This window comes from Pan paniscus, chromosome 10, assembly GCF_029289425.2.
Source record: "Pan paniscus chromosome 10, NHGRI_mPanPan1-v2.0_pri, whole genome shotgun sequence".
NCBI lineage: Eukaryota > Metazoa > Chordata > Mammalia > Primates > Hominidae > Pan > Pan paniscus.
In genome coordinates this window covers 16,170,232-16,242,320 of record NC_073259.2, presented here as the reverse complement: position 1 = coordinate 16,242,320, position 72,089 = coordinate 16,170,232, and the positions used below count along the sequence as shown (strand labels likewise).

The following is a 72,089-nucleotide window of genomic DNA, read 5'->3' as shown; positions in this document are numbered from 1 at the left end:
TATTCTGGAAGAAGAACATTATCTCTAACGTTCACACGAACTGGTTGAATCTCTCCACCCTTTCCTTTAGAGCCTGATCCAACAGATACTACTGTGGCTGCCAATACTTTTCCTTGAGATTTTTCCAGAAGCATAATGGCTCCTTTGGTTACAGTTTTGGCGGCACACCTTTCAACCAATACTTGGTCAAAGAGTGGAAGTAACTTTCTAAACACTTGTCCTGCCATGAGCCCTCTATCGCCGACTTTTACTCTGCTCTCATACAGTACTGCAAAGAGAGACTGACTCCCTTGGTCATTATCTTAATCCTGCGGGTCTATGGAATGTGTATCACTTGTTTGTATTACATAATCTATCAGTAAAGACGTCGAATTTAGTACTTCTTTTATGTACTACCTTACTAAGTATATTCGACCCTTACTCAGATGGTCTGTTACCTAAAGGCAGTAAGTCACATCACATGTTTCTTTTGCACCCTCTACATAATAGGTATTCAGTAAATACATTCTTAATTTAAGATTAGTAAGTTGAAGAAGGCTTATCTTTACAATTCTATAGAAAAAAACTTCTTTAATCAATTTAATTAGCATTCTAAAATTGTATTTTAATTGACCAAAGTGACAAGTGTATCAACAAGAAATTGTCCTTTGATTATTTCAATTAACTATTAGAAATGCTATTCAAAATAAGCTAAATATCTCCCTGAAATTTCAATACCACATGATTAAAATAATAAGGCAAGACTCTTGAGAAAGGATAAGAGAAATCTTAGAAATGTTAGGGTGTAGTCGTTGTTAATCTGTACTACTGATTAGAAGAACCGACATCGTATGTAACTGAGAAGAGAAATCAATACACTAAAAAGACAAATATGAAGTGGAATCATGATTTAACAAGTCATGTGCTGAGTAGATTGTCTAGTCAGTTGTTATGTTGGAATTAGGGTTGAAATCGTAATATAATTCTGTTACATCTTGTTCTCTATGGTCTAGGAAAAAGGAAAGGAAAAACATGACTGAAGCAAAAAAGACAATTTAGTTGCTAACATGTCTCAAAACTTTATAACTGTCATCATATCAGACTTACCATTTTCTTGGTTTCAAACTTCTTCCTGGGTTGTGCCCAAAGCCAGTGAGGTAGCTAAAAGAAAGAAAGAAAATATCTTTAAATCAGACTCATACTTCCCACTCTGCTGCAGAAATTTGGGGATCCTCACTTATATAGCTTATAGAGAACAATAACAGCATTGCTGCTACCCAGGAATGGCCCCTGGAGTTTGAGGTGGCTTTAACCGGAACATTTCCTTCCTATGATTTACCACCTATTTCATGGTGTTCTGTGTTACTAACAATTGTCAAATGATATATGGATTCTGCTGTCTTCCTTAACTGTGACAAGAATGATAAACACAAAAAGGTTAAGATAACACAAATGTAATTGCCTGATGACCCAAAAACTCTTTTGGGAAAGGATCTAGGAGAACTTTCTGATTTGTCAGTAGAAAAAAAGGAGTCACAAAGGAGCATCAGAGAAAGCATCTATAATAGAGAGACCCACGTTAATGTATAATATCTAATGTAAGATTTAATTTAGTTCATAGAAATTCAATTTAAAAATAAAGATGGATGACACGTTATGCATTCCCTTAGCAAAAACGTTGGAAGTGAGATGTTGGAAGTTGTATAGAGGATCCAGAGAACAATGTGGTGAACAATGGCATTTTTTCACAACACCTCGAAAGGAAAATTAAGACAAACTTGCCTCCATAGAAGGAAATTAGGAAGTAAAAAAAAAAAATGTTGGTTCTCACATAAACACAAAACATCAAATCCAATGATTTCCATGAACTCAGGACTTGGCTCCTCCATTTGACCTGGAGCATTATTAAAACTGAAAGAACTTAATCAATTGCTTTCTAAAGACTTATGCTTGTCTCAAACACTGCATATCCGAAAAAAAGGTTTCTAATGGTAGAAATTGATACTTTACCAATTATCTATGAAAAATTACAAAAATAAAAAAGACCATTTTATAAGCAGGAGAAAGGCTTGATTGAGAGAATACACCCAAAGAAGAAAACTTTCCTTGAGTAACAGAACCCAAGGGTTAAGTGTTTATGTTGTGAAGTCAGATGCAGTGTCAAAATCTATCTTCATCACTTACTAGCTGTGTAATTAGAGCATACTAATTAACCTCTCTAAGCTGCATTCATTCTCTTTATCTATAAAAGAGAAACAGTAATTAACTCATAGCATTTTGTGATAATTAAATAACATTACATGTATAAAGTACTTATCTTGGCACATTCATAAATATTCAATAAATATTAGTGATAATGATGAATGATATGAATGTTCCTTAGAATGCATGCATTTCTTCTTTGGGATATTTACAGCAGGATGAAAGAAAAGATTGCCTCCCACATACTGACAGCATGTATTGGTATATGGAGGGTGAGGATGAGTTGGTAAGACAGCCAAGTAGTAGGTTAAAACCAGAGACAGGATCCAAGGCAGTGGCAGCCATGTCTTTGGCATGCAGATGAAGACATTAACAGAAAAGAATCAGAGCTATTACAGACAGGAGGCAAGATTGTGACCAATTATCTTCTTTTATACAAGATAAGGGCAGAAATTAGAAAACAAATAGGATAGTCAGTGTCAAAGAGAAAGTTGATAGCTGTATAGTATTCAGAATGAGATGTGGGGCGATGGTGGTGGGGCACAGGAGCACACTGCAGAAATAAATAATAGTGGCTGTAGGAAGAAGTGACCAGATGATGACTGTAGTATTTTTTAAAAGTAACACAAAAGCAGTCTTATCAGGGAACAGGACAACAGTTATTATAAACATAGACTAATTTCACATTATTATTCCACTACTGTCTTCTCTTAAGCCCTTATGTGAGTTTCTGCAAATATAGCCTTATCCAAACATCTACTTTGTATTTTCAACTTTTTTCTTTGCCCTGACTCACACAATTTGGATAGGAAGACTATTAGAATTTCAGTTTAGAAAATTTTAAAAGCTATCTACTTCAAAGCAGTATGAATGGAATAAGAAGAACAGTCGTAGAAGTTGGGGAAAATCATTAGCTCAGCTTGGCACTCTGTTTATCCAAAGCCAAGTTAAAGTGCATTGAACTTCAAGAGAAGAGCTTTAATTCCCTTTGGATTTGTATGAGGATTGGAATCTTCCATTTCAAATGTGAATCCTCAAAATTTCATCTCCTGAAATGTTATTCCCTCAAGGGCTCCATCTAATGATGCAAATTTGAGAAAGAGCAGTATGTTCTATTCATGGGTAATCAAACATGGGCTTCTAAACTGACATCTACCATTTGTGTCATCTTTACAGAACAATATTGTTTGTAGGTGAAAACAATATTCATGTAGGTGAAAAATGTATCTACGATATTATTAAAACTGGTTATCTCCCAATAGATATTGCTCTTTTATTTTCTCCTTTAAAACCTAAATTTTTATTAATCTAACTTTATAAAACTAAACTTTATCTTAAAATAATGAAGCAAAAAATATCAGGGAATCTTTTTTTCCTAAATCTTTAATTTGAAAATGAGGAGAGTGAAGTGAAGCCCAGAGTGTTTTAATGACTTTCTCAAGTACTTGTTATTTGTTATGGGAGAAAAATTAAAAGTAAAACTTGAGTTTTAATTCTTGAGGTTGCTTTCTTTTCATGTGCCACATATATTCATGACAATTTGAAACAGATGTTATATCAATGACTTTGAAAGATTTCCTTGAATAAAAATTATTAACTTTGTTCTGTACCTTCCATTTTTAAATAGTAAGCCTTCATCACAGCCCTTTGGGAATTGGTAGGTATACAGAAATAATCAGTGAAATGTTACCTATCCCTCAACATTAAATTGAGTCCTACAGGGATCCTAAAACACAAAAACAGGGAGATAAAGGAAAAACATTGTTATCTTTATTATTTTATTGCCATAGATTATTTATGATTGATAGCTTTATTCTCAATGACGCAGAATGTGCCTCCTCATTATAGAAGGTTTCCATCACGGGATTTAGAAAAAGCTCCTCAGTCAGATTTCCACTGGTTGTTGAGATTGGCAGTACAGCTAGATATTCCAGGAAAGGTTAAAGCACAAAAGTCAGTAACACTAAGTGGAACAGCAAGAGAAACATTAACAAACACTAATGGCTGTCTGATATTCCTGATCGGGAGAGGAATTTTCTAAAAAATATATTATTCAAACTTTCTTTAGATTACGTTGATCTATGTTAGGCATCAGTCTTTATATACAAGGGTTAAACATTTAAGTTCGTTTTGCCTTTTTCCCCTTAATACTTATACCACACAGAGCTTCTGAGAGTTTTCTTAGGGTCATCCACCATATCACTCAAATAAGAAAATAGAAAGTAAAGGGACTGTGATTATTTTTGTTGGTTAACAAAATGTATCGTTTAAAAGGATTAGAATTTTGAGAGAAAATAGTTTCTTTATTGATGCCAGTGCCCATTTAAATGAGGTATGCTGAGCTTCCTGATATGTCTTCCTATTTTATTAAACAAATAATCTATAGGTCTAAAGTCTTATTTCTCATGAATTATCGTTTCCCTTTATGAAAACACGTAGAATCAAAGGTATGCAGGAACAATGCAATAGCATCTAGCGGTCTGTTCTCCTGCCTTAAAATGGTTATATGCCTACCTGCTAACTCAGATATATTTATAATATCCTTACAACCTATAAGGACATGGATTCTTCACTCTCTTTTACTCTGGAATAAACAAACTTCATTATGGAACACTGCTCAGATTTCTTTATCTATTGTTAATTCTTCGTGATGCCATAGAAAGGTTTAATTTCAAAAAGTTATATGCAATGTTTACATATTGTATTTTGGATAAAGCACAATTTATATTTAATGGCCTCACTTCACTTTCAATAGGTCAGGATTGGTTTAATGGAGAATGAACAACAAGATCCTACACAGTGGAATAATTGTTCTAGTAGGAGCTATTTGCAAAACTTATTGAGAGGTGGCCTCCGAAAGTGTTCTAGGAAATCATAAAAACAGCAATTGACAGGACACCAACAGAGCAGATCATAAAGAAGATATTTGCAACACAAGTCTTTAAAAAGGGCTGTACCAGAAATTAGAAAGAACTCTTACAAATCGATAAGAAATGTGAGATAACCATTCAATAATAGGCAAATAATTTGAACAGACACTTCACAAAGCAGTAAATTGAAATAGCCAATAAACACAAGAAAAGATATTCAACTTTGTTAGTCATTATGGATACAAAATGAAAACAAGTTAGATATGCTTTAGAAAAAAAAAGTAAAGCCACATCTGCAAAAAATCTTAGAACACCAGAGGCCAAGTCCACTGCTTCAGAATAGGATTTGGACTACAGAGCTATATCTGCTTCCCTTGAAGTAGGCAATATACTCATGGCCTGAAAAATTTAGCAGCCAGAAAAAAGCACTTTTTGGGAAAGAAGAGAGCTTACAGAAAGGGATATATTGTTCCTCACCTGGATCTGGGGGCACAGACTTTGCTCCAAAAACATCAAGAGTTCAATTTAAGAATAAGCTAACAGAGTTGTTCTTTATCTAGATCTCATAAGCAGTTACACAAGTTTATTTATATGTAAAATTTTATCAAGCTATGGAATTAAGATATGCACCATAGTGTATATAGGTTATGCCTCCATTAAAATGAAGAAGTGAGCCAATTAATTAAACTCTTCTAGTGGACAGGACTCATAGGCATAAAGAATTTTGCTATACTTTTTCAGTGAAATCTGGTACCAGGCTAGATCCCATGGCCCAGGATCCAGGCTGGCCCACATAGACTCAGACTCCAGGTCTGCCCAGCTCCAGACTGGTTCCCATGACACCAGTGTCCAGGCCAGCCGCTGGAACCCCACACTACAGATTTACTTGAACAAACCCAGGGTCCAGAACTGCTACAGTACATCCCAATACCAGGCTGAGCTCATGGACCCAAGCTCCAGGACCACTGCTACAGATCCAGGATCCAGGACAGACTTTGTGGATCCAGGACCAAAGACCCAAGCCTACTATTATATCATGGACCCGGGTCCCAGGTCCACTGCAACTTCTAGCTGGTTGCTATGGATCCAGGCTTCAGGCTGGTCTTTGTGGATCCCACCTCCAGGCCTGCTTCTGCAGACCCAGACAAAAGGTCCACTGCAGTAGACCATGGTGCCTGTCCAGCTTCTGTTTTTCCAGGTGCCAGACCTGCTCAAATATTAATCCAGACACCAAACCAGTCTCTCCAGAGATTCTGTTACATGGCCCACACAGAATCTCTAGATGAACTGACTGGTGAAGGGTTTTCCCTGCTGAAGCCAGTCTATAAAGAATGGAAAAGGTACCTACTCCATCAAAAGCACAAACTCTAAGGAAATAGAGATCTATGAGCTACCTGTAAAAGAATTCAAAACAATCATCTTGGCCAGGTACAGTGGCTCATGCCTATATCAGCACTTTGGAAGGCCGAGGTTGAAGAATCACTTGAAGCCAGGAGTTTGAGACCAGCCTGGGCAACATAGCAAGACCCCTTCTCTACAACTTTTTTTTTAATTAGCTGGCCATGGTGGCACACACCTGTAATCCTAGCTGCTCAGGAGGCTGAGGTGAGATGATCACTTGAGCCCAGGAGTTTGAGGCCACAGTAAGCTATGATCATACCACTTTACTCAGCTTGGATGACAGAGCAAGATCCTGTCTCAAAACATAACAGTTATCATTGTCATTAACACCGTCATCTTAAAGAGGCTCCGTGAGAACAAGAGAACACAAATATACAACTAAGCAAATATTAGGAAAATAATACATGAATAAAATGAAAAGTTCCAAAAAATGGAAACTATTAAAATCAAATAGAAATTTTGGAGCTAAAGGACACAAAGATTGAACTTAAAAATATCATAGAGACTTCAGCTACAGACTTCATCAAGCAGAAGAAAGAATCTGTGAGCATAAAGACATGTCATTAGAAATTATCCAGTTATAGAAACACAAAAAATGAAAAGGAGTGAAGAAAATCTACAGAATTTATAGTACATCATCAAGAGAGCCAATGTATGCATTATAGTAGTAACAGAATGAGAGAAGAAAGAGAAGAAGCAGAAAGTTTACTTAAAGAAATAATGGCAAAAATCTTCCCAAATCTGGAGAGAGAAATTAATGTCTAGATTCATAAAGCCAAAAGTAACCAAATAGACTAAATATAAAGAAATCTTCACAAGACACATTATAATTAAATTATCAAAAGTCAAAGACAAAAAGAAAATTTTGAAAGAGAAAAGTAACACATCACATATAGGGAAAACCCAAAAACATTTTCAACAAATTTCTCAGCAGAAACCCTGCATCCAGAAGAGAGTGGAATAATATATTCAAAGAGCTAAAATTTTAAAAAGTGGCAACCAAGGATACTAACCCCCTAAGACTGCCCTTCAGATATAAAGGAGAGAGAAACATTTTCCCAAACAAAAGCTATGGTAGTTCATCATCACTACACCTGCCTTACAAGAAACGCCAGAGAAAATTTTTAAAGTTGAAAGGAAATAATTCCAACTATAAACATAGAAATATATAAAACTATATAACTCACTGTATGTCTACTTTTATAAGTATGTTACAGTGCAAATAAAAATTTATTAAATTGTGCAGCACCAATCCACATAATTTAAATCATTTTATTGCACAAATTGATTTTTAATTATATTCATTTCTTTTCTGTTCATTATACTAAAATTGTATATCACTTAGTCCTTTTGATGGATAAAAGTTAAAGCAGTCATTATGCATTTGGCAAAATCCATGGAATTGTATAATGCATAGTGAATCCTAATATAAAATAGGAACTTTAGTTAACAGTAGTGTGTCCATATTGATTCATCAATTGTAACAAATGTGCCACACCAACACAAGATGTTAATATAAAGGTAACTGTGGGATAGGAGATGAATACATAGGAACTCTATATTTTATGTTCAATTTTTCTTTAAATCCAAAACTGCTCTAAGAAACAGAGTCTATTAACCTTAAATAAAAATAAAATAAAACTCACTTAAGGGAAGAATATAGTAAAATTCATATACTCTAATATAATGGTAGTGCATAAATAGCCTTCAACTCTAGTATAATAAAATACAAAAGTATTAAAAATAACTGTAAGTGCAATAATTTGTTAATAGATATAACAATGGTTATATTATTTCTATATTTATTATATGGATATAATAGGTATATATTATATAATAGATATATAGATTAACAATAATAGATTTGTTAATAGATACATTAAAAATGTAAATTGTGGCATCAATAACATAAAATCTGGGAGGGGGAGGAGAAGTCAAAGTGTAGAGTTTTTTAATGTGGTCAAAGTTAAGTTGTTATCAGCTTAAAATAGATTATTATACTATAACATGTTTTATGTAAGCATCATAGTAACCACAAAGAAAAAAACCTATAATCAGTATGTAAAAGACAAAGAGAAAGGTTTTAAAGTATATCACTACAAAAATACCATCAAATCACAAAGGAAGACATCAAGAGATGAAGAATGGAACAAAAGAACCACACAAGTCAGAAAACAATTAAGAAAATGGCAGCAGTAATTCTTTACCTATCAATAATTACTTTGAGTGTAAATGGATTGAATTCTACAATCAAAAAACTTAGAGTGGCTGAATGAATTAAAAAACACAAAATTCAACTACGTACTGCCTACAAGATACTCACTTTACCCTTAAGAACACATATGATTGAAAGTGAAGGAATGGAAAAAGATATTTCATGCAAATGATAACTAAAAGAGAGCAGACATGGCTATACTTATGTAGACAAAATAGGTTTTAAGTGAAAACCCATGAGTAGAGAAAAAGAAGGTCATTATATAATGATTAAAGAGTCCTTTCATCAAGAGGATTTAATGATTGTAAATAGACATGCACCCAAGATCAGGGCACCTAACTCTGTGGAGCAAATATTAGCAGAACTGAAGAGAGAAACAGACAACAATACAATAATAGAAGGAGACTTTAATAACTTACTTTCAACAATGGAATGATCTTACAGGCAAAAAATTAATAGGGATAGGGAAACCAGCATATCTAAATAACACTACAGACCAAATGAACCTAATAGACATATCTAGAACATTCCATCTAACGGCAGTAGAATATGTATTCTTTTCAAGCACACATGAAGCATATTACATGGTAGATCACATGTTAGGTCAGAAAACAAGTCTTAACCAATTTAAGAAGACTGAAATCATATCAAGTATCTTATCTGACCACAAAAGCATGAAACTAGAAATTAATAACAGTCAAAACATTGGAAAACTCACATAATGTGGAAATTAAACAACACACTCTTGCACAGCAAATGGGTCAAAATATATATTGAAAGGGAAATCTTAACCAAGGAAGTGAATAGTCAGTGCACTAAAAGCTATAAAGCATTGACAGAAGAAATTGAGCAAGACACAAATAAATGGAAAAATAGCTTGTCTTCATGGATTGGAAGAACTAATATTGTTAAAATGTCCATAATACCCAGGGTGATCTACAGATTTAGTGCAATGGCATTTTTTTACAGAAATAGGAAATCATAAAATTTCTATGAAAAAAAAGTCCAAAATACACTTGAGGAAAAATAACAAAGCTGGAGGCATCACACCATCTAATTTCATAAGGTATTACAAAACTATGGTAATTAAAATGGCATGGTACTGGCATAAAAGTGACATATAAACCACTGGAACAGAATAGAAAGTCTAGTAAACCCATGCATTTATAATCAATTGATCTTCAACAGAGGTGCCAAGAACACACAATGGGGAAAGAACAATCTCTTCAATAAATGATGTTGGAAAATTGAATATCCACATGCACAAGAATGAATTTGGACCACATCATATATAAAATATTACACCATATGCAAAAATGAAATCAATTAAAGACAGACACTATAATGAAGAGCTAAAAGTTTTGGGATTCTGCTGGAAATAAAGACATACAGAAGGGAGACTGGAAGCTTTTGGATGATGGCTGAGTTTACCTGGACCTATATTTTTACAAATAAGAGTGCCCTGCTTATAAAAAAAATACTGTAGAACTCATGTTCCATTTAGTATTATGATACTAGGAATATGAGCCTCAAAAGGAAATAGAAATTCAGATTTCTCATAAACTAAGGGGAAGAATTCCTTAAGTAAACTGTATACAATGTTTATACAATTTTAAAGAAAACAGAGAGTTTCACATTTTATTCTCTGAGAGTGTAGATAAGGCATAAACTCACTATTAACTTCTTAAAGGTGATATTTCTTCCTGTGGAGTTTAAGTTTACAGTTCATGGACTATGGACATCTGTTAGAAATTGACTGATAACTTAAGTAGAAAACAATATTTTCTTTTTTTCATTTTTTCTACTTCTGTAACTGATAACAGAATCAAAGGAACATTGCTTTTGCTCATTAAATGGTATTGCTCAAGGCAAATTTTCAAAACTTAACTGTGGAGATATTTTTGTAATATTTTTATGTGTAATCATCCTTCTTATCTCTTGGAAAATGAATATGTGTGAGAATATTGGTGGAAAGCAACGGAATATTTTTCAACTTTGGAGATTCAAGCACCTATAATTGCTTAAGTGAAAATGACTCAGTCTCAGCTACAATGAAAGGAAAGTGGAATCTAATGAGGTATCTGAATGGCCTGAATAAAATGAGCAGAAGATGACATTGGAGAGCAGACTAATGTGGAATTTAGTTTTTAAAAATTTTAATTGATAACACGAGATATTTTATTTGAAAAATTAATAGGAGATAATTTTTCCTCTGACAGTGTTTTTATTGTAAAATTTGGGTTCGTTTTGTAACTATAGGATAATGTATTTGCAATGAGGTACTTACAAAAAGAGAGGCATGTTATCCTCCATACACTTTTGTCCTTCATTCCATGTTTCCTGTCTCTGCCCACCTCCCTTTCTGTTCCCTCCCAGGAGATAAGGATTTTCTAATCTGAATGTTCAGAACCAAGGATATTAGGATATTAACTAGATTATATTTTAGGGATAGGTTTGCTGTTTCAGAATCCTTGTGCAGCTCACACTATTGGTCATTTACCTACTGGAATATATTCTAGCTGGGCTTTCTCCTTTAAGGCAAACAGATTATTCTCTTCTCTCTTTATTATTTGGCTAGGTCAATAAATACTCAAGGGTCCCTTCTTGTGCTCAGCCTTCTCAAGGAAGAAACAGAGTCAAAGGGCTCATTTAGGTACTTGTAATCTGCTCTGTACCAAATAGTCCTGCTTTACCCAGTGCTTACCCAGATATTTCAAATGTTACAATGGAAGTTTTCCATTTACACATCAAAATTTCTGAAATGTAGCATATACTACGCTGATGATCACCTTTTCTAAGTACAATCAGGCTGAAAAAAGTCAGTATACAAGTGAAAACCTAAGGAAATAATAAACAATTGATTCTAAGGATTTTTTGAGATAGAGTCAGAAAGAAAAAAAAGAAGAAAAGAAATGAATGGTTCATATGAACAGATATGTAATAAGCAGTGATGGATTTGTTAATATTCTTGAGAGAGCAACTGGAGAATTAACTAACGGCATAAAAGACATTGACTAACGAAAGGTTACAGGAGCTGATATGTAGTTGTAAAAATAAAACAGATACCAAGTACTTGAACTTGGGCAATTATGGGATCATCAAGGGTAATTCTCTCAATCCACAATTTTTCCCCTGGTGTCCTAACTTTGGTTCTTAAGTTTATGTTAGATGCAACTCAACAGAAGTGTGCTTTTCTTTTTTCCACTATTGTTTTCATATAAGCTCCTACAACAGGAGTTGTGTGGCAAAAATCTGAGCAGCAGGATCCTGAATGACTGTTGTAATGCCACTGAAATCTCACACTGTCATCTAAGAATACTTCTTTGGCAATCGTTCGCTTCTCAATCCATTGTAATCTGGCTTCTCCTCATGCCCTGAATATTCTGCCTAGAAATACAGATGACCTGAGATGCAGGGGATAGTTCGTGACTTCGCTTGAACAGTACACCTAGTGGCAAGTGAGCCTACAAGTGTAGTTGCTTGTTAAGGGGTAAACAGTGACGATATCTCAGGTGAGCAAACATCATTGGAACAAGAAGGAGGAGCATGTCATGACTATGTCATGACAGCTGTCCCTTTCTTTGACTGGAGCTGAGCTACCTTTAGGTTGCCCCCAGTTCTATCCTCAGAAGCAGGGTTCTACTCCTCCCCCGTTTCTCTCCACAAAGACAGGGTTCGTGGAACACAGTGGGTATTTTCTATTGACTTATTTGAGCTGCATTCAGGTTAGAGATATTTTGCTTATCTATTTTGCTCACTAATCCACCACAAATACCTAAAATAGTGCTTAGGACATGGTAGGCAATCAGAATATATTGGATAATCTTGTATAATGTTAAATGTTAGAAACCCCGGAAGCTGTTTTTATTAGCTCAACTTTGAGTTAAATATGGATTAATGACACAAGTAATGGAAGAATTCTTGTGTGTAGCAATCGCTGATAAATACATAGAAAGTTTTTATTTTTGCCTTCCTAACATACTAATTACAATCCATGAACCTACTAATGCATGTTTACTGTTTTAGCCATCTCCCCACTTCCAGAATCTTCTAACAACAATAACAATAGAACATCTGTCATTTTTGCAATGGAATACATGTCTCCAAAGTCCTGAATTATCCTGCCTGTTAGATTCTTTGTTTTTCTCATTTGTAGAGTAAAAATGGAAATAAAAAAGTTCTAAGTTTTCAATTCTTCTAATAAGAGTTGTAAATATTCTGCTACCACATTTTTTTTAACAATTTAAAAAGCAAGTACCATATTTTCCAGGTATAGCTTCAAGGAGATAAAATTGCAGTCATCATGATTGAACTTGATTCTTTTGAGCAGTACATTGCCAAATGATTTATTGCTTTAATGTCTTTAATACAATTATAATGACTTTGTTTTAGTATAATCATTTTTTTAACATTTGACTCCTCTTCTGATGTAAGTTCCATGAGAGGCAGGAGTATCTGTCTTTTTCAACACTGTTTTCCTGATACATTTTGTTGTCTAGAACCTCTGAGGCACCAGGTTGGATTGACAATACTTTTATATATGTGTACATGTACGTGTTTGTGTATATTTGCACTTTTAGAGTTCTTTTCTTTTTTTCTGGGCTTATACGTAAATTCAAAAGGACTGAAAATTTACATTTATGTAAAATGTCTTACATACAATATTATAATACAGTAAAAGATGCTGGGCAAAATTGTAGCAATAATAACTACTACAATTATTGAGTGCATGTTATATGATTTTTTTTAAGTAATTTTATTTTTTGAGACAGTCTCGCTCTATCATCCAGGATGCAATGCAGTGGCGCAATCTTGGCACTACAACCTCCACCTCCCAGATTGAAGCGATTCTCCTGCCTCAGCCTCTCAAGTAGCTGGGATTACTAGACTACTAGTCTAGTAATCAGTCTGGGTTCAAATTTTATTCCAATTACCAACTAACTTGTGTTACCACTGCAAATTACTTAATTTCCCCATCTCTAAGTTTCTCATCTACAAAATGTTGTTAATTATAGTACTGCCCTCAAAATATAGTAAATATTACATTGAAAGAGCTTAGAACTGTTTCAATCATGATATGGTTTGGCTGTGTCTCCACCTAAATCTCATCTTGAATTCCCACATGTTGAGGGAGGGACTGGGTAGAAGGTAATTGAATCATGGGGGCAGGTCTTTCCCATGCTGTTCTCATGACAATAAGTCTCATGAGATCTGATGGTTTTAAAAAGGGGAGTTTCCCTAAACAAGCTCTTTTTGCCTGCCACCATCCACGTAAGATGTGACTTGCTCCTCCTTGCCTTCTGCACGATTGTGAGACCTCCCCAGGCACATGGAACTGTAAGTCTACTAGACCCTTTTCCTATATAAATTACCCAGTCTTGGGTATGTCTTTATCAGGGGCATGAAAACTAACTAATACAGTAAATTGGTACCAGGAGTGGGGTGCTGCTGAAAAGATACCCAAATATGTGGAAGTGGCTTTGGAAGTGGGTAGCAGCCAGCTGTTGGAACAGTTTGGAGGGCTCAGAAAAAGACAGGACGATGCAGGAAAGTTTGAAACTCCCTAGAGAGTTGTTGAAGGGCTTTGACCAAAATGCTGATAATGATATGGACAATTAAATCCAGGCCGAGATGGTCTCAGATGGAGATGGGAAACTTCTCAGGAACTGGAGCAAAAAAAAAAAACTGAACTCTCATTACGTTTTAGCAAAGAGAATGGCAGCATTTTGCTCCTGCCCTAGAGATTTGTGTAACTTTGAACTTGAGAGGGATGATTTAGGGTATGTGGCAGAAGAAGTTTCTAAGCAGCAAAGCATTCAAGAGGTGACTTGGGTGCTGTTAATGGCATTCAGTTTAAAAAGGAAACAGAGCATAAGAGTTTGGAAAATGTGCTGCCTGACAATGTGATAAAAAAGAAAAACCCATTTGCTGAGGAGAAATTCAAGCCAGCTACATAAATTTGCAAAGTAATGAAGAGCCAAATGTTAATTGCCAAGACAACAGGGAAAATGTCTCCAGGGCATGTCAGAAACCTTTGCAGCAGCCCTTCTGATCACAGGCCAGGAGGTTCAGGAAGAAAAACTGGTTTCGTGGGCCGGGCCCAGGATCCCTCTGCTGTGTGCAGTCTAGGGACTTGGTGCCCTGCATCCCAGCTGCTCCAGCCATGACTAAAAGGGGCCATGGTACAGCTCGGGCTATTGCTTCAGAGGGTGGAAGCCCCAAGCCTTGGCAGCTTCCATGTGGTATTGAGCCTGCAGGTGCACAGAAATCTATAATTAAGGTTTGGGAACCTCCACCTAGATTTCAGAGGATGTATGGAAACTCCTGGATGTCCAGGCAGAAGTTAGCTGCAGGGTCTGGGCCCTCATGGAGAACTTCTGCTAGGGCAGTGTGGAAGGGAAATGTGAGATTGGAGCCCCCACACAGAGTCCCTACTGGGACACCACCTAGTGGAGCTGTGAGAATAGGGCCACCATCCTCCAGACCCCAGAATGGTAGATCTACCGACAGCTTGCTCCATGTGCCTGGGAAAGTCACAGACACTCAACACCAGCCCATGAAAGCAGCCAGGAATGGGACTATACCCTGCAAAGCCACAGGGGCGGAGCTTCCCAAGGCCATGGGAGCCCACCTTTTGCATCAGCATGACCTGGATGTGAGACATGGTGTCAAAGGAGATCATTTTGGAGCTATAAGATTTGACTGCCCCTCTGGATTTCAGACTTGCATGGGACCTGTAGCCCCTTTGGCCAATTTCTCCCATTTGGAATGGCTATATTTACCCACTGCCTGTACCTCCATTGTATCTAGGAAGTAACTAACTAGCTTTTGATTTTACAGGCTCATAAGCAAAAGCGACTTGCCTTGTCTCAGATGTGACTTTGAACTGTGGACTTTTGAGTCAATGCTGAAATTAGTTATGACTTCAGGGGACTTTTGGGAAAACATGATTGGTTTTGAAATGTTAGAACATGAGATTTGAGAGGGGCTAGGGGCATAATGATATGTTTTGACTGTGTCCCTACCCAAATCTTATCTTGAATTCCCACAGGTTGTGGGAGAGACTTGGTGGAAGGTAATTGAATCATGGGGCAGGTCTTTCACCTGCTGTTCTAATGATAGTGAATAAGTCTCATGAGATCTGAGGGTTTTAAAAAGGGCAGATTCCCTGCACAAACTCTTTTTGCCTGCCACCATCCATGTAAGGTGTGACACAGTACTCCATGCCTTCTACCATGATTGTGAGCCATGTGGAACTGTAAGCGCATGAAACCCTTTTTCCTGTATAAATGACCCAGTTTTGGGTATGTCTTTATCAGTAGTGAGAAAAAGGACTAATACAAATCATATGATATGTGGCCAGGCATGGTGCTCACGCCTGTAATCTAGCAGTTTGGGAGGCCTAGGTGGGTGGATCACTTGATTCCAGGAGTTCAAACCAACCACCACACCTGGCTCGTTTTTGTATTTTTAGTAGAGACGGAGTTTCACCATGTTAGCCAGGCTGGTCTCAAACTCCTGACCTCAAGTGATCTGCCCACCTAGGCCTCCCAAAGTGCTGGATTATAGGTATGAGCCTTAATGCCCGGCCACCATATTATGTAATTGAAATGGTTCTAAGCTCTTTCAATTTAATCTTTACTATAATATTTTAAGAATTAATAACACTTTGTAGATGAGAAACTAGGAGAGGAGGAAATTAAATAATTTGCAGTGCTAACACAAGTTAGTTGGTAATTGGAATGAAATTTGAACCCAGACTGTCTGGCTGCACATCTTGTGCTTTTAACAGCCATGCTACCCTGAGCATTGAGACATTCTGTTACATTCTAATAGTGTGAATCTCATCTACTCTTTGGATCTGTTGTTCTCTACTTGCAATTACACCAATTGTCCCAGGCTTGTGGGGAGAATTTCGTGATAGGATTTATGAACGTTTTGGAGAAATGCAAAGTGATTTCAGTTAATATACAATTGCCTATGATCATTATTCATTTTTTTTCAAGTCACTGTTTCTCTGATCTATGTATTGATCAGAGGTTGATGAATACAAATATTCTTTTATTATTTCTTCTACTATTGGTTGTTGTACTAGCAGTTCAGCCAGTAAAAGATAGCTAAGAATAAGGAAAACAATTAATAAGTAGGTTTAATAAAAATTACATCAATGAAGCAGGATGGACAAATGCAACAAACTTCACCTCACAACTAATCTTTGAGAAAGAATTTTAAAATAAAGAACAAAGTCTTAACCATGCGGGAACAAAAGAAGGAAATGTCACTAGAAAACCAAATATATTCATATGTATCTAAAAGATAGAAATCTGACAGGATCAAATTGAGGAAGAAAATCTGGGCCCAAAAATAGAAATCAGATAAGATGGCTGATATGGGTGAGATGAATTCTGCAGATTCTGCTAACTTGCAATTAATGAAAATAAGGAGGAGTCTGGAGCCAAGAGTAATCATCCTTCGGATGACTGCTTAGAGATGGAATGTAAAACAGTTAGGCAGGTTGGCCCCATTTCCACACCCCCATGCAAACACAAACATTTACACACACACACACACACACACACACAGAGAGAGAGAGAGAGACTCATGCAGTGAACAGTGTAGCATTTGCTTCCAGACTGGAGACATTAGTATGAATAACTGGGTCACAGAAGTAGCACAGTGTTCCAGGTGGTTGGCAACACCCAAAAGGAATGGAAAAATCTTTGTTCCTGCACTGGAAGGTCTTGCATTCGTAGATTCCAGCTGTCTCCACTAGAACACCATAGGCAGGGGAAGAGGAATTAAACTTGATGCTTTTGAGCAGTGCATTGCTAAATGATTTATTGCTTTAATGGCCTTAGTACAATGATTATGACTTTGTTTTAGTATAATCTTTTTTTTCTAACATTTGATTCCTCTTCTGATATAAGCTCCATGAGAGATGGAAGTATCTATCTTTCAACACTATTTTCCCAACACATTTTGTATTGTCTGGAACCTCTGAACCATCAGGTTGAGCTACCACTGCAAATGGTTTGACAATACTTTTACATATATGTGCATGTGTGTGTTTGTATATATTTCTACAGAACAAATCTCACCCATAGCCATCTTATCTGATTTCTATCTTTGGACCCAGATTTTCTTCGTCAGTTCAATCCTGTCAGATTTCTATCCTTTAGATTCCAACTGTCTTCATTCGATCATTGTAAGCAGGGGAAGAGAAATTCTCAAATGCAAATATAAAACTGCAATCAAGAGTGACAACCCACACAGTGCAGGACAATCTCATTAAAGAGAGGCACCAAATAGACAAATAATAAGAAAAAAAGAATGAATAATTATATAAAGAGCACAGGTACTGAAAAGAAATTGACAAAAGAGTCAATGACTATTGATAATATAGTTGCCTTCATTGAAAATTCAAGAGAAACCAAATGACAGACCATTTAAATCAATAAACAAGTTCACCAGGTAAAAGATTACTAAAGGATTTAAAATGATTTCTGCCACGTAGTAAGTACTATGGAAGTATTAGCTAGTTATACAACAGTGACAAATAAAAAATGGAAGTTAAAAAAAAACCTGTTTACAAAACAGCAGCAAAAGATATTCAAAGGAAAAAACATAAACATTACTGAAGGGCATAAGGACATAAATAAGTGAAATGATAAGTTATTTTCAAGAATGAGAAGCAAGAGTATTGTAAAGATATTAATTCCCCTGGAATCCTCCAAATTTAGTGAAATTCTAATCTAAAATCGTAACAGAATTGTTCCATGAAATTTACAAACTGATCCTAAAATTAATCTAAAAGTTTCAATGGGTGATCACTGTGTACTTCAAGGACAACGATCTCAACTCAAAGAATTTAAGATTCTAGCTGTAACATGAAAAAACACGGTTAAATGCGTGGCTGATCTGGTAAAAATAAAAGGAAATGTTCATAGATTTAACAAAAATAAATAGAAAGCAAAAATCCAGGAGGGAAGTAAAGCCTGAAATTTGGTCCTGTCCTAAGGGTATATGTAAATCAAGGATAATCTGAGCCTTCATTGATATAGCACATGAGGACAAAGGACAGCCATAAAGTCCACATTCAAGTTGGACTAATGAACAAACATTCGTCAAATTGGAGACTAATTCATAGAAACTCCTCCAGCACACCTGCACCTCGGATACAATAAAACTACACCCTGGTTGTGATGGAGAGCTACAAGCAAACAAACAAGCCAACAAAAAGGGAACAACAAATGTATTAAAGGTTTCAACCTCGGAAATGAGGGGAGAGAGGGAAAATCATTGCCATTAAGAATTCATAACCATAAGCCAGCCTTCAAATATGTTTGCAACATTTAGTCCCCAAAACTTCAACCTGAAAATTTATTTTAAAGTGATACCTTCAGTTTGCATGTAAGATGCAAAGGAAAACCTTTCCTGTAGAGGAAAGCAACTTCCACACAGATCCCAAGGAATACTTATAGATAAAATCCTCCCAGCAGAAGGTTGTAAGGGAATTAAACACACACGTACTTAGGATGCACACACATGCACAGTGAGGAAACAGGTTGCCACAAGTAAACACCTGTAGAAACAAAACACAATAATCTGCCACTACCTAAAATAGGCCATAGATTTTTTTTTCTGCTTGTTTGGGAAGATAGAAATATGATAGAAAGGGGAAGAGAAAACAGGGATGCCCACGATGGATCCAGAAATAAGTATTAATCATGTATGTGTTGGGAATTGGAGTGCTCTTAGTAATCCAATTAAGACATTAAAATAATTCATATATGTCAATGATATGAGCCTCAGAAAGAACAGCAAGAGTTACTATGGCCTGAAAGGCTCAGAAGCGAGCAGGACTTAAATTGGGCTTAGAGGAAGTAAGATTTGCACAGTTTCTGAGATGAAGGGATATTTCAGGAAGTAGGAGAAATACACAAAGGTGGACATTCTCAAGGAGTCTCCGCAAATAGGGACAGGCCTTTGGACAATCACGCAATACTTCCACAAAAAAGAATGGCAGAAAATACTTCTAAAGGAAGATGATTGACAACCTCCAGAAAATAGACTAGAAAGGGGCAGGATCACATGTAAACACAGTGCCATAAGGCCAGTTGGTCAATTGATTAATTATGTACTACTTATAAAATAAGTAAATACTGAGAAATAATTAGCTAATTGTAAAAACAAACATCTATTATCCAACTGGGCAAGTGGGAACTATGTTTGATGAGAAGTCAGGAGACCTTAAATTCTCTTCCTAAATTTACCACTGACCAGTTTTGAAATAAAAGCTACCTGGGAATCAGTTTTTATATTGAAAATTGGGGAGGAGGAAGGTCTACGGAGAAGGGCAGATTAATTAATGATCTCACTTATGAACGCAGCTCTACAACTTTACAAAACCAAAAGAATGAAGAACGGTGCTCATTCCTCCGGTGCTCAAAAGAGGGCGCCCACAAGAGCAGCAGAGATTTACTGGAACCCATTTACTGAAAATCCCCGTTTTCATTTCCCGGTCTGAGTTTCATTACCCAAGAAATCCACAGGGTGGCGATAACACTGAACGGAATGTGAATTCAGAGTGGAAATTCTCAGAAACCGTATTCTTCAATGGCCAGTGTTTACAGATTTCCCTTTCCCTGATTTTATGATGTCACCAATGACACAGAAGCTGGCGAAACGCGTGAAGGCCGTACACAAGGCAATGACGGTGATGGCAATGATTCCCACGGGAGAACCAACTGTGATCCAGACCTTTGGCAATCCTCACAGTAATGCAAAGGAGACTTTACCATTCTCTTCCTCATTTTACAGAAAAAGAACTAGAAAGAGAGAAATCAAGTAAATTATCTAAGGTAACTGAGGTAGTGAGTGACCTCGGCGGAATTCAAACCTTAGTCAAGGGTCAGTGTCATGGTTCTTTCATCACAGCCCGCTGACAGCTCTGAAGAAAGCCTGTTTGACTAACACAAAGTGGCCTTTCTTCCTAACCATCTTCCTCACTGATATAGAAAGGAGAAATTTTGCCATTTTTTTCATAACTGAAAAGAAGCCTTAAAAGATTCTATTCATCTTTAGCACAGGATAATATTAGTAACTCTTTAAGCCACTATTAAATAATGATTGTATAGCTACAGCAATTTCAATTTTAGTGTTTATATCAGGGTCACTGACTTTTCTTCCCTAATGCTTAAATGGGGCAGGAACATTTCTTCATTGACTGTCACGTTAAGGTGTGTTGAATTAGAAATAACAGAATTCTCTTCAAATTGAGTTAAAGGGAGGAAAAAGATGGTTTTTCAGTGTAATTACGGGTCATTTCAAAGAAAACAAGAAGTTTCTTTAAGTCATACAGGAGATTAGAATCAACAACTGGAAAACTATAAGAATTACACAGTTGTTCAAACTTTTTTCTTTCCACATTCTCTAGTCCATGGTTTTCTTGATATCTTTTGGACTATTGCCTCTTTCTATTGGCTGACTTTCTCTTCTCTAGACCCGACAGCTCCTGAATTCCCACATCCTCAGCTTAAGTGACTATCAGAGACTGACTTATATCTGTGAATTTTGGCTCCTAACCTCTGAGAAAGAGAATTCAATATGGCCTGGCAACAGCTGTCAAGCAGCTAAACATAAACAAGGGTGATGATTATCAAAGCAGTATGTTCTGAGAAACACAGACACCCCAGGAGACATATGTTATGACTGGCTAAATGTCTTTTTGAGAAGTTAAAAAGAAATAATTCATTTCCTGGATGATCAGGATGAAATTCTAAACCATTTGGCATGCCTACATTTCCCCCTGTATCTATGGTAATAACACTCATAAAACCATAATTTGGGATACAGATTTTAACAGTTTTTCCAAATATTTAAAGATAGGCCAAAATTATAATATTCTGAATTCATATTTCCATCTATACCTCAGTCTGACTATTTTTAGAATAAATTTTTTTTTTTACATGTACCTTGCTGGGTGGAGTGGCTCACACCTATAATCCCAACACTTTGGGAAGCTGAGGCAGGTGGATCACTGTGAATCCAGGAGACCAGTTGGAGACCAGCCTGGGCAACATAGCGAGACCCTGTCTCTACAAAAAAATTAAAAACTAGCCAGGTGCAATGGCACAAGCTTCTAGACATAACTATGTGGGAGGCTGAGATGAAATGATTTGTTTGAGCCCAAGAGTTCACGGCTGCAGTGAGCTATGATCATTACGCTGCGTTCCAGCCTGGGAGACACAGTGAGACCCAAGATGGAGTCACTGATATATGTTACCATTTGCGACGAGTACTTTTTTCCTGGAAAACAGTCCTCACATAATAAAGCAGGGCCAGGCAAGGTGGCTCATGCCTGTAATTCCAGCATTTTTGGAGGCTGAGGTGGAAAGACTGCTTGAGCCCAGGAGGCTGAGGCTGCAGTGAGCCATGATTGTGCCACTGCACTACAGCCTGGGTGACAGAGCAAGACTTTATCCAAAGATAGCTGAATAGGAACAGCTCCAGTCTGCAGCTCCCAGCATGATCGACACAGAAGACGGGTGATTTCTGCATTTCCAACTGAGGTACCTGGTTCATCTCACTGGGACTGGTTGGACAGTGGGTGCAGCCCATGGAGGGTGAGCCGAAGCAGGGCGGGGCATTGCCTCACGTGGGAAGCGCAAGGAGTCAGGGAATTCCCTTTCCTAGCCAAGGGAAGCCGTGACAGACTGTACCTGGAAAATCGGGACATTGCCACCCAAATACTGTGCTTTTCCAACAGTCTTAGCAAATGGCATACCAGGAGATTATATCCCGTGCCTGGCTCAGTGGGTCCCACGCCCACGGAGCCTTGCTCACTGCTAGCACAGCTGTCCAAGATTGAATGGCAAGGCGGCAGCCTGGCTGGGAGAGGGGTGTCCACCATTGCTGAGGCTTGAGTAGGTAAACAAAGCAGCTGGGAAGCTCAAACTAGGTGGAGCCCACCTCAGCTCAACGAGGCTTGCCTGCCTCTGTAAACTCCACCTCCAGGGGTAGTGCATAGATGAACAAAAGGCAGCAGAAACTTTGCAGACTTAAACGTCCCTGTCTGACAGCTCTGAAGAGACCAGTGGTTCTCCCAACACAGTGTTTGAGCTCTGAGAATGGACAGACTGCCTCCTTAAGTGGGTCCCTGACCCCTGTGTAGCCTAACTGGGAGACACCTCCCAGTAGGGGCCGACTGACACCTCATACAGTTGAGTGCCCTTCTGAGATGAAGCTTCCAGAGGAAGGATCAGGCAGCAATATTTGCTATTCTGCAATGTTTGCTGTTCTACAGCCTCCACTGTTGATACCCAGGTGTGGACCTCCAGCAAACTCCAACAGATCTGCAGCTGAGGGACCTGACTGTTAGAAGGAAAACTAACAAACAGAAAGGAGTAGCATCAACATCAACAAAAACCACATCCACACCAAAACTCCATCTGTAGGTCACCATCATCAAAGACCAAAGGTAGATAAAACCACAAAGATGGGGAGAAACCAGAGCAGGAAAGCTGAAAATTCTAAAAACCAGAGCACCTCTTCTCCTCCAAAGGATCACAGCTCCTTGCCAGCAACAGAACAAAGCTAAATGCTCCAATTAAAAGACACAGACTGGCAAATTGGATAGAGTCAAGACCCATCGGTGTGCTGTATTCAGGAGACCCATCTCACATGCAGAGACACACATAGGCTCAAAATAAAGGAACGGAGGAAAATCTACCAAGCAAATGGAAAACAAAAAAGGCAGGGGTTGCAATCCTAGTCTCTGATAAAACCGACTTGAAACCAACATAGATCAAAAGAGACAAAGTAAGCCGTTACATAATGGTAAAGGGATCAATTCAACAAGAAGAGCTAACTATCTTAAATATATATGCACCCAATGCAGGAGTACCCAGATTCATAAAGCAACTCCTTAGAGACCTACAAAGAGACTTAGACTCCCACACAATAATAATGGGAGACTTTAACATCCCACTGTCAATATTAGACATATCAGCGAGACAGAAGGTTAACAAGGATATCCAGGACTTGAACCCAGCTCTGCACGAAGCAGACCTAATAGACATCTACAGAACTCTCCACCCCACATCAATAGAATATACATTCTTCACAGCACCACATCACACTTAATCCAAAATTGACCACATAGTTGGAAGTAAAGCAGTCCTCAGCACATGTAAAAGAAGAGAAATCACAAGAAACTCTCTCAGACCACAGTGCAGTCACACTAGAACTCAGGATTAAGAAACTCACTCAAAACCGCACAACTACATGGAAACTGAACAACCTGCTCCTGAATGACTACTGGGTAATTAACCAAATGAAGGCAGAAATAAAGATGTTCTTTGAAACCAATGAGAACAAAGACACAATGTACAAGAATCTCTGGGACACAGTTAAAGCAGTGTGTAGAGGGAAATTTATAGCACTAAATGCCCACAAGAGAAAGCAGGAAAGATCTAAAATCGACACCCTAACATCACAATTAAAAGAACTAGAGAAGCAAGAACAAAGAAATTCAAAAGCTAGCAGAAGGCAAGAAATAACTAAGATCAGAGCAGAACTGAAGGAAATAGAGACACAACAAAACCCTTCAAAAAAATCAATGAATCCAGGAGCTGGTTTTTTGAAAAGATTAACAAAACTGATAGGCTGGTAACAAGACTAATAAAGAAGAAAAAAGAGAAGAATCAAATAGATGCAATAAAAAATGATAAAGGGGATATTACCACTGATCCCACAGAAATACAAACTACCATCAGAGAATACTATAAACATCTCTACGCAAAGAAACTAGAAAATCTAGAAGAAATGGATAAATTCCTGGACACACACACCCTTCCAAGACTAAACCAGGAAGAAGTTGAATCCCTGAATAGACCAATAACAGGCTCTGAAATTGAGGCAATAATTAATAGCCTACCAACCAAAAAAAGTCCAGAACCAGACGGATTCACAGCCAAATTCTACTAGAGGTACAAAGAGAAGCTGGTACCATTCCTTCTGAAACTATTCCAATCAATAGAAAAAGAAGGAATCCTCCCTAACTCATTTTATGAGGCCAGCATCATCCTGATACCAAAGCCTGACAGAGACACAACAAAAAAAGAGAATTTTAGGCCGATATCCCTGATGAACATCGATGAGAAAATCCTCAATAAAATACTGGCAAACCGAATCCAGCAGCACATCAAAAAGCTTATCCACCAAGATCAAGTTGGCTTTGTCCCTGGGATGCAAAGCTGGTTCAACATATGCAAATCAATAAACATAATCTATCACATAAACAGAACCAAAGATAAAAACCACATGATTATCTCAATAGATGCAGAAAAGGTCTTTGACAAAATTCAACAGCGCTTCATGATAAAAACTCTCAATAAGTTAGATATTGATGGAACGTATCTCCAAATAATAAGAGCTATTGATGACAAATCCACTGCCAATATCATATTGAATGTGCAAAAACTGGAAGCATTCCCTTTGAAAACTGGCACAAGACAGGCATGCCCTCTCTCACCACTCCTATTAAAATAGTGTTGGAAGTTCTGGCCAGGGCAATCAGGCAAGAGAAAGAAATAAAGAGTATTCAATTAGGAAAAGAGGAAGTCAAATTGTCCCTGTTTACAGATGACATGATTATATACTTAGAAAACCCCACTGTCTCAGCCCAAAATCTCCTTAAGCTGATAAGCAACTTCAGCAAAGTCTCGGGATACAAAATCAATGTGCAAAAATCACAAGCATTACTATACACCAGTAACAGACAAACAGAGAGCCAAATCACGAGTGAACTCCCATTCACAATTGCTACAAAGAGAATAAAATACCTAGGAATCCAACTTACAAGGGATGTGAAGGACCTCTTCAAGGAGAACTACAAACCAATGCTCAACAAAATAAAAGAGGACACAAACAAATGGAAGAACATTCCAGACTCATGGATAGGAAGAATCAATATTGTGAAAATGGACATACTGCCCAAGGTAATTTATAGATTCAATGCCATCCCCATCAAGCTACCAATGACTGGAAAAAACGACTTTAAAGTTCATATGGAAATAAAAAACAAGCCTGCATTGCCAAGACAATCCGAAGCAAAAAGAACAAAGCTGGAGGCATCACACTACCTGACTTCAAACTATACTACAAGGCTATAGTAACCAAAACAGCATGATAGTGGTACCAAAAGAGAAAGATAGACCAATGGAACAGTACAGGGGCCTCAGAAATAACAACACACATCTACAACCATCAGATCTTTGACAAACCTGACAAAAACAAGAAATGGGGAAAGGATTGCCTATTTAATAAATGGTGCTGGGAAAACTGGCTAGCCATATGTAGAAAGCTGAAACTGGATCACTTCCTTACACCTTATACAAAAATTGATTCAAGATGGATTAAAGACTTAAATGTTAGACCTAAACCATAAAAACCCTAGAAGAAAACCTAGGCAATACCATTCAGGACATAGGCATGGGCAAGAACTTCATGACTAAAATACCAAAAGCAATGGCAACAAAAGCCAAAACTGACAAATGGGATCTAATCAAACTAAAGAGCTTCTGCACAGCAAAAGAAACCACCATCAGAGTGAACATGCAACCTACAGAATGGGAGAAAATTTTTGCAATGTACCCATCCGACAAAGGGCTAATATCCAGAATCTACAAAGAACTCAAACAAATTTACAGGAAAAAAACAACCCCATCAAAAAGTGGGCAAAGGATATGAACAGACACTTCTCAAAAGAAGACATCTATGCAGCCAACAGACACATGAAAAAATGCTCATCATCACTGGTCATCAGAGAAATGCAAATCAAAACTACAATGAGATACCATCTCACACCAGTTAGAATGGCAATCATTAAAAAGTCAGGAAACAACAGATGCTGGAGAGGATGTGGAGAAATAGGAATGCTTTTACACTGTTGGGAGTGTAAATTGGTTCAACCATTGTGGAAGACAGTGTGGCAATTCCTCAAGGATCTAGAACTAGAATTACCATTTGACCCAGCAATCCTATTACTGGGTATATACCAAAAGGATTATAAATAATGCTTCTATAAAGACACATACACACGAATGTTTATTGCGGCACTATTCACAACAGCAAAGACTTGGAACCAACCCAAATGTCCATCAATGATAGACTGGATTAAGAAAATGTGGCACATATACACCATGGAATACTAGGCAGCCACGAAAAAGGATGAGTTCATATCCTTTGTCGGGACATGGAGGAAGCTGGGAACCATCATTCTCAGCAAACTATCGCAAGGACGGAAAACCAAATACTGCATGTTCTCACTCATAGATGGAAATTGAACAATGAGAACACTTGGACACAGGTTGCAGGACATCACACAGAGGGGCCTGTCGTGGGTGGGGGGATGGGGGAGGGATAGCATTAGGAGAAATACCTAATGTAAATGATGAGTTAATGGGTGAAGCAAACCAACATGGCACATGTTTACATATGTAACAAACCTGCATGTTGTGCCCATGTACCCTAGAACTTAAAGTATAATAGTAAAAAGAGACTTTAGCCTAGGGAAAATTAATAATAATAATAATAATAAAGCAGATGTAGCAAGGATATTTAATATCTTGATTAGAAGCAAGTCAGTGAATTTTTAAAATGACATTCTGAAGTTGTTTACAACCAACATTTATTATTATACTTAGCAAAAAAGAAAGGCAAAAGTTACCAATGCGTTATAAGTGTAAGCTATTATCAAAAGCTAAATTACATGCTGCTTATGCCCTACATCAGTGCTTCCCAAACTACAGTACCCTCTAGAATTGCCTAAAGGGCTTGTTAAAACATAGACTTCTGCCTGCCAGACACCTTCTTCCCCTTCAAATTTCTGATTCATTAGGTCTGGGGTATATGGTCCAAGAATTTGCATCTCTCGCAAATTCTCTGGTGATGCAATGCTGCTGATCTGGGATTGCACTTTAAGAACTCTTGCTCTAAGCTCAGGACAGAGAAACCATTTCTAACTGACATTTTTCTAGGTTTATACAGAGTTATACCAAACACAACCAAATGTAACAAAAACCAAAATCAAACAAATATACAGCAAAATTTTTAACTGGCCTACTTCTCAAGGTCCATTTACGATTTGGTACAATGGTGGTCTGGAGAGTTAAGAAATACATAGGTGCATTCACAAATACCATCTACATACTCTCAAAGGTAAGTGAAAGCTCAAAAGCTGGAGTCAAGGCTAGTACTAGACAAAATGAAAAGGGAAAAAATATGTGCTCAAATTGTCACATGTTTGTGAAGGAGCATGGTATAAGGGAATTATTACAGCTTTGTTGCCAGGCCATCCAGTCTTTAAGATCTAGGTCTGCCATTTACTAAATATGGAATCTGAGGATTTACCTAACTCTCTGAGGACATTTGTTTGACTGTATCCTGGTTTTCTTAATACCTATTAAAAGTGATGTTGAGAACACTATCAGATAACATATACTAAAATGCCCAGTGCATAGAATATGTTATAATGCCTAGCACTCAGAGAAGGCACCATACATTACTTTAGGGTCCTATTATGTGCAAGGAACTCAGTTAGGTTACTTAATCCTAACAAAAGTTTTTTCAGTCATCATCATCATAACCATCATTATTCCTATTTTGCAAACAAAAGAAACAGAATTACAAGATCATCTAGGCAAAAATTCAAAGTCAAACCCACAGTAGTTTCAAGCCAAATGTTTCTACAAATGTTTCTACAAAGATGAGTTATCTTATACCTCTTATAGTTCCCATTTCAAGTTCCCTGGCAGTTATGAAACAGAGGTTTCATTGCAGAATAACTTCCTCATTCTGTCAATATTCCATGCCTTGCCCTCTTTAGCTTTACTTCTTTCTAAGTAATGATCACTACTTTTATTTGTTATTCCATCAGGACCTTGTTGGCAGACCTAATTCAGCAAATGTAAGATGCAGGAAAGTTTATTTTGGGTAACGTATCTCCATTTTTTCTTTCATCGTTCCAATAATTCTTTAGTGTTTCTGCTCTTAGATTTGTTCCCAGAGGGAGGGTGGGATCTGACCTTGAACTTCCACAGAATAGATTCTCATCTTCTCTCACTATTTATTCAACACAACAGAGGCTGTTTTATTAAACTAGTTTATATTATACTGTCAGTGATATAAAATGGCATAAATGCCTTTTTGAGGACATTTTCGTCCTTACCTACACTGCCTTTATGCCAATGATCCTTGCCATCTCTCCCAAAATATTATGTTTGTCAAAGTGTCACTCAAATGTCATTTCCTCCACGCTTCTTTGCCTTATCCCCAGATTTTTCTTTGCCTCCAAATACCTACAATACTGCAAGTCACTTTTTTGTGTTCTTTGCATGCTTAACTTCCTATATTAGATGCTGCTTGTCTTCTGTTTTCCTCCACTAGATTGTGTTTTTTCTTGTGTGTGAACATTTACTCTCTTATCATTCTTTTGGTGCTCACTTTTAGTTGGGCCCTCTTCAGGTGCTGCAGAGATTGGTGAGAAACCAGAAGTTCACAATCAGTGATGTCAAAAGAAGCTTTGAGAAGCTGGGAGAGGCTGTGGAAAAAAGGTACAGTGTGAACACAGTCTTGAAAAAAGAAAGCTCTCAGGTGTGCAAACAAGAAAGGGTATTCCAGACAGATGAAACAGTCTGTAAAAACATATGAAGCCGTGACAGCACATGAGTAAAAAGAGGATTTGTAGAGGGGACGATACATTTACCTATGGATGGAAGATCCGACACAGGAACGCCCCCACTAATCCTGTGTGGACTGTTTGGTATCACTAACCCATCAACGTTCTCCTTCATGCTGCGCTCAGATATGACTGTTAATGAAACAGTCCAAGCAACCACTGCTAACCCATTGAAGTTTTCACAAGCTATGAAATCTCTTTACAAAAACACACTAACTAAAATGTATGTGTTTCTATTTGTCAGAATTTCAGTCTACTTGGGGCATATATTTTACAGTAGGTGAAGTTTTAATGTGAATAACTCAAATTAGTTCTCATTGGTGACAGCCTTCTGTGTATATGTAAGTAAGAGAAGGGTAACAAGATGCTAGTGTTGCTGAAGAGAGGGCCAGAGCCTGGAAAAGAGAGGGCCAGAGCCTGGAAAAGAGAGGAAAAAATGATAAAAGGGGAAAAAGACCTGCCTTTCCAGCACTTTGGGAGGCCAAAGCAGGAGGATTGCTTGAGGCCAGGAGTCTGAGACTAGTCTGGGCAACAAAGCCAGACCTTGTCTCTACAAAAAAAAAATTATTCATAGCAGGGTGTGGTGATGCATTGCGGTAGTCCCAGCTACTCAGGAAGCTGGGGTGGAAGGACTGCTTGAGCCCAGGAGGTCAAGGCTGCACTGAGTAGTAACCAGGCCACTGTACTCCAGCCTAGGTGACAAAGCAAGACTTTGTCTCAAAATAAGAAAAAAAAAAGTGGGGGGTGGGGAAAGAAAGGGCATGCTGAGTCAAGCTTGGGGAATTCCATTACCTTTTTGCTTCGTATCATTCAGAGGAGTGATAACAAACAAGCCAAGTTAACTAGAGTTGTAGGTAAGCACCTGAAATAACCTTCCTGGGCTCTGTAAGAACTTTACCTTTTGGTAGGTGTTTCAAAATTTTGCTACATTATTCATTTGATTCTGTTTGGTACATATTGCATTGCTCCTGGAATTACATCCCCAAATAAATAACAGTAACGTATATATCTTTACTGTCACAATGTTCACATGCAATATTTCTTAAAGCTCTTTACTGCCTCCAGCCAGTCTTGAGACCTCCCACTCACTCCACTCTTTACAATCTGAGACTACAGAGTTGTATGTGACAGAGATATCCGGTTGTCTTAGTCAGCTCAGGCTGCCATAACAAATATAAACTGGGTGACTTAAAGGACAAGAATTTATTTCTCACAGTTCTAGAACCTGGGAAATCCAAGATTGAGGTACCATCCCACTTGGTACCGCAGTGAGGGCTCTCTTCCTGGCTTGCAGATGGCTGCCTTCTTGCTGGTACCATCCCACTTGGTAGCCCAGTGAGTGCTCTCTTCCTGGCTTGCAGATGGCTGCCTTCTTGCTGGTACCATCCCACTTTGTACCCCAGGGAGGGCTCTCTTCCTGGCTTGCAGATGACTGCCTTCTCGCTGAGTCCTCACAAGGCAGGGAGAGGGAGGGTTCTGGTCTTTTCCTCTTCTTATAAAGACACTAATTCCATCATGGTGGCCCCCTCCTCGTAACTTCCTCTGAAACTAATTCCTTCCAAAAGGCCATATCTCCAAATACCATCACATTGATGGTTAGGGCTTCAACATATGAAATTTGGGGAGGAAGGGAAACAAACATTCAGCCCATAACACCTGTCAGTATTAACTTAGCTTTATAAGGCATTCGTAAGTTATTGAAGTCTTTAGACATTGTTTACAAGTTACTCCCCAGAGAGCTGCTGAGAAATGAATCAGCACTATTATGGCCTTTAAAGATAGGGAAAAGAAGGTCAAGTGTGGTGGCTCACCCCTGTAATCCCAGTACTTCAGGAGCTTGAAGCAGGAAGATCCCTTGAGCCCAGAAGTTAAAGACTAGCCTGGGCAACGTGGCAAGGCTCCATCTCTACAAAATATTTTAAAATTAGCCAGGTGTGATGGTGCACACTTGTGGTCCCAGCTACTTAGGGGGCTGAGGCAAGAGGATCCCTTGAGCCCAGGAAATTGAGGCTGCAATGAACCTTGTTTGCACCACTGCACACCAGCCTGGGTGACAGTGAGAGACCCTATCTCAAAAAATAATAATAAGAGGGGAAAAAAGCCCTCAAATTTAGCAGGTTATATTCTGAAGGGCTCACAATCAATAGCAGAGTCTTTCTACAACTAATGTCTCTTTTGCGTTTTGGTCATGAGCATTGTGATTGACCAACAGAACCTAATAAAATAATGTTATTTTCTTAGTTATCTTAAAATTTTATTAAATCTCCACAATATGCTAGATGCTGCATGGATTACAAATCTGACATATATTAAGATGAATAAGTGACAAAATATGCCAAATGTATAATGGCCCATATTTATCATATATATTTAATGTGTTTTATATTTTGATTTGGGTGTTCAGACATAGTAAGATATTCACATTATGCTCTTTATCCTTATTTTGCTCTGTTCCCCAACCTGCCAGGTGACCATAGGAACCATAACCAATGACAAAGATGCCATACTGTCTACTTTGAGGCCTTAGGCTTCTTGGTGCACCACTAAGAACCTCTCTAACTCCTCTTCAGTGCCCAGTTCTGTGGTTTTATCATAGCAATTGGTAGATTAATAAATTTTTGAAGTAAACTTTATTTATAATGACAGAAAATGCATTTGAATATATAGTATCTATGTATATATATACATGCACACAAACATTGTAAATGTACAGAAAAATCCTGAAAGGTTAAAAAAATGCTTTTAGAATATTTAACTTTTTTAGTAAATAATTTCAAATGTACAGAAAAGTTGGAAGCAGGAGTACAAAAATAATGAAATACATGCCTTTTACTCAGATTCACTTATTAAAATTTTACACCATTTGCTTTATTATCTCTCTTTTTCTGCCTGAACCATTTGAGGGTAAGTTATATAAATCATAGTCCTTTACCCCAAACTTTTCAGGATGTATTTCCTAACAATCATAATCATCTCTTACATAACTAGAGTACAGGTGTCAACTTAAATAAATTCTACATTATATCATAGTGTTAAACATCATGCTTTAATCTACTATCTGAATTCCAGTTTTGTCAATTGACCCAAGAGTATCTTTTATAGATTTTTTTCATCTTCCAGCTCACAGATCCAATTTACTACTGCATTTAGTTGTCATGCCTTTTTAGCCTCCCCTAATCTTGACTATATTTTCAGCATCTTTTGTCTTTTATAACATTGGCATTTTTTAAGAATATAGACCCCCCCTTATGTTAATACAGCATTCCTCATTTGGGTTTTGTTCACTATTTCCTCATTATTAAATTCAGGTTATGCATTCACAGCTGGAATCCTACGTAGGTGATATTGTATCCTCACAGGATACCTCATCTAGAGACACACAATGTCCATCTACCACTCATTGATGGTGTTAATTTTGATCACCTACCTAGTCAGGGTGTTCTTCAGTTTTTCCAATATGTAATTACTATTTTTTCTCTTCCAACTAATAAGAAATCTGTGGGGAGATACTTTGAACCCATGGAGATATCCTGCTCCTCATCAAATTTTCTTCCTTGATTTAGTGTAAATTGATGAGTCTTACCTTGATCCAGTCAGTGCCACGATGGTTGCTGAATGATGATTTACAACTCAGTTTGCCTTTCACATTCACCAGTCAGTACTTACTCAGCATTTTGTTCTTAAGCAAGAGTCCTCTCTTCTCTCCATTTATTTGTTTATTTTTTTAATCACCATGACTCTCTAGCCTCCTATATTTTCAATGGCCTATAAGTCATTACTGTTCCTAATTATGTTAAACAAACTTTTAATAGTAGTTATCTCTGGTGAGGGGGATTTGGAGAAAAGGCTTTGAAAGGAAGATTTTCACTTTTTATAAACTCTTTACTTTTTTTTTTTTTTTTTTTTTTGAGACAGAGTCTCACTCTGTCACCCAGGCTGGAGTGCAGTGGCACAATCTCTTCTCACTGCAACCTCTGCCTCCTGGGTTCAAGCGATTCTTCTGCCTCAGCCTCCCGAGTGGCCGGGATTACAGGTGCGTGCCACCACGCCCAGCTAATTTTGTATTTTTAGTAGAGACGGGGTTTCACCATGTTGGCCAGGCTGGTCTCAAACTGCTGACCTCATGATCCACCCACCTCGGCCTCCCAAAGTGCTGGGATTACAGTCGTGAGCCACTGCGCCCAGCCAAACTCTTTACTTTTTAAGCTTTTCACAATAGCGCATATCCCTCCCTCTGTTTAAAAAATTGAATGAAAAAATTTAAAAATGGTAAAAGAAAGTATTTCCCCAGGGACACAGTAGAGGCAGAAGGAAGTAATAGGAAATCAGCCTTGAGACAGTGGACACTGTTAATACCTGTCTCTTTTTTAAGATATGCACATAAGAAAGGCAAATTTTTGGAGTTACACTGATGACTCATGACCTGTAAACTAATCTTCTTGTAATCAGCTGGCTGGGTGTACATATTAACTAGTTAGAATTAGCTCTGTAGTGTGGGGCTTAACACGTGGTAGATACTAAATTAACTGTCACCAAGACATATACACTTATTACAGAACTTGATATGGTTTCAGGAAAATAATGAGGACATGAATCTTTACAAAATGAGATATTCATGAATTGTCAAATTATTTTATTTTCTTTAAATGAAATTAAATCAAATCCAACCTGTCACTCAACCAGGCTGACAAAAAGATATAATTTAATATTATATTTCAGTGTTGTTCTACCCCATTTTCATAATCAATTCACATATCTCTATAAAGAAAATTTACACCTATTTTGTTGTCCTCTTCACAGCATACAAAAAGAAACCATTTTTTTAAGCCTGAATGAGAGATGTTTCAAAGGCAGGAACCATCAGAAAAATCAGTGGCTGGATGGAGGGGCGATAAGTTCCCTGAGTTCCTCAAGAGCTGAATATGTGAGCTGAGCACAGCGGACATTTCTTGCCTGTGCCTTTCAGAAACTGAGTCTTCTTGGAAATTTTTCTTTCTTCCAGAACAGTTGCAAATCCACTTATTGACAGGGCTACTCAGAGTCTTTATTAGTCTCAGAGAACTTGGAGTCTCAGATAATGGAGTAGCCATGTGGGGCTTACACAGAGATATGAGGTTTTTTTTAATTGGTGGGAAACAGTGAGTTACTCATTCAAACCAAATCTTCAGTCAAGCCTCTTCATCCTTGAAGCCATTCCATTTCTCCTTTCCCCCTGACCCTTGGGTCATAGTCCCCTGCTCACATCCATCCATGTTTGGGAGAAGAATGAGAGGGTGGTCCCACTCTCCTTGCTCTTCATCCATTACCAGGTGAAGGTTTAGACTGTACTTTCCTCTCTCAAATTTCCAGTTTATTATTGTCTAAAAATCTTTCCCAAGCACAACCAGTTCTCTGTAAGAGAGAAAGTACCTGGTAAGAGCTGGTTCACTTTTCCCAGTTCCTAAGCACAGTGTGTGAGTCAAGCAAAAGAGGTGTCAATTGCATGTGGCTTCTACTGAGACAAGAGTGGCCCCACTGGAACTCCCTCTCTTAAAGAACCCCAAAACACACTCAGCTTTTTCATCAAAGCACTTATTGTGTGGTTGGTTGTGAGCACATAAATTTTCCTCAAAAGCACAATAAAAGAAGGGTGATTGCACACCCCTAAACTCTAAATATCTACCTTATAAATGTGTCCCTTCTGATGATGAGGATAAGCACACATTTACTGGGTATTTTGGTTGTGACAAGTATTATTCTAAGCACTTTATGCACTTTGTCTCATTTAATCATCACAACAACCTTATTATTTTTTAAGAGCTGGGGTCTTGCTCTGTCACTGACACTGGAGTCTAGTGGTGCCATCAAAGCTCACTGCAGCCTTGAACTCCTAGGCTCAAGTGATCTTCCTGCCTCAGCCTCCCGAGTAGCTAGGACTACAGATGTGTGTCACTGCACAGCGAATTTCTTTTCTTCTTTATTTTGTAGAGTCAGGGTTCCATTATGTTGCCCAGGCTGCTCTCAAATTTCTTGGCTTCAAGCGATCCTCCCACCTCAGCCTCCCAAAGTATTGAAATTACAGGCATAAGGCACCGTGCTCGGCAAGAGGTACTATTATTATTATTTCATTTTACTGCTGAAGAAACTGAAGAAAAGAAATGGAAATTTTTCCAAAGTTGCACAGCTTGTAAAACTGAAACCCAGGACATATGACTTCAAATCTCCATTATCCAGTCATCCAGTTTGCCTGGGACTAAGGCATTTCCCAGGATGTGGGACTTTCGGTGCTAAAATTTCAAAATGATACTGGTAGAGCTAGCGTCGCTATGGGGCCAGTCTCTTTGAGGTCCCAGGCTCTCTCCGGGTGCCTCAGGCCACCACATTAACGGTAGGTTAAAGTCTATGACAATTCAATGGGGGTACCAGCAGCATCCAAGCATTCACAGAAGTTGATTCTCTGGTGAGAATGAGACAAGGGTATCCAGTGCGGATATGCAGGGGCCCCAGTTACCTAAAACTTTGAAAAGTAGCATTCAGGCATTTTAATTGCCACCTTAATTCCCCATCAACTCTCTCCTGGGCCTTGGGCCAATCCACAGAAAAGGATCTATTTGCCTGCACCCTGTCTCCTGCTATGGAAGGAAACAGTTTCTTTCACCAGATTCACTAGTTGAGAGAAGTTTGGCAAAGAGATTGAGTACAGTCAGATTAGGCTTTGCAGAGAGAAGGACGCTCAGCTTTGCTCCTGCCCATACCAGGGCTGAATGGGCCAGCTAACCTTACTATGAATATAGTCAGCTTCCCCGAGCTTTCTGGCAACATTTGGGATGTTTACCTACAATCTTCTCTGGTTTTAAGAACCCAGAACCAGCTGTCAAGTACCTTGAACTAGTCTCAGAAACACATGACTCGAGAGCACTAGTGGCTTCCTGAGGTTGACATCCCCAGAAGTTCCAGAGGTCATCTTCCTTTCTCAGCTACCTGCAACCTCATTATTGAGCCTTAATCAAGATAGAAATGTCTTTTCTCTTGGGATGGAAATTGTGTCTCCTAAAAACACTCTCGGTTTCTGGTAGGTAATCATCTCCAACTTAATCTAAGTGGCATTTCCAGGTTCTGTCATCTGTCCCATCATGTTAAACCATGTGTCAGATGGCATGTCCAGGTTTGAGGAAATGATGTTTGCCTTGTGCCCAGGATTCTGAAAACATAACGCCACCACCTTCGAGCAGAAGTTTAATTTTTAACAGTCCATTCTGAAATGATGGTCTTATAGTCATGCCCCCAAAAAGTACTCTCCAGGTAATGCTAAACACTAGAACAGGATTGTATTTACCCTCATTTAATTTCTTTATCTTCTGCTGGACAATATTATATGTGTAATTGTGTAGTAACTTTCAAACAGTCTCACCATGGTCTGCTAGACACATATCACTAGGGACTTGTGAAAGTGCACACCCAAATCTATACCAGAGTCACAGCTAGGCTGACCAGTCATCCAGTTTGCCTGGGACTAAGGCATTTCCCAGGATGTGGGACTTTTGGTGCTAAAATTTCAAAATGATTTGGCTTCAGTGTTAAGAGTTGTAATCTACCCATGGCTCTGATATGGACCACACAAATACTTTGGTAATTCCAGTGGCGGGGGGGCCGGGGGGAAGGCATATATAAGAGATATGAATCATAGTCCACATATTTGGGTGTGGTGAAAAAAAAAGTCATATAATGTATCAGTCAGGGCCCTGGCAGGAAAAAGCATGATAAAAGGCAATTAATTGAGATTTTTAACAACAACAACAACAAAATACCGTAAAATGTGTAGGTAGGATTAGGGGAAATCAACCAGGAATGATGAAGCACCCTCACGGAAGCTTATAAAGATCCTAGGGTTGGAGAGTGCAGAGAGAGGAAATTGTTTCCAGAACCCAACCCAGACTAGACAGGGCCCCCAGACAGTATTTGCTGCCTTCAGGAAAGGGACTCTGGAGAGAGGGATCCTTGGAAATAAATATCCCAAGTCACTCCATTCTCTTCTTCTGCAGTGCCCTCCAATGATTGGACCCAGCTGGAAGCCAGAGCAAAGAAGCCTGTAGAAGCTGTTCAAAGTGGTTCATTCTCTGGGGCACAGAGCAGGGAGAAAAATGGTAAAGAATGGATGTTGGAGACCAAAAAAAAAAAAAGAAAGAAAAGAAAAATCAGCCGACATTATTTTCTTTCACTTAAAATTAATTTTGTTTGGGGGAATCCATCCCAAATCCATCCCCTCCTCGTCACATCCATCCCATCTTCAATAGAGCATGCTGTTTAGTCTTTAATCTAGATTCTGACCACTTACTGCTGAGATGAACGCTGTCCAGCTTGCAGGAATGCCCAAGTCCAGTGGTTCTGTGGCTCTGCACCACAGTGTTCATGGGAATCTTTGCTAGAATTGAGAGCCTTGAGGAGCAGGGTGCTACTCAAATGTGCCTACTATGAAGATATCCTCCACATTTCAAAGTCCTTCCAGGGAGCACCAGAGGGAACAGCCACAGTCCCAGTTATACAGAGGAGCTTACTGTTTTTTCCCCAGGCTTGAGACTCTCCTTAACCTGAATTCTGCTTTCGCATATCTTCCTTCAGACACTAACTCTTTTCCCCTTCCACTCTGAATTTCCTGGCATAATTTCTCCAGTGGGCTTGGATTCTCACAAAATTAAGAGGGCGGCGGGGGGGGTGGGTCTTCTGGAAGCAGCTTCTGCTTTCAGCCCTGCAAACTACCAACTGCCAAAAACTTAGCTTTCTGGAATAAGGAAAAAGAAAATCACAGAAACAAATCCAGTTAGTCAGAATTCTCTCTGACTCTTCTATTGCAACATAAATAACATGCAATTTAATTTACATAATCAAGTTGGAAATGTAAATGGAGTTGGGGTAGCATAGCAGAAGGGGAAATTTATGTTAATTCTAGCTTGTATGTAAGATAGAAACAAGAAAAAATATACACATAAAAAATCAATGTATATAAAAATAGAAAAACAGCCATAGCCTTGTCACTTGTCTCACTCCACACACATCCTTTCCCCTCCACTCTTTGCCTCCATATTTCTGAGCCTCGGAGCTTGACAGAGATGGAGGGAGACAGGAGGATTAAGGTAAGCGTATAATGATGTAGCTTCCCCTATAATTTTTAAACAAACTCGCCTCTCTGAACGTGTACTTAATTACTTTCCAGAACGGATAGTCTCACATAATCCGCATGGATAAGGACAAGAGGAATGAATGTCAGTATAGATTTGAGGAGATGGTCCTGACTTTGGACCCTGATGAGTCTCAGTTTGAATCCCTATTTTATGACCTACTAGCTTTATGATCTTAAGCAAATCGAGTAACCATTCTGAGTTTTGGTTTCCTCATCTGTAAAATTATGATAACACCAAACTTGCTGAGCTGGTGTAAAGATTAGAAATGATAAATACAAGGTCCCCGTTTAGTACGCAGACCATGGTAGGTACCAGATGAAGAGTGCTTCCTGTTCATATTCAAGTAATTGTGCCACCTTCAAAACCACAGAATACAACAAACCAGAGAAAGGCCTGAGAAGCTGATGGATTCAAAAAATGAATTGGCCAAGTGTTGTGGCTCAAGCCTGTAATCCAGCAGTTTGGGAGGCTGAGGCAGGAGGCTGAGGTAGGAGGATCACTTGAGGCCAGGAGTTTGAGCAACATAGCAACATAGTTGTATTCCCAGCTACTCAGGAGGTTGAGGCAGGAGAGGCAGGATCTCTTAAGCCTGGAAAATGCAGTTTGCAGTGAGTTATGACGGTGCCACTTCATTCCAGCCTGGGTGACAGAGAGAGACCCTGTCTGTAAAGAAAATAAAAAAGTAAAAAAGAAAAATTAACTGGACTGAGAGTTAAGGACAAATGAAATTATAAGAGTCTCTACTCATAAGATATTTTTGTCTCTTCTTTCCAGTTTTTGTTTGCAGGAAATGAGAGGGATCCTCTGATTACCAAATTTACTCTCAACAGGCGTTGGTCCCCATCTGGAGCAAAAGGCATCAGTAACCCCAATCCAGCTTTTTCTCGACAGACTTCTAACTCAAACAGCACTGTGGCCTATTTCTGCAGGTATGTACAGCTTGCTTAAGAGTTTCAGCCATAATAAAGGTCAGGAAAGTGCCAACTAATCTTGAAGGACCAGAATACACTGAGATCGGAAACCAAGAATAAGGTGTGCCCAGTTATACCTGCTGAGCCTTCATAGTGAATCTTATTTCCTAATCTATAAAGAAGAGTTGAGTGATGCAGTGGAGTGTGGATAACCCTCCATAGCAGATTCCTACTCCTGTCAAATCTGGACAGTCAAGTCCTAATTGAGTATATTTTAATGGCCTTTTCACAGACAGCCCAGACTACATCCAACCATTAACCAACTCCCTGCCCACAAAGATTGTAGCTACCTCAAAGGGATACCTCAAAGTCATTTTGTCACATGATGGAATTTCTCACCCTCTCACATTTTGATGCTACCAAACCAAGTTCCTTCTTGGTACAATTTAACTTGTGTTCTTCTGTTTTACACTTATTAGATACATTAAAATAGCTAGTTATACACATCAGTGCAATTCAAATAAAATGGCATTCTTTTATTTTCTTAGGCCCCAGTATGCCTAATGGGTCCTTTTAGACGTCAGGTTCCATACTTTGGGGAAATATTTTATATTTCATGGTAGTTATAGGTTATGAATCCTGAATTTGAATAGAAATTCATGAAATTGACATACAGGAGAATGGGAGTAGCCATAGCAAAACAGTACATGTCTTTACTGGAACATACTTTTTAATATTGTCTTCTATTCTAACATACAGGTTTTTAGCTTAGTGGGTTTTTTTTAGGATGGCCCCCCAAATAATTATATATATATATATATATATATATATATATATATATATATATATATAAATCATCACTCAACTCACCAACAAAAAAAGTAACCCCCTCAGAAAACAAACCAAACCATTCCAGTTGATCCTTGCAATCTTGTTTTTACAAATTAACCTACTTGAATTTAAGTTTATCCCTTTGATATTTCAAGACTCCTAGTTTTGTTTCTTAATTTTCCATGTAAAATTTCACTGTGGGTACTTCTAGAGTGGTATAGCTTCAAACTCTAAAACATTTATCTTGAAAAACTGTAAAATTGATCTGTCTTTATTAATAAAACCATTCTATTATTGATTACTCTTTTTCATCTTAAATTTAATAAAAAGTCAAAGAGAAGAAAAAGCTGGCTTGAGAGTTAATGTTGCAAATCACTGTAGGTTGCAAAAAAAGAATACAATAGAATAAAAATTATTTTACTAAAACTATTTTAAAACTATATTTTATGATTTAAAGTAAAATATCATTAGGTTGATGTGTTTCTGGAAATTTGCAACAAGCTGATCTATAATTGGAAATGGTAGTAAAATACATGCTAGTAAAGACATAGGTTCCATGGTCTGAATGTTTGTGTCTCTCCAAAATTCATACGTTGAAGCCTAATCACCAAAGCGATGGCATTAGGAGATGGGGCCTTTTGGGGGCATTTAGGTCATGAGCACAGGCCCTCACCAATAGGATTGGCACCCAAAAGAGACCCAAGGGAGCTTGTTAGCCTTTTTGTCCTTCCACCATGTAAGGACCCACTGAAGGCAACATCTATGAAGAACAGGCCTTCACCAGACACCAAACCTGCTGGTGCCTTGATCTCCGACTTCCCAGCCTCCAAAACTTTAAGCAATACATTTCTGTTGTTTAGAAAGTGCCCAGTCTAAGGTATTTTTCTATAGCACCCCAAACAAATAGTTATCCCATCATAATACTCGTTTTTGCTCAAATTCTGCTCCCTACCGTCCCACGCTTACGAAAAGACCAACAGTGATGGATGCAAGGGATTTGGCAAAAGCAAAATAAAAGAAAATAAAAAACTAGAAATATTTTGCTCACAGTACAGTAAGATTTCTGGAGATCTAAACCCTTGGAGGAAGCAGATATTGTACTTCTTGTTTATATTTAGTCCATAATGTCAAAATAAATACATATTCAGGTATACATTAGCAAATACTACTATTTTGTGGTCGTGTGTGTGTGTGTGTGTGCATGTGCACATGCATTTTTTGAACATATATATATATATATATAATTACCTTATCATTTGGAAGTTAAAACTCGGATGGAATTTTAACAAATCTTTCTCTCTTGGAATTTTCTTAGGAACCAGTTTTCTTTCTCCCCAATTTTCTCATTCTCAATTTCTACTCCAAAGTTCCCATGTTAAAGGAACATCAAAATCCAATTAAACAGATGTCTCCAAAAAATGAGTATTTAAATAGATCATTACGGTGAGCCACTAGGGATGCTAATAGAGATCAAATGAAAGTCTGACTAAAAGGAAGAGTTCAATTTAAAGAGAAGAGAAGGAAGAATTTTGAAAAATTCTTTGAAAACTGAAGAAGAGACACATTGGATGATTTTCCTCTCTGTTTGCTGTTTGAGAGTCCCTTTTCCTCTTTGTTTGCTGTTTGAGAGCGCATTTTTAAGAATTATGATATCTACCAAGAAATAAAAGACACTATATCTTCTAGACAAGAATCTAGACTTGACATTCTCTGAGATTTAATTCCTAAACAAGTGAGGACATAAAGGGAGGTGACAAAGAAAGTTAAAAGAATAAAGAAAGCAGATTAAAACAGAAAAAAAGAGAAAAAATAGTATCTGCAAAAAGAGAGAATAAAGCTTTTTTAGGAAGAAGAGAATATATTTTATTCATTGTTTCAGAACGTTCCAAAATGCTGTAAAATAAAATTGCACACAGCTGTTTGGTTTCCTCTCCAGAGGTCCTAATTGGAAAGATCTGAACATTACCTTCAGTGGCCAGAGAGCCTTGCTTTATTTCTTTTCTTAAGACAGGATCTCACTCTGTCACCCAGGCTAGAGCACAGTGGCATGATCATGGTTCACTGTAGCCTCGACCTCCCGGGCTCAAGTGATCCTCCCACCTCAGCCTCCTGAGTAGCCCTGAGTAGCTGGGACTACAGGCATGCACCACCATGTCCAGCACAGCTAATTTTTGTTAGTTTTTGTTTTGTTTGTTTGTTGTAGAGACGGGGTTTTGCTATGCTGTCCAGGCTGGTCCTGAACTCCTGGGCTCAAGTGATCCACCCGCCTTGGCCTCCCAAAGTGCTGCCTTGCTTTATTTTTGAGGGGACTCAATGCTAGAGCATGGACATTTTGTCAATCAGAATTTTATGGTGGCAAGGGCGCTGAATTGGGTATAAGGAGACTCAGGTTTTGGTTCTAGCTTTGCCACTAAATACATAAATTAGTTTGAGAAAGTCAGTTAATCTCTGAACTGCAATTCTTTGTTTTTAAAATGAGTGGGGTTGAGATGGATACATTTCTTTCTAGTTCTTATCAGATAATCTTTTCAAGTTCTTCCACCAAAACTGTACCAATCTGCTAGTCTTTAAATAAACACTAAGAACACATCTAAATAGTTAAGAAAATAAGTAGAAGCAAAACAAATGCAACAAAGTCACTTAGAAGCTGGAACTTTTATATAAAATCAATATATGCTGAAATAATCAGGTTTTTCAAAACTTCTCAGTAATTGCTTGTTTTTTTTCCTCCTGCTTAATAATTTCAGGTCTAGAGGTGCAACATTTTCTGAACTCTAAATCCAGCTTCCCATAGGGGAGAGTAAAGTCACAGCCAATTCCCCACCATATTCTCAGTTCTCTTAATGAAAAGGAAGAAATCCTATAATACATCTTCATTATGGTAGGCCAATATATGTGAAAGTTAAAGAAGAAGCATAGTCCATAAAGGCAGTGGTGACAGGGAATGGATATTGTAAATTCACCTTGTTTACACGCCCTAGAGATTATCAGTGACATCATTATAGAGTTATTCAGAATTATGGCATTATGGTTCATGTAAATTCTTTGGATATTATATGTCACAAAGGAAGCTCAAACCAGCCCAACAGGTAGCATTATCTTGCTGGGTAGCCACAGACTGATGTATGGTCCAGCTTTCAGGCCCAGGACTTTTTCCCAATGGAATCCTGAAGAATTATTCAGGCTAAACTTCTAATTGTCTAGAAGGCTTGTGCTACTCAATATGGTAGTCATCAGCCACACTGAACTCCTTAAATGTGAGTTCAAATTGAGATGTCTTAGAAGTGTAAGATACACACTTTGAAGATAGTACCAAAAAAAAAAAAAAAAAAAAAAGAGGAATGTAGAATACATCATTCATGGTTTTACCCTTGATTAAATGTGGAAATAATATATATTTTATATTGATTAAGTTAGGTAAAATCTATTAACATTAATTTCATCTGTTTTTTACTGTTTTATTGTGGCTGCTTGAAAATTTAAAATTAAATATTTGGTTCACATTTGGGGCTCAAATTATATTTCCAATGGGACAGTATGGGTCTATACCATTAATTCATTCAATACAGGGGCATTCCTGCCTGTTTTGCATGATGTTCTTAGCACCAAATTGCAATGATTAATAAATGTGCTGAATGCATTACTACTGAGTGCCAAACAGAGCGTGATAACCAAGGTCCACTCTCCCCCTGAACATTGCTGGAGACATCCTGAAATACCTTTACTCTCTTATTCTTGCATTTTTTTGTTCCAAACTGACCATTTCCCTCATGTTCTTTTTTGTATCAATTAAGTTGAGATTAATACTTCACCGTTTTCCAGTTTCAAATATGCTAATACACAAAGCTTCCTTACTTTAAGCTCCAGTCCCTTGAATAACTTGAATTCTCCTCAATCTCCTTAGTCAATTAATTGCATTTTCTTCCTTAGGGTGATATGCTGGATAGCCTCTTGTCAATTTAGCATCAACTTTAGCTTCTTCAAATGCAGAGACTACATTTCCCAGAATCTCCCTCCCGGCCTGTATATTTCCAAGTTGGAATCTAACAATGAGAGCCTTTCGCTCAAAGTTTAGAAGGAAGAAGAGGAGAAGACCATTATATTCCAGAGTCAGTTATAGAAAGATGCATGGGCATCAAAGCTGCTTCCAGATGAACTTCTTGAGGACTTACTGCATCGGTGTTGCTGACTGAGATAGCAGGTGCAGGAGTAAAGCTAATGAAGTTTAAATTTCAGGGCTCCTGTCTTGCACGGACCCTTTCGAAGACTCTGGGAGCAGTCCTAGCAATTTAGTATTCATAACTTTATCTCAAAAAGGGCTCTCTAAATTGTATTAGTTTTAAGCATCACAAAACCTGAATCCAGCCCTGAATTGCTGAGAACTTCTGAAAGATCTTGTGGCTCCAGTGGCTTCAGGAGAACTCCTGAGAACCACTGTCTTGGGGACTGGAGGCTGAGAGATCTTCAGTGGAGCTTCTCTGAATTTCCCTCCTTCAGCCCTTCCAACAGTTGTGAGAGCTTTAACTTCCTCCATACTAGGAACAGAGTGGCATTTGTTTTTATGATCAAACCAATAATTGCTTAAAAATGACTGCTGTCAGCAATTAGATTATAATTCTTTGTTGACTTACTCTTAAACTTAGTAAATGATGATATTGTCTTACAATAGAAATGTTGATAGTGAAAAATAATTTTAACATCATATCAAAAGACCTTACAACCAGCTCCATTTTGGCCAACATTGGATACTCATAATGGTGTACTTTGTCCGGGACATAGCATTTGCTTAGCAAATATGAGTGTATGAATTAGTGAATGAAGGAATGGGTAAATTTATGTGTATCTGTATCCAAGTTGCTTCCTACTTATGATTATTAAACATAGATCATATTTGTTCTAATTTTCTTTAGATTTATTTAGTACAGTACCAACAACTTCCAGCTGCTCACTGCTTTGTTTGGATGACAATGATGAGTAGTTTTGGAAGCCAGTCCAGCACAAATTCTAGGAAATCCCAGGGTGCATCTGTAATTAATTTAGGGTCTTCCAGAGGTTGGAGATCACACCTGTTAGTTATGAATTATTTCCAAGGATGAATTTTTTGAAAAGGCTTTACTGTTGGATCGGTTTGAAGAGTTCAATCTCCGTACTTTTTTTTCTTGTAATGTAATTCTGAAAGGTAAATAGCAATGATAATCATTTTGCTGAATAAGAAAGTCAATGGTCAGTCCTCACCAGAATAAATCATGTTTCTAATTTAATTGTAATTAAGACCATAATCTTTCAAATTAAGAAATAATTTAATCATTCTTAGAATTAGACCAGCATTTTAAAAGCATCTACATTTATATGACATCACTGTATGCTCCATACTGAAGTCAAACTAAAATATGAATCTAACATTTAAGAGTTTGTAATTTTTTAAATATTGATGAATTACATAGAAAAGCTCAAAATTACATTATTTGCTATTTTTTCAAATAACTTATTTTCTTTGTGTTTTTTGTGGATGAAATAAGAAAGTAAGAATTCAGGAAAGTTTCATAATAATTGATAGCAAATGTGCAGATAAGTAATTGAGTTTGGAAGAATTTGGTCTGTTTTCATTTTTTAAACATTCACTATGTCCAAACTCTGTGCTATGTACTGTACTAACCAGTGGAGATACAAAGATGAATTACACTTGATAGTTACCCTACTGATGTTAAGGTAGACATCGACATTACAGACATATTCCTGGAAAAACTTTGGTAAATTGTTTGAGGGAACAGGCAATAATTTTAAAAACACAAACAAAACAAAGGAGCTTTAGGTGGACCGGACATTGGAGTGACACATGATAATCTCATCTACTTTTCATGTCACCTTTGAGAACCTCTCATAAAGCAGGAAACCGACTCTGGGACATTGAATCTCTGTCCCAAGTTAACCTGGTTAATAAAAAACAGAGCCAGAATTTATACCTAGTCTGTCTGAACCCTAGGGGCGAAACAGTCCTGTATTCCACACAGTCTTTGGGTACAGATCCCAGACCCTTTGGCCCTGTGTTTAGTACCATCCAGCCCATTCTCAAAGGGCATGTGGGCTCTTCAACTTGGGAATAATGTTTATTGGGTGATCTGTTTCTCTATACCTCTCATCCTCGAGGCTAAGAGGGCTCAGTTCCTTAAGCTTTCACCAGCTGGCAGAGGCAACTGGAGCAGAAGGTAGGAAGTGGATTTATTCAGCTTTTTTTTGTGTTCCTTATTAAATATATATTGACAGCTCCTTATTTGTTGCGGTTAAATTGGTGTAAACTCTGAATTTACGTTAAATCTGTGAGGTCAATTTCCTCATCTGCGTGTTACAGATGAAATTATCCGTATATTACCTTTCAGGAGTAAGTTGCCAAATAGTCTTAAGGTTTTATTATTCCAGGTCTTAACAGCTGTGCTACGAATAGCTGCTGGTGCTTGATACATGTTGAATGACTGACTAGATGCAAAGGATTTAAAAACAAGTGTTTGAGAGGTTAAAGCGCAGAGTAGTTTGGGTGCCCTATTTTACCTCTCCTTGTCAGCTGCGGGTGTCAAGACGGGTTGAGGGAGGAGAGCCAATGCACCCCGCTCCAACAAAGGGTCAGCAGCGCGGGCTCCTCGGAACGCTCCAGACGACAACCCGGGCGCCCCGTTCACCCTGGCTTTCCTTGGTTCTGCAACGCGACCCGCGCGCTCGCGTCCCGGCGGATTGGAGCCCTAGAAAGCGCACCGGGCGCCTTTAAATGCTAATGAGAGTCCAGGGCCCGACTCCCGAGCCAAGTTTCCCCACCCTCTCCCCTCGCCCGCCCTTCCCTCCCGGGCCGGTGCGCCGCCTAGAAAAACTTGTGCGGGGCCATTTTTGGGGCAGTAAGATCGAGCGAGGAGCCCAAGAGCGAGCGCGCAGCACGAAGCTCGAGCCGCCTCCGCCGCGCGACCCCACCTCGGCCGCCGCCGCCTGCGCCGCGAGAGCCGCCCCGGCCTCCCCGAGAGCGAGCCCCGGCCGCCGCGACCACCAGCCGCGCTAACCGCCGACCAACCGCCACCGAGGCGCCTGAGCGAGAGCAGAGGAGGAGGAGGCATGAGTGAGGCGGGCGAGGCCACCACCACCACCACCACCACCCTCCCGCAGGCTCCGACGGAGGCGGCCGCCGCGGCTCCCCAGGACCCCGCGCCCAAGAGCCCGGTGGGCAGCGGTGCGCCCCAGGCCGCGGCCCCGGCGCCCGCCGCCCACGTCGCAGGAAACCCCGGTGGGGACGCGGCCCCCGCAGCCACGGGCACCGCGGCCGCCGCCTCTTTAGCCACCGCCGCCGGCAGCGAAGACGCGGAGAAAAAAGTTCTCGGTGAGTCAGGCCAGGGAGGGCAGGGGCTGCCGTAGTGGGGCGGGCCCAGCCGGCCGCGGAGCACGTGTGGGCAGCTCGCGCTACATCTCCCACCCGGGCTGGAGACGCTGACAGCACAGGGTCCCCAGGGGTCTCCGGGTCCCCAGCGCTGGCCGCCTCCCTTGCCGGCGCTCCCAGGTGAGCGCGCTGCGCCCTGCGCTCCTGGCGGCCGTGTGCACCTCCCTTCTGGTTCCGGGCCAGAAAGTTTAGGTCTTAACTTCTGTCTCCCAGACGGGCACTGTTGCGGATTCGCGTGGTGGAAAATGCCTGCGTTTGGAGAGGAAAGGAGAGGCAGTCTGGGAGAGGGGACCTTGGGTAGGAATGGATATAGGGGAAGGACCGACACGTGGGCCTGGCACTTTGGGGTCCTTGCTTGGGATCTGGAAAAGGAGAGCATTTCCTTTGGGGAAGAGGAGGGCGCTAGAAGGAGACGGGGAGGGAAAGATAGAAAAGCTTCTTGCCAGGAAGGGTCAGGTGTCTGTCCCTGACGCCCTTCCCACATGGGCATGGGAAAGACGCCATGCTCCTGTTGGCCACATGCCAGCAAAGAGGTGTTGCAATCGTCTCCGGGAAACTTGGGTCTTAGTCCCACGTCCTCCTCCCCCGCTCTGTGCCCACTGCTGCAAACAGCCATTCAGTGTCCACCAATGGCTACACGCTTCCCTCTTCCCGGACTGTGGGAACGCACGTGGTGTAGCAGCTGAAAAAACTTTGTTGGAAGTGGGGGTATGACGTTAGTTCAAAACATTGTTACCTTGGCACTTGTAACGTAGGAAGGGAAACAGGAAGATGAAATGTTGAGATTTGGGGGGGCAGTGGATGGAAAGGGTTTCTGTGATGGTTGTTGGTTTAGTCACATAACAAGCGTTCTTTTCGTAAGTAACGCCCCTGTGTGAGTTCTTAAACGCTTGCAAAGCAGGTGGGTGGTGAATAACCTCCCTAAAGGGTGTGTGTCCATATCGTTCGCTCTTATAAACAGGAACGTTAACAGATGGTGTAGGATGCTTCGGAGACCTCTTCACTATTTGGGGTGGGGCATGTTTGTCTCATCTCTCTGAGCCCTACTTCCCCTTTGGGAAGAAAGTTGAGGGAGCAATGTGAGAGAAGTGTATTCAATGTTCCCCACCTTGAGAGGACTATTTTCTTGTTTTTTTTTTTTCTAGGGCTTTTACTAAGTCCCTACCAAACAACGTGCTAATTGTAACCTGTGTAGGTTAAGAAACAAAATAGGCCTGATTTTGCTGGACTAAAAGTTACTTAAATCTAGTCAGTAGTACATTGTGATGTTGTTTCTAGCAAATATTTCTTGGAACACTTTCTGCCAGATGTCTGAGAGAGAAAACCTTGTGTTCTCCAAAGCAGTGTTAAGATAACATTGTTAATGATACCTTATTTTTGTAGAAAGCTTTTGCGGTTTTTCACTTAATCCTGTACTGTTCTGAGATTGGGAAAGCAGATACTATCTTTAAAGATGAAGGAAACAGATAAATGAAGGTTAATTTCCTCAAGCAACTGTCTCTGCAGATCCCTGGTGATGAGTCTGATGCCTTTTATCTTTCCACGCTTACTGCGTCTCTCTAAAAATGAAGGACAGCCCTTTCTACGTGACACCTCAACACTGTTTGTCTCTGTCTAGTGTGTCCTGCCATCCCCTTTCCTTTGCCAAGCAAACACATAGATGCCTAAGATGTACTAGGCACAGTGCTGACTAAAATGGATATGTTCTAGTATTTGCAAATGGGCCTTCACTTGAGTTTATAAGCACATAGGCCAGGAAAAATAGTTTTCATGAGTGCAAAAAAATTTTCCTTCTGATAAATGTTATGGAAATCTATGGTCTTCCTCCCCAACCCTTCCCCTTAGTGTATATGAAGTGGGTTTATGGTTTAAAGCAAGACATGGGAATGAATTTGATCATAAGAAGTCCTTGGAGAAGTATTTGCGGAATTACGAAACTTTTTTAAACTACATTGGAGAGTAAAAATAACCTTCAGCTTAGATTGAGGTTAGACCTGAGAATTATTTATCATCTTTTTCCTTTATTATTAGTATTGTCATTTTAATCAAGATTATTCCTTCAACAATGCTAGATATTAAAAACAGTTCCAGTCTTTATATTTTCCCAGGTAATTAATTTTTTGGGCAAATGAAAAGAGGCACTAAACGCATATTATTTGGAATATTGCCTGACTTAAATGCATATAATGTATCAAAAACAGGCCTCTTCTGTGTACATTTGCATCGAAAACATCAACTGTTTTTTTCTCCTTTGCCTTGCTGCTCCAATTAGAGTGGCCTCAAACGTAAGATTGCCTGGGTTTGATCTCTCCTTTGGAGAGATGAGAGATCTTTGGAATTAAAGCTGGAGAATGCTTCATCAGTGTAGACTGCATAACTTTGGAGATATAAAGACATGTTTTTTTTGTTTTGGATTTTCTTTCCCCCAACAAAGAGAGCTAAAGTATTTTCCCAAGTGTATCAGTCTAGCAAACTTCAGAACTACCCCTGCCTACAACAGAGCAAGTCTTAATTACTATTTTAGTTTTGAATTTAAAAGTGAAGCCTTATTGTTTATCCTTGGAAATTATAAACTTTGTATCTTATGAAAAGACAGTATGGATTGATGTTAATAATTACTTTCATTCTCTACTGAGGCTTTTTTATTTTTTCTTTAAGGTAATCTATTATCAGGTTTCCTGTTTCATCGAGTCTTGATAATTGCTTTTTGCACTTCCTGAATTGAGACAGGGGCATTTCCTAGAAGTACTGAATTTGTCATTCATAATTGATTCCAAAGATCATATTTGAAATAGTTGAGATAAATATAAACCTACAAAATACAAGTTACATGAAGTTTTATTTTGTTTAGATTCCTTCTCTCAATTCTGCTAAAATCAGGCATTGTAGAGAAGTGGTCCTGCTCATGAGGTAGAGACAACCATTATGGGTAAAGAGGGGGATTTTATGGAAAAATGCTTAAGTTTGATTCGCACAACTGTAGAGAGCAAGGTAAAAAAAGAAACAAGCCCAAATTCATCATGTGATTTGAAAAGACCTGTTATATCACGTCTCAGAGTGGTAAGTACAGAACTGGATTGAGACAGCAGCAGTTCTATAATTATTCTTGACTCCTCTGATGGGCTCCCATTTGGCGACTGTACAAGTTGCTTTACGTCTTTGTAGATTGCCTGTTAACAAGGAGCCACCTTGTTTCTCATTAAAGTTTGCCTAATATTTCCAAGTATGAAAGTGATGTGTTAAGGTCTTTCACTCTTTTATTGTAGCTCCTATTTTGAACTTATAAAATTTGTCTAGGTTAAAACTTGGAACATTCATCTTGAACATTCTTTTTTTCCTTCAGTGTTTGTCGATTTTAATGATTACAGAATTGTATAGACTTATAACCACTCCTTATCTTTTGACTTTCCTGAAAAGTTGAATAAGGAAGAAAGGTTTAGTCTTCTGAAAAGTATTTCCTTATGAGATCTTGGCTTGCTCCATTTTCTTTTTCTAAAGTATTTTGGAATTAAGCTTTTAATGGTTTCTTTAGGTATGTTTAGGCTTTGTCTAATGTTATCAAGATCTTAGTGATATGAGCTATATCTCTTTGTAGGTCAGATACTAATTTATCTGCTTAATCCTATTTTAGCCACCAAAGTCCTTGGCACTGTCAAATGGTTCAACGTCAGAAATGGATATGGATTTATAAATCGGTATGTGTGTGCATATATTTGCATCTTTTAAGTTTATACTTACATTGTGGCACCAGCAGTTATAAATCCCTTAGCCTTCATTAATGCCTTATGTAAATTTTTTAGGTTTCTAAGCACTGTAAATATTCTCATTTCTAAGCTACTGGTTGTTAAATACTACTTAAAATACATTTCCAGCACACTAATAAATAACTTATTTCATAAAATCTAGTCATTAAGGAAAAAAAGGAGGGGGTGACAAAATCAGAAATGGGAAGGGCCTTAGGATAAATGAGACCATATCCATAATTTCACAGATGGAGAAATGGAGTCTTACACTGGTTAAGCAGCTTTCCTAAGGTCACCCAACTAGTGAGTCATTGAGCTGGATCTTTAACTCACTTCTGGTCCAGTCCTATGTAGAAACTGTAAACTGTGGTAACTTTTAACCGTACAGGAATGAGAACACAACTACAAGATGCTGGGAGTATTATGAGGTTTTCACATGATATCGGCATTTTCTTTGCTTTCCCACCCCTTCTTAAAGTCCTCCAATTTCTTGTCTCCTTTGGTGGGGTGGGGGTGGGGGGGCTGTTTTAAGTTTCAGTGTAAGGAGAGCCTAGTTCACAGCTGTGCCCTGTCCTTTTAACTGTCTTGCTTTGCTTTTGCTGGGAGGAAAATCTGAGGCTCTGATTACACACCATGTGATTCAGAAAGAGACAGAGGAACGGGATGTTTCTGTATGTTGAGTCTATGAGCTTGGATCTAAGCACTGTGGCAATGTGGAGGAGGAAGGTGGGTGGCCTGTGGAGTTAGAAATGTTTAACAAGGATTTTAGGTGTCTGAATTGAGTGTAGAAAATAAGTGAAAATATATGTTGTGTTTTGAGGACTTGGGAGTTAAATTCATAACACATAGGTTCTTTTAAGTTTTTCCACATACGTACTACCTTTAATTGTGAGCTTTTTGTCTTTCAACAGAAATGACACCAAAGAAGATGTATTTGTACATCAGGTAAGAGGGATTATAAATACTACATTTGCTATGTGAGGAGAGGGTGTGTAATCTTCTGTCAGCCCTTTCCCAAAAGTAAGTCCTATGGATTATTATTTTAATCTAAACTCTTTCTGTGATTTATTTTGCAACAGGAGTTCAGTTCCACATTTTAAGATTGGCAAATAAGTTCTTCTACCCCATCATATTAACTGTTTTCAAATAGTTTTATTTTTGCAGTTGTATAAAGTGATATTTGGTTAGACCACTTTCTAATTTTTAAAGCCTTTGAGTCCTTAGCAAAAAAAAAAAAAGTCTGTTTCCCTTTTAGCATCCTGTTCTCCTGATGTGGTTCCTCCTTAGTGTTTGCCTGGAGCCAATCTGGCTTCTGCCTGGGTAGGTATTGGTTAAAGCTCCTCTGTCAGAGCAGCTCTCAATTGAAGTAAATAGCGCAGAGAAGCAGATAGTAAGATGAGAAAACTTCCAGTTCTCAGGGTAGCCCTCACTCTTGTTAAATGAGGCATGTTAGGACGTGTCCAGGTCAAAAGCTGCAAATTCCCTTAGATTTGCAGGAAATAGAGGAAATGGGTAAGATATGGAGCTTCTCTGCTATAGATGCCTCAGTTTTTCTTTGCTTTATTAGCCTAGGATGTTATTTATTCTGTTATTAATATGTCCTAGACTTCCTTTATAAAATAGGTTAAGAGAAGGAATACTATCCTTAGTGTTCTTTTTGTTTATTTAGTTTTCAGTGAATTGTCTGAAATATGCGTTCTCAGAGTATAACAATAAGGAAGATAGAGCAGCAGGTACTAATGCCAGCCCATTCTCTTGCAATGCAGAAATCCAGAATGCATCTGATTTTCTGTGTTTTTGTTTCCTTCTGTTTAGGTTTGTGTGTGTATTGGAGTGACTGTAGGAGTTGGAGATAGTGGTATCTAGCTGTGGTTTCTATTGTTTATATTTCTACTAGACTGGATATATCTCAGTTGTATTTAGATAATTTGAGTAGATTTATTTTGTTCAGATACAGTGACTTTTAGGGTCATAATAGTGTTGTTTATAATACTTGGAGGTTTGAGGTTAATAGACCTTTTAGGGTAAGAACTCTGAAGACTGCTAGAGTCAAGGTCCTCAGAAGTTGCTGTATTGGTGGCTGGCTTTATTAGCCTGTGAGTATATGACCCGATTCCAGCCCCCGTGAGGTTGTGTGGTGAGTCACCTCAATGTGTTGAGGCTTGCCCAGTTTAACAGGAAAAAGGGAGCGAGCCGGCAGGGAGGGGCTGTTTTTGGAATGGCTGAATGTTCGTGCTGCGTGCCTGTCCTGAACTGCCTTTTTTCCTCTATGGGTGAGGTCTCTGCTCTGTTGGCTCACTATTTCTTTTCCCTCCTACTCAGAGTTAGGGGACGGGCTGGATTACACATGCTTAATCACTTTATAAAATAAGGTTGACCTAGTTCCATAGAAACTCAAGCCCCTTTAACTGTTTAGAGATACCAGCCAAAGAAATGGAAATGCATGGCAGGAATTATTTTCTGCCTTCATTGATGGAACAAGAGAGAGCAGCACCTATTCATAAGCAGATATTTAGGCGTAGATGTTTAATGAAGAATAGCATCTTCACTAACCTTTTAATGTATTATCAGGGAATGTAGGATTTGTTGACATGAATTGTGTGATGGGAGAAATGTTGAATAAATATCATATAGGTAGAGTACAGGGATATGAATTCCCCCTCCTCCACTTCCCCCATCATCCCTGGGGCTGTTACGGTTGTGACTTCAGATAAATCATTTTAACTGTTAGCCTCATGTTAACTCATCTGCAAAATGGGAGGAGAGGGGGGAGGCCAGATTATTACTAATACGTTCTGATTCTTGAGATAATTTTGTTTACTCGTCAGAAATATTTATCCCCTTGGCATTTTAATTTGTTTTTCTTTATCACTGCCTCCTTTCCTCCTCCGGAGATTCAGAGAATCTCTGAAGCTTAATGGTTTGAGGTAATTAATACATCTGATATGATCAGGTGATCAGCCTGTAACAGTAGTGTGTAGTCACTGCACACACTGCAATTATAGAAAAAACATGTTCTGTTTAATCCACCTGTCAAGATGAATAGCACAAATCAAGGAAGTAATGTGGAATATAGTTTTATAGTGTTTTCTTGTTGTTGTGTTGGAGATCCAACTTAGTGGGAGAATGGTGGAAGAATAAGAATCGGTCAACAGTTTCTTCAAGTTCACTCTGGTGTACTTGAAAGCAGTGAAATCTGTGGCCAATATTGAAATATACATCGAATAAAATTTTCTGTTCTCTTTCCAGACTGCCATCAAGAAGAATAACCCACGGAAATATCTGCGCAGTGTAGGAGATGGAGAAACTGTAGAGTTTGATGTGGTTGAAGGAGAGAAGGTGAGAGGAAATTGTGGTTGGGTATCAAAGTGCTGGCACATAGTACTGTTGCACAATAAATTATCTATCAGCCCCTTATGAATTGACATGACTTTGGAATTTTTGTACAATAGCAGGAAGTGACTTTTAAACAGAATTTTTTTCTTTTTTTTAAGATGGGGTCTCCCTCTTGCCCAGGCTGGAGTACAGTGGCGCGATCTTGGTTCACTGCAACTTCCACCATCCAGGTTCAAGTGATTCCTCTGCCTCAGTCTCCCTAATAGCTGGGATTACAGGCATCCACCACCACGCCCGGCTAATTTTTGTATTTTTAGTAGAGACGGGGTTTCACCATGTTGGCCAGGCTGGTCTTGAAACTCCTGACCTTAGGTGATCCACCTGTGTCAGCCTCCCAAAGTACTGGGATTACAGGTGTGAGCCACCGCACCCAGCTAGCAGAAATATTTTTGACATTGTCATTATAAACATTCTGCAATAAAGATACTTTAATTTCTTATTTAATAAATGATCAACTCTGATTATGGAAAGAAAAGCTGATTTCTCAATTTAAAAATAACTTATATTTTTATACCAAAGGTATATATTTCGAAATGCAGATTAAAATTTAACTATCTTATGTATTAACAATATATTAAAAGTGCTTTGCAGCTGGGTGTGGTGGCCCACACCTGTAATCCCAGTACTTTGGGAGGCCGAGGCAGGCGGATCTCCTGAGGTCAGGAGTTCAAGACCAGCCTGGCCAACATGGTGAAACCCGTCTCTACTAAAATTACAAAAATATCTGAGTGTGGTCGCACGCCTGTAATTCCGGCTACTCAGGAGGCTGAGGCAGGAGAATCGTTTGAACCTGGGAGGTGGAGTTTGCAGTGAACTGAGACATTGCACTCCAGCCTGGGGGACAGAGCAAGATTCCGTTTTAAAAAAAAAAAAAAAAAAGAAAAGAAAAAAAACTGCTTTAGGGCAAAAGATTTCTTTTATCAAAGTAAAGTTTTCAGGCTGACTTGTAAGCACTTCTACCTACAAATAATACATGGTAAAGAATATTTTAATCTCAATAAAAGGAGATCGAAATTGAATATTAATCATTTTGTTTTCTGTTTGGCTTGGATTTTGGGAAGCTGAAGGTACCCTGATAGACCCTAAAATAGCTTTGTCCAGGTCAATTGAATCCAAGAAGTTAAGGGATTTTCCTGAAGACTAGCTATAGAAGTTTTTAATACTGTTACATATTTAATTCCGTGTCAGTAATGCCCTTTATGCTTTGCGTTTCGTCTGTTATAGATACTAGTAAAACAATATTGAGTAAGATTAAAAACACGCTAAAACTACATATAGCACAACTGCCATGGCAGCTAATCATGGCAGCTGAATTATAAATTAACTGGATGACAGGTTAACTCCCTGTATGTGCTCCTCCCACATACACATATACCATTCCATAGGTCATGTTCCTAATGGCTCTCAAACCATTGTGTTTTAAAAGAAAATTTATTTCATTTGATGCAGAAATTTAAGTAATTGTCTTTACCAGTGTGATCCCCAGGGTATCTTGTAAGTCTTTTAGATTTTCAAATCACTCACCAGCACCTGCCAGTCTGTGAGGATCTCTGATATCCCATCCAATTTTTAAAAAATTGTTTTGGGTTGATTTTTCTTCTGTATGTTTTCAGAACTCAGGGTTTTACAAATTGATGTAGGGTGTGAAATACACTCTCTGAAATCTTCTTGGTCTACATTTTTCTAACATTTTTGAAACATTTTCCATTTGTCCATATGAGAATAAGAATTCTAAATCTGTTTCAAGGATAATAGGAAAGGCTAAAGAAGGACTACATGTGTGGAGAATATTATTCATCAAAGACCCTTTCTTCTTGTTGCTGCCAAAATAGAAGTTTCACTCAGTACCTTTGTGCTGGACAGAGAATCATGTGAGCCCATGAATAGGGATTGTCCTCTTGGTACCTCCTAGACTAACATAGGTTTCAACACATTCTAGGAAAATAACAGTATCTCAAGTCTTTCCCATTGAGGAATATTCTTCCTGGTCTAGCATTGCTTCTACTTTGACAGTTGTATATTTGCTGATTTATGTTCTTTAAAGAGGTTACACATTGCTTTTGCGATTGACATGACTAGACAAGAAAGCAAAACTCAGGTTGTATGAGCAAACAAGCCATATATGTTTAAATCAGGATGTGAAGTACCTTACTCACTTTGTTTAAAACCTAGATCTGTTTTTAAAATCACAGTGGGAATTCTTAGTATGTTCTGCCAGTCTTATACTCTAGCAGTCCAAGGCTGTTTTTTGAGTTAGTGTATGTTCTTTTTAATTTTGAGGCCATCTTTTTATTTTCTTCTCAGGGTGCAGAAGCTGCCAATGTGACTGGCCCGGATGGAGTTCCTGTGGAAGGGAGTCGTTACGCTGCAGATCGGCGCCGTTACAGACGTGGCTACTATGGAAGGCGCCGTGGCCCTCCTCGGAATGTACGTTGTCTCTGTTACTTAACCAGTGATGGAGAAATTGTTCATGCATGGAATTAAGTGTATGTACTTGGAGCAGATAAATGCCTTGTCTTCTCCTGGAGACAAATGATTTAAGTGATTTTTATTTTTTCTTTAGAGGAAATTTTTATCTTATTTTTTAAAATGTGTATTATTGATTTCCATAGGTTTTTGGGAAACCAGTGGTGATTAGTTACATGAATAAGTTCTTTAGTGGTGATTTCTGAGATTTTGGTGCACCCATCACTGGAGCAGTATACACGGTACTCTTAAGGGGAAATTTTAGCGCTCAGAATTTTTCCAGAGCCACTGGTCTCATTAGACACTTGCCATTCAGAAGTTGTATCAGTTAGGATATATTTGGCTGCAAGTAGTAGACATTTAATTATCTTTTAACAGGAAGACTTAAGGGAGACAGTGCTGAGGTTTTTTTAACAAGGTTTCTCTTCATTTGGCTCTTTTTTCGGGCCAGAACCTAGTCACAGACATTCACTGGCAAAGGGGAATGGATTTCCATCATTGACTTAACCTTGTTGTTCATTCTTTGGTGCCGACACTGTTGACCTCTAAGAAAATCAAAATTTGGTTGGTGAAAGAGTGGAAAATAACTTGTGAATAGGCAATAAAAGTACAGGCCACAGAACTACTAACGAATTTGCCTTGGTTAAGAGGCTGTTTTATTTAGCATAGCATTTTTCCATTATTTCAAAGTAAAGAAGCAATAAGTGATTCTGTGGATTTTTAGTTCTTTAGGTTGGTTTCAATGCAGGGGAAAGAGTTGGTGGCAAATCTGGCTGGAGCTTTCTTGGGAGGCTCAGTTTATAGGAGTATTCTCAAGGCACCCAAAACGGACCCAGTATATTTGTGGTCATGAGAAACTTACTAGATTTGAATCATTCTTGGTGTTTCTAGAATTAGAACCAGGTATTGGCACATTGAAGAAAACTCCGAATGTTTGTCAGCACAGGATTGTGACTGCCTGTCTCATCCAAAGAAAAACTCATCAGAATTAAATATCTGCAGATTGAGAATGACCTATCTTTATGTTTTAATAGATTTATATCTTTCTGTTTACCTAAATGCTTTTCCTCTTTATTCTGCCATCATCACATCCTGCCCAAATTAATTCTGTCAGATTCCTTAGGACTTCCCACTTGTTTCTTTGTTTTTGCTTATCTTATTTGATTTTTAATAAGCTATGAGGGGGGTAGCTAGGAATGAGCTGCTGTAGCATTTCCTACATCATGTTCTCTTTGAAGTTCATCAGAGTCACAGAGCGCTAACTGTGATTATTTTGACTCCCAGGTTAATTCGAAAGCAAAAGTGGTAGAAAAACATTCAGTGAAAAATTTTTCTTAAAGACTTTTCCTGTCCAAAACCTGAAAATTCTAAAGTCATGCATATAAAAGATATTTAGAAACAAAATTGTTAAAACGCTTAAGAAACAAAATTGTTAAAACTCTTAAAGTATACATAAATGAGCTTTTTTGTTGTAATATCTAAGTCCCAACAACTTGTTCAGTATCTCTCAAAAGAGTGTGTTCAGCAGTGCTGGTGCCATTATTATGCTTTGTAAAACTCTTAAAGATTTGATTGTGTGAAATGCAAAAGAGGAAGATAAGCCCAAGAAGAAAAACAGTTTATGTTGTCTCACACTTAATATTTTGGTAAGCATTTTCTGTGCAAATAAACGTTTACATAATTGTGAATCTCATCTTTGGTAGAGGTTTTATGAAGAGTAGAATGACTTGATTTTTTTTGAAGTTAGACTAGTTGAGGCTTTTTTGGAGGGGGAGTTTGGTTGCACATGTGGACTTGTTCTGGAAGGGTCCAAAGCTTAAATACACTCCTGTAAAAAAAAGTAATGGGTCATTATTTTGCTTTTTTTATTTATTCATTTTTAAAAACTAGTTACTTCCCATTAAAGACATTTGCATATCCCCTTTAAAGTAAAACTTGAAATCACATAGTCTTTGTAGGATGTTTGGTTTTTTAAAATGTAAAATGGTAGTATATGATATAATTTAAATAGAAGAAAAATATAAAATGAATCAGTGAATTCCTTTGTGAATATTAATAAGATCTATATTTAGAAACCTCCAGGATTAGGGCTTACTACCATCAAAGTATGATTACAGCGTTACTCCTAAACATATAAAGGGAGTCATGCCTTAGGTCAGTTGTTCTCAAACTTCCTGATTTGGGGATCTGTTTACATGCTTACATGTTATTGAGGATTCTAGAGTTTTTGTCAATGTTTATTTATATTAATATTATATTAGAAAGTAAAATAAACTTAAAATGTTAATTGATTAAAAATATATGTTCATGAAAATAACAGTTTTTATGGAAAAAATATTTAAATTGAAAAGAGTGGTATTGCTTTATACTTTTGCAGATCTCTGATGTATGGTTTAATAGAAGATAGCTGGATTCTCACATCTGTTTCTGCATTCAGTCTGCTGAGAGACCACATGTCATTGTAGCCTTTGGGAGACCCCACCATATACTTCTGAGAGAATGCCTGGGAAAGGCAAATAGCATCTTAGTAATATTATGGCAATAGTTTGACCTCGCTGACCCCCTGGAAGTTTTCAGAGATCCCATCCACACTTTACAGACTTGTAGGAAGAATACCACTTGGGTCAAATATGTTGGTAACATCATAAAATGTATTATTTTTTGGCTTTTCCCTGACGTTGCCTCAGTGGATGGTAAATGCTGGGAGACACGCATTTGATGGAGCAAAAATTATAAACCTTGCAGATACTCTTCGGGTGGTTGGTTAGCTGATACCAGTTCTAATGAGATGACTATTAAATTGATTGTAGATTGATTGCTCTTGCTTTTCTGCTTCTTGGTATTTTATCTGCACAGATCTACTCTAATCTTAATGTAGTTTATCCCAGGCAATCACATGATAATCTGGGTTAAATGCATTTTGTCTGTATAATGGAAAGGATTATATTGCTTTGGGGAGATTTTATTTTGGTGATATTCATCCTAAATGGTGTTCTTTGGTTCTTTCCTTGCTAAAACTTCTCCTGAATCTCTGTTTCTTTGCTTCGCTAGTACGCTGGGGAGGAGGAGGAGGAAGGGAGCGGCAGCAGTGAAGGATTTGACCCCCCTGCCACTGATAGGCAGTTCTCTGGGGCCCGGAATCAGCTGCGCCGCCCCCAGTATCGCCCTCAGTACCGGCAGCGGCGGTTCCCGCCTTACCACGTGGGACAGACCTTTGACCGTCGCTCACGGGTCTTACCCCATCCCAACAGAATACAGGTAAAATTGCAACTGAGACTTCTCTTCAGCAATCCTCACCCTTCCGTCCTTCTCTGCCTCCTCTTCCTCCTCCTCCTCCAACATCAGCTGCCAGAAACCTTGCTTATGGCTTCCTGATGCTACAAAAGCTGAGGCAAGGCCTTCAGTCTGCTTTTTCAAAGCAGTCATTCCGGTAACATTTCTAAAAGCAAAACCACGTGATCCATGCCTATAATAGGGAACCCTTATGGCTAAAGTTTCTAGTTGATAGAAGAACAAAAGAATTAAGGTAACAAGACAGGTGGAATGTGTAAGAGCTTGGACTCTGAAGTCAGGCTGGATTTGAATCCTGTTTCTGCTACTTATTTGTGAGGTTTTGAGAAAACCAAGTTTTAGATGAAGTTCATCCATTAAGTGGGGGCATTAAATGCCTGCACCATAGGGTTATGATGATTAAATATAAAGGATTTAGCAAAAGAGATGCCTGCAGCATAAATAACATTTATAAAGTATTGGTTTTAAATGAGACAGTGCTGATTTTTAAAGGCAACCTACCAGAATGGAGGTTGTTGATGATTGATTCTCCTTTTTCACTGCAGAATATTAGTACAGCTGTTTTGAGTTTGTTTTGTGCTTAATAACCCTTACATCAACTTTGCAGTTCCTAGGGAACTTGGAAAACTAGGGATAGATCATCATTTTTGTTATCAGTAGCCAGAACTTTTTTCTCCTCAGTGTCCTTGGGGTTTCTTTTTTTTCCCCTCACCGCTAGATGTTTTGACCGAACATTATGTTCAGTCTGTTCTTTGCTACCCTTCTCCTGTCCCATCATGCATGACTGTGTTCTTTCTTGTTTTTTTCCTTCTACTCTTCAACAGCTGCCCCTGACAAATGTGCTAAAAATAACAAGTAGACTTACATATATGGAGAGATTGGGTACATGAGACATAGTAGCTTTAGGGCAGCACTCTGGGCTTCTAGGAAACAAGGACAGGAAAAGTCAGTGAGATTGTAATATGCACTTATTTTTAGCGTCTTAATAGTGCTTTCCTGAAATACTCCTCCTTAGTGTTTGGCTTATACAACATATATCACGTTTGCTGAAAGCATGATGATTCTTTTTCATATCTTTTGAAATAAAATGTATTTCATCTTAGGAATTGAAGTTTCAGAGCAAAGTCGTTCCTTAGTGCCACATAAAACATCATATGCAGAAGCTAATCAAAAGCTGCTTTTGAACATGTACGCTTATTCCTGTAACTTAACTGCATTTAGTTATTGACTGAATGGCTGACTTTCCTACCTATTCCATGTCAGAAGTAAAAGTTGTCTTGATCCTTTAAACCATATTTTTTAATAATCTTTATAACATTTACTAGCTCTCTGACAAAGTAGTCTGGTTAAGCCAGTCAAGAGCATCAAAAGAAAATTCCTAAAGCTCTCATCCATATAACTAAGCTACTTCAAGGTTGTCAGTGTGTTCTCTTAAAAATATATAGATGGATCTCTAGGATAGTAAAAATTATTGAGATCAAATAGAAAAGTCTTCGCCAACGTTTTCTACTATTACAACACTATGAAATTTATTGGGCATAATAGAAAAAAAAATAGGAATATATAGGCCAGTGGTATTTGCCTTATGCACTAAGGACATAATATAGCATGATTTATTAGTGACTGAATGACTTCCATTTTTAAAGAAAATAGTTCTATAGATTTGAAAATTAAGTAGAATCATTCACTGAGCTACTATGTGCTTGTTGTCTTTGAGAAAATAATTATATGATGGAGGGAAGGGAGCAACATTGTGGCATCTACCAGGTGACAGATACTTGGAATTGGTTCTTTCTTTAGTTGTCTCTATAGCCTGAGGGAAGCAGTGGTTTCCATATTTTTTGTTGTTGTCACAAATGAAGGAATTTGATTACTTTTAAAAATCAGCAACTTTTATTTTACATGGACAAGAAGTGGTAGAACTTAAATTCATTTTGTTCTTGTCATCCAGTCTTTCTGGCAGACTCTTATCCTTTATACATGTTAATTGCTGTTTCTGTCAGTCTTTTTTTGTGACTCAACAGTTTCTGAGGAAGAAATGGCCGAGCTTACTTAGGAAACTAAAGAGAGGCTCATGTGATGGGGATGATGTGAATGAAGGGGGAGAGGGTATGAGGTGAGATCTCAGGGGAGGTCAGACATGCTGGTAGACCACTGTAAAGACTTGACCTACTGTAAATGTGATGAGAAGCCAGTAAAGGGATCTCAACAGAAAAGAAACATTGAAGAGATTATTGGACTGTTTTGTTGGGACTAGACCACAGGAGGCAAGAGTATAAAAGCAGGGAGAACAGCTGTTATAATCTTTTCAGTAGAGAGATGAACATGGGTTGTATTAGAGAAGCTGGCAGTGGAAGGTCTGATTAAATGGTTAGATTTGGAAAATGTTTTAAGCATATAGAGGTGTTGGCATTTCATGATGGATTGAGTGAAGAGTATGAGGAATGGTAATATATTGTATGAGGAGTAAATAATACCTCTGCAGTTTTGATTTAAACAAATATGGGAATACTGAAGAAAGATTGGGTTTGGGGGGAAAGGTGAAAATTCTTTGGAGGTCTTTTTCTCATATTAAATTCACGTATAAGTGGAGGTGTTAAGTAGGCAGAAGAAATAAAGCAGAGGGAAGAGGTAGAAAGTGGCTGGAGGATGGAAGGTGTAGTCTTAGATACCGTGGTTGACAACATTTTTGGGAGTTCATTAAGTTGTATTTGAGAAGAGACCTAAATGGAGCAAGGGATCAAGTCCATCAGGTCCCAGGAAAGGCGTGAATGGGAGTCTGAAGGGGAGAAATGGAACTGCAAATAATTATTTGGAATTATTTATTTATTTATTTATTTTATTTATTTTTTTTTTTTTTGAGACGGAGTCTCACTCTGTCACCCAGGCTGGAGTGCAGTAACACGATCTCAGCTCACTGCAAGCTCCATTTCCTGGGTTCATGCCATTCTCCTGCCTCAGCCTCCCGAGTAGCTGGGACTACAGGCACCCGCCACCACGCCTGGCTAATTTTTTGTATTTTTAGTAGAAATGGGGTTTAACTGTGTTAGCCAGGATGGTCTCAATCTCCTGACTTCGTGATCCACCTGCCTTGGCCTCCCAAAGTGCTGGGATTACAGGCGTGAGCCACCGCTCCTGGCTGATTTGGAGTTATAAAACAGGATGTTTAAAGCCATAGGGGCAGGATGATATTAACTATAAAGTGAGTGTAGGTGGAAATAGGGTCCTAGGATCAAGTTCTGGGACACACCAACGATTAAAGATTAGGAAGATGAGGATTGTCTAGCAAAGGACAGTGAGAAGGAGCAGCCAAGGAGAATGTATTTCAAGAAAGAAATGTGTTAAATGCTTGTTGATAAGTAGAGATTAAGCTGAGAATTGATTATTAGATTTGGTAACTTGGAGGTCAGTGGTTTGGTGAGGACAAAAGTTTAAATAGAATGAACTTAAGAAACAGCAAAGGGCAGGAAGAGGAGACATATTCCCCATTGAGGTTTCTGTAGTGGTGGTCATGATGTTTGGTTTTTCTTTAGTATGTATGTCTGTAAAGAAATGGGGTAGTAGCTGGAAGAAGATAAGGGATCAGAGCAAGATTTTTGCTTGATTTGATTTGCTTTTTACAATGCAGAGTTACCCCTGGTCTCTCCCTTACCCCTTATCTCACCAACAACTTCTAAAGCCATTAAATGGGCAGATCAAGGTAGGCACGTGTGTTTGCCATAAACCCACATATATATATACACACATACATAGACACACATATATATGTAACATTGTGTGTGTGTGTTCCATGGTTCTGTCTACTGAAAGGTCCTGAAAGCTGTGATATCTTAGTAACAGCATTGAGCATACCTGTCCCCCAATTTTTTGTTTTTAAATAACATTCTCAAACAAAAAGAATTCCCTTTGGAGAAATGGCTGATTTCAGAGCTGGGACAGAGAAAGTATAATATGAGCCTGGAACATCTTGTTGTGGCAGAAAGCGAAGAAGTACTCAAAGAATGTTGGAAACACATCAAAAGGATATGAGCCAGCTTGAAGGGGTTCCCATTGGCCAGTAATGATAGTAACAGATTACAACTCATTGAAAAAAATAGAAAACCATGAGTCCATACAAATATAAATAAATAAACCAATATATTGAAAAATTTGATAAGGAATAGTATATTTATGCACTTTGTAAGTACTTCCTCACAAAGTACTCATTAATTACAAAGAAGGAAAGAGTCAACTTACAGTGGAGGACTCTGGTGGCAGATACCACCTTAACCACTTATCAAAGTGAACATTATCAGTAATGGCACAAATTGAAACTATATGCCACCTGACAGGATGCAGTGAGGAGAATGCAGTGTCACTTTTGTGACATTCCCCTGGGGATGCAAAGACAATATCTAATCGTTAGTGAACACCAATAACCCAAGTTGAGGAATATTTTACAAAATAACTGGTTTGTAATCTTTAAAGAAGTATCAGGGTCATGAAAACCAACGTGGTGGCTCATGCCTGTAATGCCAGTACTTTGGAAGTCTGAGGCGGGTAGATCACGAGGTCAAGAGATTAAGACCATCCTGGTCAACATGATGAAACCCCATCTGTACTACAAATACAAAACATTAGCTGGGAGTGGTGGCACATGCCTGTAGTCCCAGCTACTTGGGAGGCTGAGGCAGGAGAATCGCTTGAACTAGGGAAGCAGAGGTTGCAGTGAGCTGAGATCGCGCCACTGCACTCCAGCCTGGCGACAGAGTGAGACTGCATCTCAAATAAATAAATTTTAAAAAATTGCTCCAAACAAAAAGATATAACTTACTTTAGTGCATAATTCTAAATGGTGTTTTTGCTATAAAGAGCATCATTGGGACAAATGGTGAAACTTGAATGGGATCTGAGAATTACATTTAACTTTTCTGTAACTTTGTGCTTATTTCAAAATTTAAAAAAATTTAAAAGGATGGGTGCTATTTCACTGGGTATATATGCTTGGATGGAAATGATAGAAAAGGTGAAAACATATAGTGAAGGGATAGCGTTGACATGCTGTGTCTAGTTGATGAGAATAGAGAGGCTGTTGGTTTCAGATATGAACTTGGACCACTTACCCAGGGTAATGGGAGAGAAGAAAATTCTAATGTAAATACAGGGAGCTGGGTAGATTTGCTAATGAGAATGTGAAAATTGTCTTCTGACTGTTTCTCTTTCTTGATGAAATAATGAAGGACAGTATTTGGCTCTTAGCGGGAGGAAGGGATGTTTTGAGAAAAGAAAAGAAAGTTGAGTTATGGCTGTATGGTAAAGAATTGCAGACACTGTTGGTGGGTTTTTTTCTTTTTTTAAGTTGTTCTTTCTTTCCCCTGGAAGTTGTACAATAAGTTAATTTTATTCCACTGGCTTAAAGTAAGTTTGCTGTAAAGAAAAATAAAAGAGTATTTTATTTAAAGAGATGAATGAAATGTATCCGATTTCAAAATGTTAAATTGATACGCGAAAATAAAGTTAGGTGCTCTGGGACTCAGCAAATGAGTATTCTAGTCAGACTAGGTTTGTCTTCCTTTTCAGTCGTTCACGAAGATGTACTCATAAATAGTTTGTGTTGCAACTGAGAGTGCCTAGTTTTGTAATGAAGCATTTTGTTTTTTACTTCTAAAAAAAATTCTGAACATAGCTGTATGCACTGTATCTTATCCCCTGTGCCGTGACACTCACTGTCAGCTCTCATTGCCTCTTCAGGCTGGTGAGATTGGAGAGATGAAGGATGGAGTCCCAGAGGGAGCACAACTTCAGGGACCGGTTCATCGAAATCCAACTTACCGCCCAAGGTACCGTAGGTATGTCGCATTTTCCTCTAATGGCCAGTTAAAGGACTTGTGTGCACAATGGTAGAATGAGGACTGTGTGGTTCCGTTTTGTGGATTTATTATATATCTAGAAGATGTGAATGCTTTGACTACATGCCAGAGTTTTCAGGTGGTGGTGTGACATTTCCCACCTACTTAATACTAGAATTTTTAGTTATCTCTGCACCAAAGCATCATTTTGTATTCTGGAATTATAATAAGATGTAAATTAATACTTAATTTTTATCAAAATAAATCAGATAAATTATTGGTGGGCAATTCCGTGGTAATGCTGCAGATGGAGGAAGAATTGAGTGTCAGAGGATATTTGGGATAGTGACTTAATCACTGAGGCAGTCCAGTAGAGGGGTTAAATCAGGGTATGATCAAATCGCCTGAATTTATCTTCCTACTCTAGAATTCATTAGATGTATGTTCTTGGACTGCATTCCAGCCTGCGCAACAGAGTGAGACCCTGTCTGAAAACAAAGAGATATTCTATAGTTGGGGATTAAAGGTACTAATGCAGCTAAGATAATTACTGTGGTACCTGATAAAGTAAAGGCCTCACTATGTATTAGATATTATTACCACCATTGAGGTTAATATTAGTGAACGCTGGGTTATTGTATTTGTGCTTTACTCCTTTTGAAGACTGAATTAGGCTAGACTCCTTCCATAAGATCCCTTTGAAGCGTTTTATAATATAAGCCTGCCCATTCTTTTATCTTACCCTTTGTGGTAAGTGGAAAAACTACAGCTTCCTTCCTGAATGATGTTTATGCTACCTTGAAATTTGTCAGTATGGCTTTATTGAAGGATAAAAAGTATATTATATTGGGAAAGGATTCCACCAATATAATTGTAAAAGGATCGTATCCTTTTTCTTCACAAGGTTCCCTCCAGCTTTAGGCATAATCACTAATGATTAAGTACTAGGGACTTTCAAAATAAAAGAGATGGCATAGAAATGTCTTACTGGAACAAAAAGGATTCAGTAGCGTGTGAGGCTCAGCTTTGTCAGTCCCTGGATATGTGATCTTGGAAAGTCATATTTGACCTTTTTTAACCTATAAAAGCAGCACTTTTATATAGCTCAGCCGTATACTTTATCATCTAAACCTCTTGGTTTTCTTGTTATAAATCTCACCCACAGAATTACCATTCATATTAAATATTTAATTTTAAAACCGACTAGCACAGGCTCTGGCACATAATAATGTTTCTTCTCATGTTTAATTCCCTTAGTCTCTGCTAAATTCTGTTCATGGAAGGCAGATACCAGACTACTCTTCTTTTCTTTTTTAATTTTCCTATTCTTAGTGCTTATCAAAGGGCCTGATAGGAACAGAGTATGTGTTCGGTATATGTATGTTCCTTACAAATATGTATTCAAATGAAAGGGGAAAATGATGGAAAATTAAGATTTTTTTTTTCATGAAACCTCTATTCCATTTGTTGCATTGACCTGTGAATAATTCTAGCAATAAGTACTCATCACTTGACTTTTTTTTTTTTTTAATTTTGAGATGGAGTCTCCCTCTGTCACCCAGGCTGGAGTGTGCCAATCTCGGGTTGCTGCAACCTCTGCCTCATGGATTCAAGCAATTCTTATGCCTCAGCCTCCCAAGTAGCTGGGATTACAGGCATGTGCCACCACGCCCGGCTAATTTTTGTATTTTTAGTAGAGATGGAGTTTCACCATGTTGGCCAGGCTGGTCTCGAACTCCTGACCTCAAGTGATCCGCCTGCCTCAGCCTCCCGAAGTGCTGGGATTACAGGGGTGAGCCATCATGCCTGGCCCTGATCACTTGACTTTTTAATTTTTTAAAATAAATAAAACCTTATTTTCTGGAGAAGCCCTGTCCTGTTGGCACTTGTTCTATTTTCTTCTGTGTTCCCTACAGCAGGGGACCTCCTCGCCCACGACCTGCCCCAGCAGTTGGAGAGGCTGAAGATAAAGAAAATCAGCAAGCCACCAGTGGTCCAAACCAGCCGTCTGTTCGCCGTGGATACCGGCGTCCCTACAATTACCGGCGTCGCCCGCGTCCTCCTAACGCTCCTTCACAAGATGGCAAAGAGGTAAATCCAACCAGTCAGGGCGGATGTTGCCAGATAGTCTTTAATCATGTCAGACTTTAGCATTCTAAAAGTGGTTTTATCACATGAAACCTGACACTTAACAAATACAAAAACATTTTGCTCAAGATCCATATATATAGGGTATGCCTTGCACATAACACAGACCACATATTTGAATCCAGTTAACATTCTCTGAAAGAATGGCCCATACTAATGGGGATTCAGAGCTAAAACATTTGGGGTTCTTCAAAGAAGAGAGGCATTTATCGAGAGGAAGCTGCCTCTAAGCATGAGTTGAAAGCAGTTGTATATCAGACTTTATGGAGAGTAGTGGTATTTAGTTGCCGTTTGTAAGCTGTTCTTATATGGTACTAATTTTGTTTTGTTTTGTTTTTTGTTTTTGTGAGGTTTTGGTTTCGTTTTGTTTTGGTAGAGATGCCAGGGACTGAATATGGTAGTAATTTGTGACTCATACATAAGAGTAGTTAAATTTTTGCATGCTAATTTTCCTTCACAGGAAAATTCAAACTTTTAAGAACTTTCAGTCTTGAACTTTCCACTGTCATCTGACTTTATCTGATTTATGGCTTTGTTTTGCATTTTAGGCCAAGGCAGGTGAAGCACCAACTGAGAACCCTGCTCCACCCACCCAGCAGAGCAGTGCTGAGTAACACCAGGCTCCCCAGGCACCTTCACCATCGGCAGGTAAGAGCTGGGGCAGCCCAGTCTTGAGTTGGTATTTTCTTTTTAGTATCACTGGTTTCTCAACAAGAGTACAAATTAGTCTAAACTAGTTCTACAGTTCATCTGTGCCAACCCCTTGTCTCTATTGGGACTCTGTGGAAAAAGTGATTTGGTGGTTAAATATTTCTGGGATTGACCTCATTTTAATAAGCTTTGGTGAGGGTATAAGCATTCAGACAGAGTTGATGATACTCAACTTCTTTTTTCTAGACAGGCAGTTTTTTAACTACTAGTACCACTTAGGAAAACTGATGCTAAAAGTCCCTAACAAAGGCCTGGTTTTAGTAATCAGAAACAGTTTCAGAACCTGTTTAGTAATCAGAAACAGTAGAATAAACTAAAGGATTTTTTTTTCCTTCCCTTTTTCTTTGATAATCAACTTTATTTATTTTGAGGCGGTGCAGCATAGTGTATAAGAGCCAAGGTTTATCTACCCATTGCAGGCTCTACTGCACCTCTCATTTGCTGGGTGATCTTGAGCGGTTTATCCTCTGTCTCAGTACTATCTGCTACTGGTAAAAATTAGGGTACTAATTATATTTACTAGGGTCGTTGCAAGGATTATTAAGTGAAATAACAGGAAGTGTTTACAATAGGGTATGGTAAAGAATAACCTCTCGTAAAAGGATAGCTTGTTATTTTCTTGTCATTTTCTACTTTTTTCTGTCTTTTAAAGGTCTTGGACATTTTATTTACATAGAATTATAGCCAGAAAGATCAACTCAATTATAAATTCTGGGTTGTTTTTTTTTTTTAACCTTATAACCCTTTTAACTGAGACTTTAGTTCTTATACTTCTTGGTTATCACCCTTTCCATTAGCTTTTAGTTAAGAGAGAGGTTGTAAACTCAGTGTCAATGCTATTTTTCAAAAATTGTTAAAATTTCATCAGTGAAGTTTTGGGATTATTATAAGTTCTTGTGTCTTAAGGCCATCTGCTTTTATATCCAGTGATGTGGGATTTTAATCAGCCGTTAATTAGGTAAGCATTCGCTTTGAGGACAATATTCTGTTTTATCTTGGGTAGCATGGACAGTTTGTCACAGAAATAAGTTCCCTATTCAAACTTGGAATTAACTGATTCAGAGTAACATATTAATAATATAAAAATGGCCATACCCTTTTATGGCATAACATTATTTCTAGGTATTGTTTCTAAGGAAATAATTTTAAATATTGGGAAAAAAATATTTTTACAATTTACAGTCTGTCTGACATTTGGTAAATAGCTAATTGTGATATATTCATATTAGGAGATAGGGTGCAGCCACTAAAATGATTTTGAGTGTTGTTCATTAGTAATGGTAATTTTCTTTTATACAATTTTATAAAATTTTTGCTCTTATGTACTGACTTTTCTGGTTTATAAAAATACTTTATTAAAAAATGAGAGTTTCCATTTAATTAACATATAGCTTACAGATCTATACAAGATGTGATTGTATTTAGAGCATTTGAAGTACTCTTTTTCTAATTATATGAAAAGCATATAATTTCTGCCTTTTTATTCTTTAACTCATGGTTACTTTGTCACTCTTTATAAGTTTGATTTTAATTTTTCCCAGGTGACCTAAAGAATTAATGACCATTCAGAAATAAAGCAAAAAGCAGGCCACAACCTTAACCAACACCAAAGAAACATCCAAGCAATAAAGTGGAAGACTAACCAAGATTTGGAGATTGGAATGTTTACTGTTATTCTTTAAGAAACAACTACAAAAAGAAAATGTCAACAAATTTTTCCAGCAAGCTGAGAACCTGGGAATTCCTGCACAGAAGACAAGAGAGCAGCCTCTCCAGTTTCAGCAACCGCTAGGTTTCTATTTTTTTTCCTGGTTTTTACTGTTTTGGTAATATATATATTGAAACAAGAAATATTAATACCACATGGGGAGAACCCCAACCAAAGAAATCTGAAATATATAGTAAATGCTTTTTTTTCCGTTTTTGTTCATTTTGGATGCTGGTGCTAAACCTCCAAGTGTCATGATTTAAAAAAAAAAAAAAATTTATGTCCTTCTTATTTATTTCTTAGGATGAGGGGAGGATAACATTTTTGCTTTCTTATGTGACTCTCTTTGAAAATGTGCGGTAAGAAATTCCTCAAAAATAAAATTTTTACCCTTCAGAGGACAGAATGTTTAATGGGAGTGTATTTTTGCCGACCTTAGCGTGTGTTTGTCTTCTCCACCACTTGATTTACTTGACTTGATTAATAGTAAATTCAAAGCCAAATGTAAAGTTAAGTTAATGCTGTTTCACAAATTTAGGCATATAAGCTTGAGATGATAAAAAATTGGATTCCTGTTGAAATGTACAGCTGGAAATTGACAAGTTCATGTCTGAGTTCAGTAGTAGGCATGAATTATTTGGTACTGTCTCTTTTTGAGTAATATTCATTCAGTGAGGTGACGTGATGACCTTTAGATTAACGAAGGAGTTAATAGTTGTAACATCCTTCAACTTCCAGCCTGAGGTTTTTACCACTAACTGCTGTGTTGTAGGTATACAAGGGAGCTCTTTACAACTACATTTCTCCCCCTCCCAGCCATGGTGCCCCTAAGTTGAGAAAAACTATCGCAGCTGTCAGTGCCGTATAGTTACTTTTCAGAACTGCTGCAGCAGTACATATCGAGTGTAGGTTTGTGCTAAACATTATTCTAGTGGCTAGGATGGAACAAACCAACAAAATACCATTGTTTCAATGACCAGGTACATACAGAAAATAAACAAGTATGGAATTTAATTTAGATGGCCATAAGTGCTGTTAAGAAACATAAAACGTGGTAGGAGGACAGGGACTGGCATA

At 38.4% G+C, this 72,089-nt stretch overlaps 2 protein-coding genes and 1 long non-coding RNA gene across 4 annotated transcripts in view; 2 read left to right on the top strand and 1 right to left on the bottom strand.

Annotated features, from left to right (window-relative positions):
- Positions 1-227, bottom strand: part of LOC100987431 (10 kDa heat shock protein, mitochondrial-like) — a 258-nt gene extending 31 nt beyond the window's left edge. Inside the window, exon 1 of the mRNA XM_034935378.1 lies at positions 1-227. This exon is cut by the window's left edge and continues 31 nt beyond it. Within this exon, the coding sequence (XP_034791269.1) occupies positions 1-227 (227 nt within the window).
- Positions 228-47,137: 46,910 nt separating this feature from the next.
- Positions 47,138-71,413, top strand: YBX3 (Y-box binding protein 3). Of its 2 annotated transcripts, XM_008954972.5 has the most exons (10): positions 47,138-47,664; positions 51,353-51,416; positions 52,376-52,409; positions 54,714-54,803; positions 57,165-57,287; positions 60,378-60,584; positions 66,348-66,445; positions 68,362-68,536; positions 69,142-69,241; positions 70,846-71,413. In XM_008954972.5, the coding sequence occupies exons 1-9, from the start codon at positions 47,403-47,405 to the stop codon at positions 69,205-69,207; spliced, it is 1,119 nt and encodes a 372-aa protein (XP_008953220.2). In that variant the 5' UTR covers positions 47,138-47,402; the 3' UTR covers positions 69,208-69,241; positions 70,846-71,413. The 2 variants fall into 2 exon arrangements, with proteins under 2 accessions (XP_008953220.2, XP_034791263.1); XM_034935372.3 differs by lacking the exon at positions 60,378-60,584 and having other exon boundaries at positions 47,164-47,664.
- LOC134728467 (uncharacterized) lies at positions 57,294-60,141 on the top strand. The gene is made up of 2 exons (XR_010108889.1): positions 57,294-58,972; positions 59,704-60,141. It is a non-coding gene; the product is annotated as an uncharacterized LOC134728467 (long non-coding RNA).
- Positions 71,414-72,089: the final 676 nt, after the last annotated feature.

Coding starts and splice junctions, on each gene's coding strand:
- YBX3 (XM_008954972.5), top strand. CDS start 47,403: ATGAGTGAGGCGGGCGAGGCCACCACCACCACCACCACCACCCTCCCG. Junction 54,804..57,164: donor ATGTGGTTGAAGGAGAGAAG/GTGAGAGGAAAT, acceptor TTTTCTTCTCAG/GGTGCAGAAGCTGCCAATGT. Junction 60,585..66,347: donor CCCATCCCAACAGAATACAG/GTAAAATTGCAA, acceptor TTGCCTCTTCAG/GCTGGTGAGATTGGAGAGAT.